The sequence below is a fragment of the Cydia amplana genome, chromosome 10, assembly GCF_948474715.1.
Source record: "Cydia amplana chromosome 10, ilCydAmpl1.1, whole genome shotgun sequence".
NCBI lineage: Eukaryota > Metazoa > Arthropoda > Insecta > Lepidoptera > Tortricidae > Cydia > Cydia amplana.
In genome coordinates this window covers 18,239,624-18,306,525 of record NC_086078.1, presented here as the reverse complement: position 1 = coordinate 18,306,525, position 66,902 = coordinate 18,239,624, and the positions used below count along the sequence as shown (strand labels likewise).

The 66,902-nt window shown below is 36.5% G+C and overlaps 2 protein-coding genes across 2 annotated transcripts; both read right to left on the bottom strand.

Annotated features, from left to right (window-relative positions):
- Positions 1–6,467: 6,467 nt before the first annotated feature.
- Positions 6,468–29,684, bottom strand: LOC134651490 (serine/arginine repetitive matrix protein 1-like). Its single transcript, XM_063506605.1, has 7 exons — positions 28,568–29,684; positions 26,217–26,320; positions 22,231–22,414; positions 21,206–21,265; positions 16,121–16,310; positions 12,517–12,697; positions 6,468–6,836 (listed from the first exon to the last, which is right to left on the bottom strand). Exons 1-7 carry the CDS (start codon positions 29,394–29,396, stop codon positions 6,795–6,797), a joined length of 1,590 nt encoding a protein of 529 aa, XP_063362675.1. The 5' UTR covers positions 29,397–29,684; the 3' UTR covers positions 6,468–6,794.
- Positions 29,685–34,128: 4,444 nt separating this feature from the next.
- LOC134651725 (histone-lysine N-methyltransferase SETMAR-like) lies at positions 34,129–35,178 on the bottom strand. Its single transcript, XM_063506827.1, has one exon. It carries the CDS (start codon positions 35,176–35,178, stop codon positions 34,129–34,131), a length of 1,050 nt encoding a protein of 349 aa, XP_063362897.1.
- Between the last annotated feature and the right edge of the window lie 31,724 nt (positions 35,179–66,902).

Below are 66,902 nucleotides of genomic sequence, written 5' to 3'. Positions count from 1 at the left end.
TTATTTGTTTTATCTATTTTATTTGTTTTATTTATTTTAGAAATTTACAAAATTAAAAGTAGTAGTATGTAACTACAAAAGTTAAATTAATTCAGAATAACATTCTAACTGAATAAAACGTTATTTAGTATAATCCTACATCTGGAATAAATATTCCGTTTTGTCTTTTTCATTTAAAATAAAAGTGTCATGATTTATACACTTTCATTTTATTCTAAAATAACGAGTGCAAGAATTATTCTTATTCAAATCGATTGGAATAAGAATGAAATTTCTGTTTTTATTCTTATTCTTATTCAAGTTATTTTTTGCCCAACTCTGCTCTAGATTACTCTCGTGTTGTTGAAGGTGACTATTGAACAAAATCTGCAAAATATCTTTCATGTATGAAGTCAATTATTTGCACTTCCTAGTACCTTGAAGATAATAAATATACCTACACAGGCGAAGCAACATGCGTATTTAAATCGAAACGCTGCGCTCCGCTGGCACGCGCTACAACGCAAGTGCACCGAATGTTTAAAGGTCGTGGTATTTTCTATTGTATTAGGATATTTAGGATTAAGCAGAATGCGGTGAGAGTCATAGTGACAACAATAAAGCCTTATTATTGTACTACACTACACTATTGTTATCAGTGCTCTGCCGTGTCATGACTAATTGATGTAATTGTAGATACATGAGTTAGTGGTAACAAGGTTAAATGGCATTTATTTGGTCATATTATACGTCATATTATATGTAGTACAATGTATATAGATAGTAGATAGTAAAATGAATTTCACCCCTCTTTTCAATGGTCGGATTGATTTGAATTTTTTGAAGCCTTCGAAACGGTGATGATAATGTTATAATGAAGCTACATAGAAAGTAAACTGCGAAATTATAATTATGATGGTTCAATGTATATTTCTTTGCGTATTAAGTATGTATTTTGTTTATTATTCCTACCAGCCTTGAGGTCTTACGTATGCTATCTCTTCTTTCAAACCATAACTATTACTTTCATAAGTAATAGTTATGGTTTTAAAAAAGTGTTTTTCAATTAAAAGACATGTCAAAATCGCTTACCTTCCTTCAAGTTCTTTCTAATGCTAAAAAAAAACGAACTATAAACATAATTCGAAAACAGAAAAAAATCATGAGTTTTTTCCCCATTTGTTCCTGCCCAACGTGATCGCCGCGATACATGAGGCGGGGATATATGGGAATGATTTAAATGAAGCGCCTATTCCCATCTGTGCCCGGCGGGGAGAAATAGGAATACACCATATCGAGCCATTCCTTATTCTACCTTTAAAAACATCTTTTTTAGGGTTCCGTACCCAAAGGGTATAAACGGGACCCTATTACTAAGACTCCTCTGTCCGTCTGTCTGTCACCAGGCTGTATCTCATGAACCGTGATAGCTAGGCAGTTGAAATTTTCACAAATAATTAATTTCTGTTGCTGCTATTACAACAAATACTAAAAACAGCATATAATAAATATCTAAGGGGGGCTCCCATACAACAAACGTGATTTATTTGCTGGTTTTTGCGTAATGGTGCGGAACCCTTCCTGCGCGAGTCAGACTCGCACTTGGCCGGTTTTTTATTTTTTACATTAATTTAGGCACAGTGAGCCATTGAAGAGTTTCGCTATCCACCATCCGTTCAGAGCAGCTGAATTGTACCTGATGATTTAGTTATGACATTAAAATAAATACGGGTATCGTCCAATACCAAGACTATGCGGCAGTAAATTAAATTTGTAAGATTTTATTGCATAAAATCAGGTATAAATTAGTCAAGAAACATAATAGTTTCTTGTCTAATTTACTTCTATCTATACGTAACGCCTATACGGCACGCAGACTACATGTTTAATCCAGGAATATTATTTAGAATATAAAATCATTATTATATTTATTTGATTAACAATGAGATTATTCTTATTCAATTTTTTCACATACGAATTATTTCCGATCAAAACTATTTGAATAATTTTGACGGGAATAAAATCAACATGATTTTATTCTTAGGAATTCTTATTTAAATAATGATTTTATTCTTGAATGCCCAACACTGCTTACTAAGTATGTATGTATCTATTTAATTTAATCAAAACTATTTCACCTACCAATGTTATAGATACCCAATGAATATGTATAATGAATTCTGCTCTAGTAGCACGGTCGCATTTTTATCGTTTATCACCATGCCTGTCACGTTCTAACAAGTATGTAAGTGCGAAAGTGACGGGCATAGTGATAGTCGATAAAAATGGAACCGTGCTGAGCCCCCTGGTATTAATGAAAGATTTGTAGTATTAAAATAAGTTTATAACTGCTATAGATATATATTTTCTGATCGCTGTATTAAGCGGTACAAGGTAAATTACGACTTAGCTCATACAACTCACCGCATCTGAAAACATTTTAAACTAAAGTCTATTTTTTATTCGGTAGACTAAAATGACATTTCATAGTATGAACATCATGTGTCATTTCATTTCATACTATGAAATGTCATTTTAGTCTACCGAATAAAAAAATAGACTTTAATTGCTTATTATAAAATAAGCTCATAATAACTAGTACATATGTCATTTGTTAACAATGGTAAAATATCTACCACAATCCGCTAGCGCATGTATCTTTATCACAAAGTGATTTTTTTTTTAAATCACTTAGGATAAATTATACCTAACCTAACTAGGTACCAGTAAAATTACTAGTTAGGTGAACATTTTTCTTTAAATCAGTCTTTAATCTGTAGGTACCAAGTGTGAACCCGAAAATAAAAATAATAATCTAAGTAGCATAAAATATAACTAAATAATAGCAGATATTACTAGGATATGATGTTGTTTACTTGCAAGTCTTGCAACCCCTTTTCTAAAAATTTCTAAACTAGAATTGCTCCGAAATTAACAAAAACAATAGGAACACACAGGTATAAAGATAAACAAAGGAATGGCCGCGCTGCGGCTGACGCTCTAAAATAATACTGTAATCGCTCACTTATGTTTTCAACTTTAGCTTAAGGACTCAAAGTACAATATTGTTTGAATTGACAATAAGCGAAGTTACCGGCAAAAAAACTTGTTTGTGCTGGAGGCTTCATAGACCGCCCATGCCAACCACGGTTATTCAATAATAAGTCGAATTTAAGTCTGCGTAAAGATTACAATCGTTTGAACTGGTTGAAAACCTTATTATGAGGTAACAGAATAGACTGGGTTTTTATTTCGGTTACCGGTAACAGGGGTTAACTCGATCTGATACGGTTACCGAATCAAAGTGTTACCTTATCAGACGGTTACCGTTATGGTAGGGGTTTTTATAACCACTTCTAAAATAACCCTATAAAAAACCCCGGTTAAGGTAACCGGTTCCGGTCCCTGATCGTATGAGACAGAGGATTTTTTAACATTTGCGGAATTGGCCCCATAGTAAAAGTTGTTCAGTATAACCTACAACTACATATTCAATTATTAACCCCTCAAATTATGTTCAGACATAACAAAACCGCTGTGTGTCATCTACATGGCATCTGACTTTTTTATGGAAAAATATAGTCATTTTCAGGTAACGGAATAACTGAATTTATTAAGATACACAGGCACTGAATTAAAAAAAAACGCATTTAAGTAATCGGTTTTCAAGATCGAAGTGATCCCATAACTGCCCCGTGAGATTTTTTTACTAAAAACCAGCTCGTGTGTGAGTCTAGTCTTCATTAATAAAACCGTAGTGATATAGTGACACGTCCACACATTTTCGCTGGTCAGTTATTTACCGCTTCTTTTATGCAGCTTCGACATAAAGGAGCAAACAGTTTATTTTATTTCTACTCGCATAATAATATTATTCTACTCTCTATGATAGGAAATTAAAGCAGCACCCGTAAAAGCCAAGAATCCTTGAGAAGTTTGGTTCCGTGCGTCTCAACGCGTTATACAGGATATAAAAAGCTTTGCTCCGAAAATTGGTCTTTTTGGGACGATCTGAATGGAGGATGAGTTGTGCTTAAAGTTCTATGCAGTGTTTATGAAAAGTACAGAGAATTTTGTACATTGACTGTTATAGGTGGTCAAACCAAATTTGTCAGTAGGTGAATAAGAATATAAAAAACCTACACTTATCCTTTTCTTTTGGGTACTAGTACTAGTGTAAGACAAATATAGCATGATTCTCTCTGTCTATGTTTGAAATGAGACAGTCCTTTAACAAACTATATTTGCTCTCGTACAATAATGTTGCTGTCGCACTCGCACTTTTAATACTAAACGAGATAAAAAATGTAAACGATTTGGCCATTAGGGGAGACTGGGGAGACTTGATGCTAGGGGGGATTTGGTCATGTAAATTATAAAACCGCAATGAATTGTCAATAAAAACTGTCCTAAAAGGAGCCAATCGCTATAAAAATCGGATTTTGACAACTTAGTAGAGTTAGAATTGCTATTTCATATTAATTTAAATACACTTGCGACAGTAATATAATATTAAGTGTGAGTAATAAAGACAGGAAGTTACAGAGGTCAATGTACAAAATTCTACTTGTTCAGTGACATCCTTTAGCTTATTAGATCATGTGTTATAAACAAACACACATATTTAGGCTTAATTAGTTTCATTTATTACACTATGAATATTCATGTCAATGCCATATTTAGTAGAGATTTTGTGCTCTATATATTCAAAATGATATTTTACTAAAAAGCACACCAACGCTTTACATGACATATTTAATATATTTTTCTATATAAAAATATGTAGTCATATTCACGAAATCTCTATTAAAGCCTGTTTCCATGCAGTTTTTTTTGCGATTTTATGATCAATCTCGAGATACCTATACTAAAATGTTCGAAAAGTATTAAATATTCATTAAATTTTAAATAATCAGGTAAATCAGTTAAAGGTAAAATGTAAACTAGATTTACCTTTAAGTAATCAGTCATTGAATGTAAAGGATGACTCACGCTAGAACGGTCCGGGTCCGGGACCAGGCTTCCGAGACTTCTTTTTATATGACAGGTGATTTATAGAAAACTGAATTGTCGGGCGCCCCGGCCCGGAGACGGACCGTTGTAGCGTGAATCATCCTTATAATCTAAATCATCTTCAAATATTTAAGATTACGAACGTTTTCAGATAAAATAAATTTCATTGTAAAAAGATTAGATTAGACAATCACTCAGACGTTGAAGATAAAAGTATCTCGAGTAATCTTCATCACGACCTACGATAACTCCAACAACATTAAGATAAAGATAAACACACATTCAAAAATATCGATACACGACCGATTCTAATTCAACCATTTGTTCTGATTTTGAGCTGGTTTTGATTCGACCTTGACTATCGACTTGGTGATTGGCGCATCTCGACTTTCACTTCATTTTTCACCAATCAACGTGGATGATCTCCAAGGTCGTATCAAAATGAGGTCAACACCGTACCAAGTTGTTCAATCTGAATCGGCTTCAAGGTGGGTATACAAATATTGGTGCACACAAAATAATCTATACAAAACTATATAGAATGTATAAATAACACTAGATATGTTTTTAATACCGATAATCCAAATTTACATCGCTGGTATAATTCAACTACTATTTACAACAAAACTAACGCTATTAAATATTCGTTGTACATAAAAACTACGTATCGTGTTCGATACCACCATAGAGAAAAAAATACATAGAGTGCTCACTCCATACATCAGTTTTAGTACCAAAAAGACTATTAGCATCTAGCATCGAGTAGAGGAACTATCAGTACTGCTATTTGACAATAGATGTAGCACCGACCGGAAAGTCTTATGCTGTTGAGATAAGACTCCGGTCGGTGCTACATCTATTGTCAAGTAGCAGTACTGATAGTTCCGCTACTCGATGCTAGATGTAGACACTGAAATTAATAGTCTGAACTGATGTATGGAGTGAGCACTCTTGTCTTACTATATTTCTCTATGATACCACGCAAGAAACTTACAAAATTACTAGAAGTTACACGAATAACAAAAATTTAAACAAAGAAATACGACCTTTAATTATAATATATCACTCATAATTTTTCGATTTTTTCCTCTGAGATATTCATAAAAATTTACAAGCCTCAATTAAGTATATTCAATTCAATCTCAGTCAAATTAGTGTATTTGTTTTATCCCTTTCTTCAAAAAGATTAATAGCTAATTGGTACGTTTATTAATAACGCCCTTTGCCTTTCCTTTCTAGTTCTCTAACTAGATTAATAGTCTTATATATACCGGGATATGAACCGTGATTACCTTTAGTATTGCGAGCCTTTCGCGCTCCCTATATTTCGACACAGATACATCCCGACACCACGGTTCATATTATCCCGGTCTATATAAGTCTAGTGATACTAACCGTGAATCATTAAAAACTGTTAGATTAATAGTAACTTTAGGTTAAGGGAAACTCAAAGCAGACCTTTTATTCCTCGTGCAACCTCCAGTAGCTTTAAAAGCTCCTGACACCACGCAACTAAACTTGAGCAAGCATACTCAAAAGTAATAAATCTGGTCGCGCGCCTCAAAATGCACGTGCTTCGACACGACCATCAACCATCAGGCCTGCTTATTCACTCTCTCACTCTCAGGTTCATTGATCTGTGGGATCACTTTAGCGTCTCTGTCAGCTTGGGTGAGCACCTCCTGGACGTGGATCGTCAGCTCGGGGCGAGCTAGCTGCGTGAAGGGGAGGAGCGCGCCGGCCACGTCCATGGTGTTGTTGATGTTGCGGTGCCAGAGCTCTAGCACGACGCTCCGCCGTTGCTACTTGTACCGAGGCGGGCCGAGCCAGCCGCAACCGAATACCTGGACAACAGAGTTTGTTGGTAAAGGGAGTGGCCAGTTACCATCAAAAATAAAAGTATCCATGGGAATGTTGAGATATTTTTTTGCTGACGAAAATCAAGTTCAAGTTCAAATATACTGTATGCATGTAGGCCTAGGAACAAGCATTTATGAATCGTAAAAGTATTATATACAATAATTATGTATATTATACATTAACAACATCTTAAAACCACACAAAGTGACCACACAAGTGAAGCGTCCAAACGTTAATTAATTTGACCGATAAATTTTCGGTCTTCGATTTAGAGATAGGGGTTGAGATCAAGGACCGGAAAACCCCTCTTTACGCTTAATCCTATCCATTCGGTAACCCAATCAATTCGGTTACCGTATCATTCGGTAACCCTATCATACTGTTACCTGATTGTAACGGTAAGCTTATTGAAACGGTAACCTTAACCTTTAACCGAGTTAATCTCAAAACCCCATCGCGTTAGGGTTTTTGTTAGGGGTTTTTAACCGGTTTTTATTCAGTTATGGTAACCTTTATTATCGGTTGCTTATTGGTTTGCTACATTCGTATTTAGTGATGTGCCGTCAGTCAAATACCTACTAAAAGAAAAGTTAATTTATTAATAGAACTAATCGTTTATTTTGTTATTTTTGTATTTTTTTTTAATTTTGCTTATTTTAATGTTTTTGTTTATTTTAATGTTTTTGTTTATTTTACTTATTTTGTCTATTTTTTTATTTTGTTTATTTTACTTATTTCATTTATTTTATTTGTTATTAATTTTGTTAATTTTATTGATATAATTGATTTTGATTATTTTGATTATTTTATTTATTTTGTTTATTTTGTTTATTTTTTTATATATTTTATTTATTGTATTTATTTTATTTATTTTGTTTGTTTTGTTTGTTTTGTTTGTTTTGTTTGTTTTGTTTGTTTTATTGTTTTATTTATTTTATATTATTTTATTATGTTATTTTATTTATTTTATTTATTTTATTTATTTTATTTATTTTATTTATTTTATTTATTTTATTTATTTTATTTATTTTATTTATTTTATTTATTTTGTTTATTTTGTTTATTTTGTTTATTTTGTTTATTTTGTTTATTTTGTTTATTTTGTTTATTTTGTTTATTTTATTTATTTTATTTATTTTATTTATTTTATTTATTTTATTTATTTTATTTATTTTATTTATTTTATTTATTTTATTTATTTTATTTATTTTATTTATTTTATTTATTTTATTTATTTTATTTATTTTATTTATTTTATTTATTTTATTTATTTTATTTATTTTATTTATTTTATTTATTTTATTTATTTTATTTATTTTATTTATTTTATTTATTTTATTTATTTTATTTATTTTATTTATTTTATTTATTTTATTTATTTTATTTATTTTATTTATTTTATTTATTTTATTTATTTTATTTATTTTATTTATTTTATTTATTTTATTTATTTTATTTATTTTATTTATTTTATTTATTTTATTTATTTTATTTATTTTATTTATTTTATTTATTTTATTTATTTTATTTATTTTATTTATTTTATTTATTTTATTTATTTTATTTATTTTAGTTATTTTAGTTATTTTATTTATTTTATTTATTTTATTTATTTTATTTATTTTATTTATTTTATTTATTTTATTTATTTTATTTATTTTAGTTATTTTATTTATTTTAGTTATTTTAGTTATTTTAGTTATTTTATTTATTTTGTTTATTTTATTTTTTTTATTTATCTTATTTATTTTATTAGGATAAAGTTCATTTATTTAACTTAAAAGGTAATAATAAAAAAATATTACAACTAACTATGAATTAAAAATTTAAAACCTAAACTAAAATTAAAATAAACCTACTTAAAAATTAAACTAATACTTATAATATTATATAAAAACTAAAATGCAATACTAATAAAATAGCTGTAAATAATATAATTTATTTTATTTGTTTTATTTATTTCATTTATATTATTTGTTTTATCTATTTTATTTGTTTTATTTATTTTAGAAATTTACAAAATTAAAAGTAGTAGTATGTAACTACAAAAGTTAAATTAATTCAGAATAACATTCTAACTGAATAAAACGTTATTTAGTATAATCCTACATCTGGAATAAATATTCCGTTTTGTCTTTTTCATTTAAAATAAAAGTGTCATGATTTATACACTTTCATTTTATTCTAAAATAACGAGTGCAAGAATTATTCTTATTCAAATCGATTGGAATAAGAATGAAATTTCTGTTTTTATTCTTATTCTTATTCAAGTTATTTTTTGCCCAACTCTGCTCTAGATTACTCTCGTGTTGTTGAAGGTGACTATTGAACAAAATCTGCAAAATATCTTTCATGTATGAAGTCAATTATTTGCACTTCCTAGTACCTTGAAGATAATAAATATACCTACACAGGCGAAGCAACATGCGTATTTAAATCGAAACGCTGCGCTCCGCTGGCACGCGCTACAACGCAAGTGCACCGAATGTTTAAAGGTCGTGGTATTTTCTATTGTATTAGGATATTTAGGATTAAGCAGAATGCGGTGAGAGTCATAGTGACAACAATAAAGCCTTATTATTGTACTACACTACACTATTGTTATCAGTGCTCTGCCGTGTCATGACTAATTGATGTAATTGTAGATACATGAGTTAGTGGTAACAAGGTTAAATGGCATTTATTTGGTCATATTATACGTCATATTATATGTAGTACAATGTATATAGATAGTAGATAGTAAAATGAATTTCACCCCTCTTTTCAATGGTCGGATTGATTTGAATTTTTTGAAGCCTTCGAAACGGTGATGATAATGTTATAATGAAGCTACATAGAAAGTAAACTGCGAAATTATAATTATGATGGTTCAATGTATATTTCTTTGCGTATTAAGTATGTATTTTGTTTATTATTCCTACCAGCCTTGAGGTCTTACGTATGCTATCTCTTCTTTCAAACCATAACTATTACTTTCATAAGTAATAGTTATGGTTTTAAAAAAGTGTTTTTCAATTAAAAGACATGTCAAAATCGCTTACCTTCCTTCAAGTTCTTTCTAATGCTAAAAAAAAACGAACTATAAACATAATTCGAAAACAGAAAAAAATCATGAGTTTTTTCCCCATTTGTTCCTGCCCAACGTGATCGCCGCGATACATGAGGCGGGGATATATGGGAATGATTTAAATGAAGCGCCTATTCCCATCTGTGCCCGGCGGGGAGAAATAGGAATACACCATATCGAGCCATTCCTTATTCTACCTTTAAAAACATCTTTTTTAGGGTTCCGTACCCAAAGGGTATAAACGGGACCCTATTACTAAGACTCCTCTGTCCGTCTGTCTGTCACCAGGCTGTATCTCATGAACCGTGATAGCTAGGCAGTTGAAATTTTCACAAATAATTAATTTCTGTTGCTGCTATTACAACAAATACTAAAAACAGCATATAATAAATATCTAAGGGGGGCTCCCATACAACAAACGTGATTTATTTGCTGGTTTTTGCGTAATGGTGCGGAACCCTTCCTGCGCGAGTCAGACTCGCACTTGGCCGGTTTTTTATTTTTTACATTAATTTAGGCACAGTGAGCCATTGAAGAGTTTCGCTATCCACCATCCGTTCAGAGCAGCTGAATTGTACCTGATGATTTAGTTATGACATTAAAATAAATACGGGTATCGTCCAATACCAAGACTATGCGGCAGTAAATTAAATTTGTAAGATTTTATTGCATAAAATCAGGTATAAATTAGTCAAGAAACATAATAGTTTCTTGTCTAATTTACTTCTATCTATACGTAACGCCTATACGGCACGCAGACTACATGTTTAATCCAGGAATATTATTTAGAATATAAAATCATTATTATATTTATTTGATTAACAATGAGATTATTCTTATTCAATTTTTTCACATACGAATTATTTCCGATCAAAACTATTTGAATAATTTTGACGGGAATAAAATCAACATGATTTTATTCTTAGGAATTCTTATTTAAATAATGATTTTATTCTTGAATGCCCAACACTGCTTACTAAGTATGTATGTATCTATTTAATTTAATCAAAACTATTTCACCTACCAATGTTATAGATACCCAATGAATATGTATAATGAATTCTGCTCTAGTAGCACGGTCGCATTTTTATCGTTTATCACCATGCCTGTCACGTTCTAACAAGTATGTAAGTGCGAAAGTGACGGGCATAGTGATAGTCGATAAAAATGGAACCGTGCTGAGCCCCCTGGTATTAATGAAAGATTTGTAGTATTAAAATAAGTTTATAACTGCTATAGATATATATTTTCTGATCGCTGTATTAAGCGGTACAAGGTAAATTACGACTTAGCTCATACAACTCACCGCATCTGAAAACATTTTAAACTAAAGTCTATTTTTTATTCGGTAGACTAAAATGACATTTCATAGTATGAACATCATGTGTCATTTCATTTCATACTATGAAATGTCATTTTAGTCTACCGAATAAAAAAATAGACTTTAATTGCTTATTATAAAATAAGCTCATAATAACTAGTACATATGTCATTTGTTAACAATGGTAAAATATCTACCACAATCCGCTAGCGCATGTATCTTTATCACAAAGTGATTTTTTTTTTAAATCACTTAGGATAAATTATACCTAACCTAACTAGGTACCAGTAAAATTACTAGTTAGGTGAACATTTTTCTTTAAATCAGTCTTTAATCTGTAGGTACCAAGTGTGAACCCGAAAATAAAAATAATAATCTAAGTAGCATAAAATATAACTAAATAATAGCAGATATTACTAGGATATGATGTTGTTTACTTGCAAGTCTTGCAACCCCTTTTCTAAAAATTTCTAAACTAGAATTGCTCCGAAATTAACAAAAACAATAGGAACACACAGGTATAAAGATAAACAAAGGAATGGCCGCGCTGCGGCTGACGCTCTAAAATAATACTGTAATCGCTCACTTATGTTTTCAACTTTAGCTTAAGGACTCAAAGTACAATATTGTTTGAATTGACAATAAGCGAAGTTACCGGCAAAAAAACTTGTTTGTGCTGGAGGCTTCATAGACCGCCCATGCCAACCACGGTTATTCAATAATAAGTCGAATTTAAGTCTGCGTAAAGATTACAATCGTTTGAACTGGTTGAAAACCTTATTATGAGGTAACAGAATAGACTGGGTTTTTATTTCGGTTACCGGTAACAGGGGTTAACTCGATCTGATACGGTTACCGAATCAAAGTGTTACCTTATCAGACGGTTACCGTTATGGTAGGGGTTTTTATAACCACTTCTAAAATAACCCTATAAAAAACCCCGGTTAAGGTAACCGGTTCCGGTCCCTGGTTGAGATCTATGTTCCGGATCGTACCTGGTCCAATAAATTTCAATGAGCAATTCATCCTGCTACGGTCCAAAATAGTATTTTTAATCAGTTGCCGCTGCAGCTCCAGCCGTCCTAGCCAAGGTGACAATCGCTTGCGCTTCGCCAACGAATCGCTTTGTGTCTCTCTATCACTCTTCCATATTAGTGTGACAGTGACAGTTGCGTTTCGTTCGCTACGTAGCGTTAGCTATTGGCATGTTGTCTACGGGGCCAGTTGTGAAAACCTGGCTACTCCCACCATACTTCCTAAATTAGATTACAATTACCTGGCAGACAACCAGCGCCATAAACAGCAGCACCAGCAACGCGAGCACCCCCCACACCACGCCAAGTTGCGTCAGCGCGAACACGTAAAGGGTCGGGTGGCACCACTTGTTGGGCTCGAAGAGCGTCGGCGCGAAGTCTGGCCACATGATGCCCAGCGTCCAGAGGTTGCCGAATCCGAACCTGGGGAGAAACAGGATTTTTCAACTGAAATAGATATCATACACTAAAGAAAAACTGACCCAGTCCACCGGTTAACGTCCAGAACACTATAACTATAGTCACGACCACGGCGGTACCCGTCCCAAATTCTCTGGTGTATGCTATTTTTGAAAGGCTAGGCGCCTTTGACTAACTCTCGCCTTAGACCAATGTCGTGGCAAGGCCGTAAGGGCGAGCAGTACGTGCTTGCACCTGCTATACGAAAAACAAATCAAAATATTTCATAAAATAATTTAATTTGGGGCATTTTTTTATCTATAGTTTATTTTTATGCTTAGTTTTTAAGCTTAGTTTTTAATTATAGTTTTCAATTTTAGTTTGTAATTTTTATTTTAAGGCTATTTATTATTTGTTTTATTACTTTTAGAATTTAATAAAGTTATGTTTTTTTAATTTAATTTGTTCTCTAGTTGAACAGGATTTTTAGTTGACCGTTTGGTGATATTTTCATTGATATCGGTTGATATACGTATACAACACGATTTAGAAAACGTATAAACTGAAATATCTTATACGAAATAAATAGTGACCGAGGTCTCTAATGCCCAGTGCTGGGATCAAACCAGCGTCTTCTGCACTCGCGGCAGATGACATAACAACTAAGCCACCCAGATTACCGTGGTATCAATTCAGGACTTGAAAAATGTAAAGCTTCATTAAGTTAGACCCACAGGGGCGAAAAATAAAAGGACTCTGCAATTTGTGCTGAAAAAATTCCGTCAATTCAGCATGAATTTGCAGTTTGAAGGGTACAAGCTCCGTCGCTTTTAATTTAAACCAACCCTACGAAAACAATCTAGAAATGAAATTTGAAAACATCAACGAAATATATTTGTTGTAAAAAATATGTTTTTACTTTATAGCCTTGAAATTGAGTTTTATTTTAACCCAAACCAACCCGTTGGTACTTACGTAAATGGATGACCCATTTATTATATGTACCTCTGAGAATATGTCTGCGGTTGGTCTCGAGCCACGACTCTTACCATACATGAGTCGCGGCCATTACACCGTAGACATATTTTTTGACCCTAATAACCTTTCGTACGTGTGTGGTGGTCACAAGAAGCATTGTATGTTCTTTTTAAATGGAATAGGAATGAAATATAATACATTTCTGAGTGTTAAAAGCAGTCTTATTTTTACCCGTGTATTTTATTTACCCCGCCTGACCCTATAGCAACAGTAGGTAATATTAAGTCAATCTCAACTCAAATTTACTACGTAACTATTTCCATAGAAGCTATATATTACTTTGAGAAGTTGCTAGACCGTGATTCGCTAATTTGCTTTGACTTTCAATGTTTGTGTTGTTAGTTAGTACCTATATCGTTCTAGATAATTCACATGCCAATAGACTAGATGAATCTATTACCAAGTTTGCTTCACACTATCCCTATCCCCAGGTATTAAGTTTGCTTCACATTATCCCTATCCCCAGGTATTCATATCCGTTACTTTCACGTTTATAATATTAGTTTGAAAGATATTAAATTTCAGTAAACGTACAACAACATTAACCTATAAAATTAAAAAAAAAACTAAATCTAAAAATAAGTAAAACTAATCTTAAAATAAATAACTAAAAACTATATATTCCCCTGCGGCATGGTGCCGTAAATGCTGGCAGCATTTCCTCGCTGTATCGCAATACTTAGTCTGTATTATTAATAATATTACTAATATTAGTGAAATAGAAATGTATGACGATTAATGCGATGACGACATGCGACTGTACTACGAGTATGAAATATATATAGAGGTAAAAACTATATATAAACTTGCTTCTATCTAGTTCAATAGCTACCTAGTTATTACATTCACGAGCGAATGGAAAATGGTATACTGATAGAAGTTTTAATGAGCTCCTGCGGTCGTATTTATTCGGTTTTGCGGTTCCGTTCATTCATGATATTCGTTTCATAGAAACATGATATTTGCGAGTTGCAGGAATACGCTGTATGTGGAGTTTCACCAATAAATAATATTTTAAAAATATGCATAAAAATAATATTTTGTGCGGTGATGTACCTACCTACGGCTTGCAGAAGCTTCACACCTAAATAACCAGTAAAGAACTAAACTCTGTTTACAAAATAAAATCTTATTATATTTTAACGTTTTGGTACTTACACTTTGAAATACCTGGAAAACTCATGTGGTCTAGATAATAAAATAATCAGATTTATTATTATTTCTTAATATAATTTATCGTATCACCTTCGAATAGTTCGAATACCAATGTCCGAAAGAGAATTTAAATTTTTGCTAGCAAATCTTCTTACAGTTTGTTTTGATTTCTATGACACTTGAAATGGACTCCAATTAGATAAGTGACGTAACAGTTTAATGAAACCGTCATCAAAATTTAAGGACATTTTGAGTAATAATCCCGAGAATTTTGACATCAAATTTTGCAGGTAATTACGGGAAATACAATTTTGTATGGATATAGTTTAAGGCCCGAAATAGGACGTAGGATAGTTTTTGGCAATCATCAACATCATTCCACGCAGACGAATCCGCGGGCAAAGGCTAATATACAATAAATGTTTACTTAAAAATAACTAAGAAATCTTTGAATGCACGTTTCAAAAACTTTATCAAGGTAATCTTTCTTAACAAAAGAGTCCAAGAAACAGGCTTATCATTATATCCTATTACTCGTATCGGGGCCCGATTCTATTCGACGGAAAAACCCTAAAAGTCGCCCGGCCAATCCTATTTGTATACACAACTCCGATGTCAAAGGCCGGGTATTGTTGCCGTAAGCCTTATATTCGGTGTTTTAACAGGCTTAGAAAATTCTCGGTCAAACCTACACACCTGTCATGAATAAAATAATAATATCCAAGTAAAATTATATGTACAGATTATGTAGACGGGAGATCGATTCTGTTTAGACAATTTGATATCATTCATCATTTTGATACGACCTTGACCGTGAGTTAAATATGTTAATATCAATAAATTATGTATGTACGTAAAAAGGGTTTCGGCTAGAATACCTTCGTAATTCCTACCTATATAATTCAATAGGATTGATAACAAACTTTAGCGACTAATTTCATCTTTGTATCAAATATGCCGAGCTACTGGCAAGCTGACTCATCAATCAGTAATCCTACAGTATAACTTACCATCTTACCATTCTATCATCTACAGCATATACTTACCATGCCACGAGAAATATTCAAGGTATACGCCAGGATTCTCCGGCACACTGACATTAGAATTAGAAGATCTGCTAGCAAGCTGTGCCCACGGTAACCAACCTTCACAACCAACCTTTACATCAAGGGTATTTCAATATCTTTTTCTGGTCACTATCTTTTTCACGTCACCATTGGACCTACTGGGGAGCTGATACATCAATATACTCACCATCCCATTAGGAATATTGTCAGAGTGTACGCCAGTATTTTCTCCGGTATACTGGCATCCGAAGTTGAAGATCTGCTTGCAAGCTGAGCCCATAGCAGCCAGCAGATGCCGGCGCCGCCCGCCGCGCCGCCGACCACCATGTACACGGGGATTCGTGGCTCGGCCGGGCAGTCGCGGATGTATTGAACTCCTGCAGAATAAAACAAAACTTGATTTTAAATTCTTAGTCTTTAAGAGCAACCACTGTACTATACTTTTCTCAATAAATTATTTGTATTTGTATTTGTATTTGTATTATACAGTATACTGTATAAAGGTTACATCCCTATTGCGACTGTAGCAGCACGAAACGCCTATGTCAGTGTCAATTTTCTTGACAAATTGAGTTGCAGTCGTTGCCGCATGGCTGACTCGATGAAACGTTCAGATCTGGCTCGTTCTATGAAGGAGATTGACAGTGACATCGCTTTATCATGCTATTTGCAAAGCCGCAGCGCCATTTTTTAATGCGCTGTTTGGAGAGAATCACTTTTTTATTTTCAAGCCATCAGGTATGTTAGCCCCGAGGCATGTATAGATAAAGGAAGGAATGGAAAGATTCGCGCGCTTCTGGTAGCCTTCCGTAGCTCAGTTATTTCTAAAGGTCGCAAGTTCAAGTCCAGCCGCAAGCGGTAATTTTTCATATTTTTCCTATACAATTTTAAATATCGCTCGCAATATCTGCTGGATAAAAAATTGGTGTTATGTTATAAATGTTGAAGTTATCAAATAATTTCATGAATTATTGAGACTAAACCTTCCGTCCGTTTTAGTATTTCACTCTTGATTGTTGCTCTACATAATAGATCGCGCCGGAATTACGGCTTCAGTCCGCGTCCGGAATACATTATTAGCCTGAAACTGTAATTTTAGTGCAATGGATCATTGGTACGCTTTGCCGAAAATACGGACGCTACCGAAATTGTACGAATTGTTAGATTTCACAATTTCGATCGAAATAAAATAAGATATGAGCACGTTTTCTGTATGATTTAATTTTTTGTCAATTTGATCTCATTGTATTTGTCACTGGCGCGTGCGCCTCACTCATGTTTATTTAATGGTCTATCCTATACCACATATTATTAAGTAAGAAAACTCATACTGTACGAAGGGGGCACTCTAAGCTTAGGTACTTATTTCCTATTACATTCTTGTTATTATTATTTCTTCTTATTTCACTCTACATAGTTCTGTAATAACATCCAGCCCTTAACTGGCTTAAATTATCAATTTCCCAATAAACAAACTTCCAGTGTATTTATAGGTTTTAGTTTGATTCACGGTTGTGTAAAGATTATTGCATTATTCTTACCACCAAAACTCTCATGGTTCACAACAACAGCCCCTCGGATTTAACACTGTATAAAGTCTATTTTTTTATTCGGTAGACTAAAATGACATTTCATAGTATGAACATCATGTGTCATTTCATACTATGAAATGTCATTTTAGTCTACCGAATAAAAAAATAGACTTTAGGTACTTACTTAGTAACAAACTAAAGACTTAACAGAACGGAGCAAATGTTTTGCTTCCAGTTGATTTGTTGAAGGCAAATGTTTGCGACACAGCCCCCGGCCCCGGCGCCGGCAATCAGGCCGGCTCGGCTCAGTGCTGGCTAACAAAATTTCCAGTGTTTTTATTTTGACTCTCGTATTTTGTATATATTTCTACTATAGTTCGTTTTTTTAGCTTTAGAAAGAAGGTTGACAATCTTGACGTGTCTTTTTATTGTGAATGATTGATTGAAAAACGCTTTTTATAAATTAGTTTATATAAATAGATAAATAAATAAATATTATAGGACATTCTTACACAGATTGACTAAGTCCCACAGTAAGCTCAAGAAGGTTTGTGTTGTGGGTAATCAGACAACGATATACGAGTATATAATATACAAATACATAAATACATGGAAAACAACCAAGACTCAGGAACAAATATCTGTGCTCATCACATAAATGCCCTTACTGGGATTCGAACCCAGGACCACGTTTTCACAGGCAGGGTCACTACCCACTAGGCCAGACCAGTCGTCGTAGTAGTCGTCAGGTAGTCAGTATATTACTTATGAAAGAAAAATAATAAATAATCGCATAGGATTTATAATTGTTTTATTTGCTGTGACTTATTTAAAAAAAGTGTGTTTTAATAAAAAAAGACACGTCAAGATAGTTAAAAAAAAAAACCGGACTATACCTACTTATATAATATACGAACGGGTCTACCACGATATCGAAATGTACTAATTGTTTATTTTTAGATGTTAATATTGTTTGAATTGTATAAATAAGCAGTGGTTTGGTATTTTTACTGTTATGCTGTTTGACTTGTATTGAAATAAATAAATAAATATCATTTTAATGTTTTTACCTTAAATCCGACCACATGTGGTCTTTCCGTGACCACAGCTGTTGCAACTCTGCTTAAACGTCGTATTTTAAGATATATTATATCTTTATCGCAAATCGTATCTCGGTAGACCCGTTCGTATAGTTAAATACATACATTCGTCGGCGCAGAATCACGATTTATATAATAAAAATATCCTCTGTCCTTCCTCGAGGCTCAAACTATCTTCATATCCATCTAAATCGGTTCAGTAGTTTAGGTTAGGTTAAAATTGTACAAAAAAATAGTAGGAGGTTCAAAATATTTTATATAGTATATCCATAGGCCAGCCATAGGCCAATTCTATCCAGAATTCCCGACATCGGGATCGCTTCAACATCATTGACGGAGTGATCCGTCAAAGCCCGCAGATGAAAATATGTCAACATTAACGTGTTGACGACACGTTGACGTGGCGTGTGACAGCTATTGTTTTTGACGGAGTGTAAAAAAATGTAGAAGGTAGGTGTAATCATAGCAGCATCAATAGTAGCGAATGATAACACTTTAAACTCTCACGTTTTGTATACATATTTAATTACACAAACGGGTCTACCGCTATATCATTTCATTGTTTTTACCTAGTAAGTAGCGGATGAATCAACGCGACAGAAGTATCCATATATTTGTTTAATTTCAACTTTATGTTTTTTCTAACGCTAATCTGTCTGATCGGTGGTCCGATCCTATTAAAATATAACAATATTTGTTTTACGAGCATAATAATAATTAATAAAAAATATTCGTTCTATTATCAAACCTTTTATAATCAAAATGGACGTTAATTTTATCTCGACGAAAATCCGGGGCGAAATTAAGTCGGATAATCTGAAAATATGTTAAACTCGGGTCTATAAAAAGTACAATAAAAGATTGGATGACCTTTATGAAGTAAGTACATTTGGTTGGGTGAAAATTCAATAAATAACTAGGTATAGGGATTTAACATTGAAAGGTTAGAAGTGAATTACGTTACTTTGAAATTAACATTTCTATTAGGAACATACCTACTTTATTTTATTATCTATCTGGTTATATCCTTATCTCTGATGCGATAGTAGTATTTTTCATCACACTTGCACTAATAGTATGTATATGGAGACGGAGCCTTCTTCAATTGGTTATAAAACAAAGTAATTAAGAAATTAATTAACACTAAAACCTGAATATAACGTACTTATTACGTACATTATTGTTAATATTGTTATAATTGTAACAGTAAAATAAAATACGTAAATGAAAATCTGCAAAAATGAGGAGCGAAAGATGACAGATAATAAAAGTAGGCGGATAAACTTGATGAGACTTTTAGAAGATTACTTGTCTTAATTAATTAAGATTCTCGGTTATTAATGTTATTATAATTATTTCATTCTAAGCATCTTTCAGCTTTCTCTGTGATTTAAAGTGTTTCTAGCCAAATTGGAAGTTTATTTTACATAAACAATGTTTTATATTTATCGTGTCGTGTACCGTTTGTCCAAAGAGTTTTGCTTTGTTAACTCTTTTAGTATAATTATAATACTGCGTTCGTGGTCAACGGGTAACCACAAACGCTATATAAAGGTCGGGATGTAGTATAAATTAAATAAACGCGATATAATCCGTTTTAATAGTTATATTTCTTTTAGTATACTTTTAGTGTAGTATACAGGTAAAACGAATATTTAAAAATTACTATGCTTAACTTAACCCGTCTAGCATCTATACATTTCTCTGTGCCTGATGATTTGTAAATCTCCTCGAAATATAAACCCGCCGCCTGCCTTAAGCCCCGAACCCGAAAGGGCAGGGTTTTGGAACTCGTATGAAAAGGATTGAGTTTTTGTGGGGCTTTTATTAACGCTGGATTACTTTTGGTCAGAAGTTTTAGGGAATTAGCTTAACGAATACACAGGGAGTTTTAAATGGGCCAGTATTATCGCTTTCAGTGTTAGCTTAACGTGTATTATTAAATAGCATGTTGTTTTATACTTAATATTCTACAGTAGGTATAATAAATCGTTTCCCAAATACTGTGTGTATTTAATGTTTAGTACATTTATAGGACCACCTATTTCAATATTATCCTTCTTTTTCTTTAAAATACATTAATTGGGTAAATTTGTGTTTTTGTTAGTGGGTATAAATAAATAAATAAATATTAGGGGACGTCTTACACAGATCAACCTAGCCCCAAACTAAGCAAAGCTTGTACTATGGGTGCTAGGCGACGATATACATACTTATATTCATAATTAACTTGTAGTATTGTAAATTTATACTATCTTGTACTCGTATTATAGCACCACCTAGTTGTTAATTCGTTTGGCTATTACTGTCTCACCACAGTCCTCACGACACAGGCTTGACCTAGTGTGAGGGCTACTGTTAATCCTGTAATGTAACGTATGTATTATATAGATAAATACATACTTATACACATAGAAAACATCCATGACTCGGGAACAAATATTTGTGTTCATCACACAAATAAATGCCCTTACCGGGATTCGAACCCGGGACCATCGGCTTCACAGGCAGGGTCACTACCCACTAGGCCAGACCGGTCGTCAAGCCAGACGGCCAGACGGTCGTATGAACTACGAATGTGTAAAGATTTTTAAAATATTTGTCTTAAAGATTATATTAAAAATATTAAAAAGCACTCACCCATGATCATCATGATGACAGGCAACGTCGAGAGACAGGCAAGGAAGACAGTCATGAGAACTGCAACAATCATACAAAAAAATACAATAATAATAAAAATATATAATTAGATATTAATACATTTTTAGTGTGTGTGGACTGTAGTACTATTTTTTATATTTTGTGCAATAAATAAAACAAGAATAAATAAAAAAATACTTAAAAAAGCATTCCATCTTACCATGGTGCACTGTTAGAAACATATATAATTTATTTAGTATGAAAGGTACTCTGAAAACTATTCTGTAGAGAATCCTTGCTTCGTTCTCCTCAGTGCTGAGGGTCGTAAGACTACAGATGTACAAGGTGCGGAATGTTTCCAAAAAGCTGGGTAAGTTCTCAGAAATTTCAGGAAAATTTCACAGGAAACAACGTTCGGCACACGAAGTCCATAGTCCCCGAGACCTCCATATTGGCGTCCTTCAGCTGGTACGCCACGGAGCCGTACGTGGTCAACCCGATGCCAAGTCCGAGGCTCCGTTCGTTGGACTTGGCCTAGTTTTACTTACTCGTCCTGTTCATAATTTTAGCCGCTCGACACGCGAAGTCCATAGTCCCCTAGGTCTCTATATTGGCGTCCTTCAGCTGGTACGCCACGGAGCCGTACGTGGTCAACCCGATGCCAAGTCCGAGGCTCCGTTCGTTGGACTTGGCCTAGTTTTACTTACTCGTCCTGTTCATAATCTTGGCCGCTCGACACACGAAGTCCATAGTCCTCGACGCCTCCATATTGGCGTCCTTCAGCTGGTACGCCACGGAACCGTACGTGGTCAACCCGATGCCAAGTCCGAGGCTCCGTTCGTTGGACTTGGCCTAGTTTTACTTACTCGTCCTGTTCATAATCTTGGCCGCTCGACACACGAAGTCCATAGTCCTCGACGCCTCCATATTGGCGTCCTTCAGCTGGTACGCCACGGAGCCGTACGTGGTCAACCCGATGCCAAGTCCGAGGCTCCGTTCGTTGGACTTGGCCTAGTTTTACTTACTCGTCCTGTTCATAATCTTAGCCGCTCGACACACGAAGTCCATAGTCCCCGAGGCCTCCATATTGGCGTCCTTCAGCTGGTACGCCACGGAGCCGTACGTGGTCAACCCGATGCCAAGTCCGAGGCTGCGTTCGTTGTACTTGGCCTGTTCTCCGCAGAGGCGTCGCTGCTCGTCGCCGGACACCTGGGGGACAATGGTGAATATTCAAGTTCAAATTATATGAGAAATAAGTACAATATCTTTGAGAAAAACTTTTTAATACAATAATCGTTGACAGTATTTCTTGAGACCTAACTCAGTAGGCTTGCGTTGTTTTGCAACTTTAGTCTACATCCTACATTGTCTTTGGTTAATCGGATCATAATATTGTTTGCGCTAAATTTCAGTCTAGTCAGACATCGACATTGCTGCCAATATACGGCACAAATAATACAATGCGGCCTTAGAGTGTTCACTTGTTGACCGATATTTTGAGCATCCCTACTAAAATGGCGATTAGCAGACGAATCGCCTAATGGTAAGCGATTACCGTCACCCATGGATACCCGCAACATCAGAGAGGTTATGATAAGCGGCATATATTTGAACATAATGAAATAGCCGTTCTAACATTCTGTTACTTACAAGTAAGAGCCGTTCTTTCAAGCATTCTAACATTATATTTCTTAGCAAATGGCAACCGTATTTATCAATTATTTTAGAGTACACCATCAATTCTGCTCAACACGAATTACAGACCTAACGGCTATTGGAAACACATTCAATTGTTTTCCGTATTCTCGGGCCAAATTCTAAATTCAAACTCGTTTTCCGATAGCTGTTACTATTCTATTTTAATGCGTTATGGAGTAACATTAGAACGACATCTTCGAATAATCGATCAGATTTTAATAATAAAGTTATACTGTAGCAATATTATATGTATTTCATAATATGTGATGTGTTTTTAGGGTTCCGTAGCCAAATGGCAAAAAACGGAACCCTTATAGATTCGTCATGTCTGTCTGTCTGTCTGTCTGTCTGTCTGTCTGTCCGTCTGTCTGTCCGTCCGTATGTCACAGCCACTTTTCTCCGAAACTATAAGAACTATACTGTTGAAACTTGGTAAGTAGATGTATTCTGTGAACCGCATTAAGATTTTCACACAAAAATGGAAAAAAAACAATAAATTTTTGGGGGTCCCCATACTTCGAACTGAAACTCAAAAATTTTTTTTTTTCATCAAACCCATACGTCTTCGATAGGTCTTCAAAAATCATATTGAGATTTCTAATATCATTTTTTTCTAAACTGAATAGTTTGCGCGAGAGACACTTCCAAAGTGGTAAAATGTGTGTCCCCCCCCTGTAACTTCTAAAATAAGAGAATGATAAAACTAAAAAAAATATATGATGTACATTACCATGTAAACTTCCACCGAAAATTGGTTTGAACGAGATCTAGTAAGTAGTTTTTTTTTAATACGTCATAAATCGCCTAAATACGGAACCCTTCATGGGCGAGTCCGACTCGCACTTGGCCGCTTTATTTTACTATGTAGCCAACGATTCTTAATTTGCGACCAGTTCACCAATATTTCCGAGTGTATAGGTACTATAGGTATGTATTCCTCTGACCCGATTCGAGTGGAATCATTAAACCCCCACAGGCGTTATTACCTGATTCGAATGCATTAACGGGTTACCGGCGGCCGATTATTGCATAGATTATTGCAGTGGACGGAATGTGGGGCGGGGAAATGTCAGGAGGAAAATGGGACAGGTTTTAATAGCGGTTCTCAACAAGGGGAAACAGATAGGTCATTGACAGATTTAGGTTAACTAGAAAAACCAGGTATAGAACCAGAAACGTCTGCGAACGATGCTATTAAGCTTGAAATAAATTTAAAAGTGGAAAAATACTGTCTTGAATGAGCCTTGAACTCACGACCTCTGGATCGTTACTCCAGCGCTCTGCCATCTGAGTCTTAGACCTCTTCCGTAGCCAGCAAATCTCAGATGGCAGAGCGCTGGAGTCAATCCAGAGGCCGTGAGTTCAAGTCTCACCCAAGACAGTATTTTTTCCGCTTTTAAATTTATTCTAAGCTTAATAGGTATAGAAGTTTGAATAGAGCTCAAAAATTACCCCAGCACGTGGAACTGTATGTAAAGTACTGCGCGCAGTGACGACGTCAAATATAATTTCATTTTAGCCAATCAAAACTTTTGTTTCGTAGGTATTTATTAGGTTCTTAAAAGTTCACCGTAGAGTTCTATCTCGTAGAAAATCAGATACATGCACATTGTAAAGCTTTTAGTTTACGAACAGAAAATAGTTAAAGTTAAATAAAGCCGCTATTCCTCCCACGTGTTCCATTATTATAAAGTTCACGCCATAAGGGCAGGGTACCTCGCATCCTGACCTTCCAACTTCTGACTAGAGCCGGAACTTATTGGCACGGATATAAGTACATAGGTAGCTATTATCATACTACCCCTAGTGTAAATTTAATTCGATAGCGTGACGTACAGGTTTGCGTTAAGTGTCATTTTGTATTGAGAAATTAAAAATAACAAAAGTGGAGATTGCATGATTTTGTGCACGTACTTAGTATGCACTTATGTGTTTGAGTATGTGTGTGTACTGTGTGTGTGTGTGTGCGCGCGTGTATATGTCTGTGATTGTAAATGTATGCATATGGTTAGCTTAAAAAATATTGTATTGTACACATCATCATCATCATCATCAGGCTATATTAGTCCACTGCTGGACATAGCCCTCCCCTAAATAAAAAGCGCCAAAGCGCCCTGTCTTCAGCTTGCCGCATCCAGCATCGATGACACATATTCAACTATTTATAGACGCTATGTATCTTATATCTTTAAACCAAACCAAAAGTATGTAGGGACTTTAAGCAGCGGACATGGACAGACAGACAGACAAGCCAAGCCAAGTCCCAAAATGAGAAATCCAAAGTCTCGAGTGACCAACCCTAGTCCCAACATAATAAATTAATCACGAACCTTATTTGTCGTCGGACTTCATAACCTATTGTGCGGTCACCAAAGCCATTCGTCATCCCTGTACCTACGATTTTGCAATGTCACCTTCTCCGGGGTTTCCGTAGGTACCTACAATAGCTACTAAGCCTTGCTTTTGTTGTCTGGAGATTGTTCATCACACAGTTTGTCAACTGTTTTATTTAGGAATTTATTTTCTGTGTCGACATGTTATTGTGTCACTTGTGTCATTCAATTTGGTAAAATAAACATAAAACGAACCAAATGAAAAAGGGTGTGTACTTATTTCTTTTTGTTATTTTGCTTGTTAGCCAGATAATATTAATTACTAGGTATCAACTCTTCAAACTTGCTTAGTGACTTGAAAGCCCAATATTAAAACAGATTATATCTACCACAAAAATGCATGTTTGTGTTTGTGTAGTTTAAAAACCTTAAAACTAAAGTTTTGAGACTGATACAAGGGAAAATAGCCATGGCAACCAGTGACAAGAAAAATTTGATTCATCACCCAAATACCTATTTTACCACAGTATGACCAGATACGGAACTCCGAAACAAAAAGCCGCAACGACGTAGTTTCAGAGTTTGGCTGGTTTTGGTGGGAAGTTTATCAACGGTCCTTGTCACGTCAGGTGGGTGTGAAAGTGACAGCTGGATCTGTGAAATAACATTTCCCGCATATTCTCATAGTCTAGGTGAGTCGACCACACCACGACAGTTGGCCAAATGCTGCTAAGGTTTAGAAACACTTTTAGCATCTATCTTTATGATGCTCTCCTCCAAACAAGCTAAGTCTATGATAAAAGAGGTAAACGAGTATATAAATCGTCTGATGGTAAGTAATTACCGTTGTCCATTGCCAACTGCAACGGGTTGCAAGTGCGCTACCGGCTCGGCTTGTGCTTTAAAATAGAAGTACGCTCACTTGGAGATTGGGTGTCGTATTTTAAATTTATTCTAAGTTTATAAGCGAACTGTCTTACCTGACTGACCGAGCTGGAGGCCCTCCTAGACCCTGACTCGGAGACGCCGCCCTGCCGGCCCGCCAGCGAAGCCCTGTAGGGTGACACGCTGCGGCCTCGCGATCCTGCACACATTCATCATAATCATTTATTTGTTGCAACCATGGTATTACAAGATATTCATTTATTTTAGTCAGTATTAAAATCTTTATCGATTTGTGTAACTATCCTACTTTTTCGATTATTTTGCTGTTTCCGCTACCCAAAGGTTGTCTGGAAGAGATCGCTCTTTAGTGATAAGACCGCCTGTTGTCTTCCTCTACATTTAATCAATTGTTCTTTTCTTTTGTATATTTTTACTGAGGTGTGCCAATTCAATAAAGAGTATTCTATCTATCTATTGACGATCTTCTAATGAAAGCCTTTGTTTTATCCTATTGTGTAAAATACTGTGTCTTTTTCTTTAAGAAATAAATATATCTAATCTAATCTATCTATAACCCGATTATTAATTTTTAAACCAATCTATAGACGAGTCACTAGAATCTCAAGTATGGTTTATTAAATGCAACATGCAACCAATTACAAAGTTAAACTTGTTTTTCATTCACTGTTACGACTTTTATCCGTGTTAAGGCAGAACACAAATCACAAAAAGCTTAATATGGATACTTCTGAATGTACAAATTCTTTAGACCCTTGAGCTCTTTGTCAAAAGTACCTTAATTTACTATTCAAAATACAATTTTCTGCATTTCAACCAGCCAGGTCGGGACCCATGTCACCATTCAATAGGTAAATACATCAATAATTAGAGTAAATTGCTGACAATAGGCAGAAATGCGAGGACCAATATTCCCCGGAAGGGATCCTGACAACGTTCAATACAACCCTTAACCAGGGTCCGAGGCATTTTCAGCTGTAGGTCATTTTAGAGACCTTTCACATGAAAGTGCGTTTAGTGCGCATTTTATAGGGATGTTTCTTAAAGAAAGGATGCTTAGCACATGGAATTTTTTACATTGACCCGCATTTTCCTATCTCTATCGCACCATTGACGTATATCTCAGGACGGGCCTTACGGGTACTAAAAATTGTACTAGCTCAGCGGTGCCAGTATCACTCACGAATTCGAGCCAATCGTGCAGTCTATCCAGTCTAGTCGTGGAGGCTGAATAGTTTTTATATGTATTTTGTACCTTAGACATTATTAGTTTATTTGAATTTTGTATTTTTGCCATTTATTTAATTTTTAGTGTATTTGAATTGTACTATATGTATTTTAGGAATAAGGACATTGTATACCGTAAACCGGTTGATTGTGACACTCACTAATAAAATAATTTTGTAACATCTGTAAACTGACATGCACAATCTGACAATAAATTATTACTTACTTACTAACGCAACTAGTTGCAACCAATCACGTGCGTTATGCGAAATTATCAACCAATCGCGTTGTAGCGGTGTCACACCGCTGTACTGGCCCTATTCATGCCCCATTCTTATTGCCCGTAAGGCCAGTCCTTATAGGTATACGTTAATGTATCGCACGCGATGCCGGTGGTCAATGACGTTGGTCGACCGGGACAGCAATATTATAATTAGGCGCGTGCGATAGAGATATGAGCAGATGGGTTAGCAATATACGCAATTCCTCTTGCGCAGCGTATTTTTTTAATGAAGTACTTAATTGACTGAGTTAGCCCGAAGTAGTGCGTCCCGAGCGTCTCCGTTTCAGCTTGGGCAAAAACGCGCTTAAAATGTGAACGTGTCCTTAGAATAGAAGTTACTAGCTTTACACCGCTTTAGGGCACGTAAAACACGTGTAAATCGATAGTTAATAAAGGAATTTCACAATAACTTAAAGTTATAATAGTGTATTTATAATTTCCAGAAGCCAATGCGGGGCGGTATCAAACTAGTTCAAACTTGTTATTAGTTTGATTGTTTCCGCAAAACTTGACTGCCCAGCCCTCTAACAGATGTAACAGCCATTGTAAAAGACATACCGTATACCGTATTATCGAGTAATAGATTCCAAATTCAAACGGGCTTTTCAATGTCTGTTACAGCTTTATTTCCTATTGGGGCAGAATTATAAGTAACAGTTACACTATGTTTACAGTTTTGATAGACCAGTTTAGATAGATAAACCAGTGGCTTTTTATTGAGAAGGAATACATCACGAGGATATTCTGAAGAAATTGGTAAAAATTCTAAGGAAACTTGTGATATAGGGCTTTATCTCTCCGAGAAATTAAGTATCGTTATTTTATCAATTTGTAGAGAAAGGCCTGTATTATACGTCTTTCTAATGATATATTGATGATGTTTTTAACTTAAAAAGGTTTTTAAGATAATGCACTTACCAGCAGCTTGGCTATCCTCACTCGCCCGCCTTTCCCTTGACACCAACGGCTCTTGGAACGTCAACGTCAGGCTGCCTCTTGGACTGACCCTGGCTGCATCCAGCTCTCCAGCCACCAAACTCCCCCTTGCACTCCTCTCTGAAGGCGCAATACTTCCCCTTGGACTCCTCTGAGGATCTGGCACTAAGGAACCTCTATGTGTCCTATTTGGCCGTTCCTCTTTCTCTTTAACTTCACCTATACTCCCGCGGGGACTCGTTCTTGGACTTGGACCCAGTTCTTTCTGACTCCGCGCTGGATCTATTTGTATGCTCGCAACGGAATGCCGTGGACTTCTTCCAACATCAGGCACTAGTGAATTCCTTGGCTGGTTCCAAGTTGCTTCTGGTACGAGACTCCGTCGAGGACTCCTCGCGCTCATGTCTGGAGTTAAACTGTTTCGTGGACTTCTGTTGAAGTCTTGAGGGTTTAAACTTAGTCTGGATCCATAAGGTATGTCGACGCCGAGGTTATTTCTGGTAGGGGCTAGACTGTTCCTTGTTTGAAGTGCTGATTCTGGTACTATTGAGCCTCTTGGAGATCTGGCAGCGTCAGGGACTAAGGAATGTCTGGGGCTTCTATGGTAGGTTTCCGCAGCCTCTGGAGCTAAGCTGGCTCGAGGGCTTCTCGGTGGAGGTGGGGTGTCCAGCTCATCGTCAGTCTCCGTGGTCGCTAGTGACGCCCTTCTTGAGGGCTGAGCTGATGACCTAGGGGATCTAGCTTGTGGAGACGTCGCTGCGCTTCGGGACGCGCGGCGGCGCCGGGAAGAAGAGGAAGTTCTGTGCAGCATTCTGTCTTCTTACATAGTCTGGGTAGATAATCTTGGTTCTCCTTGTTTAATTATGAATCTGAAACAAACAAAACACTTATTGGCCTCATTTTTCAATCTAAAAAAGTCGGTAAACTAAGGCACCAATTTAAACTTTCCCGTGCTTCCGTTGTATATCAAAACATTACTCGAGTGAGCTGAAACTTGCGGTAATCAAGCCTAATTTATCTCGGCGTCCGCCGGGAAAACATAAAATATTGCGGAGACATTTTCATTCAGTATCGGTAAATTAATTTTAAGTAAGCTCGGTACGGTACAGTTGAATCGTTTCAGTGCAAAATTATTTGCATTATGTTTGTACAAAAGTCGCATATTGATTGTGTAATATAATATATGTTAAGTTTATAAGAAAAAATTGAGCCCCCAATTTTACAGCCGTATAAAATGGTGCTGTACCGCGTCTTAATAGTTACTGAATTGTCAAACATATACATATGTATTGTATGTATATTTGACAACCAGAGTAACCGCGTAATGCATGGAGCCGAACAGCGCTGCGTCTAGGGTTTGCAGGACGGATCCGAAATGTATGGGAAAAACCGCGGATCCGGATCCAGATCCGGATAATTTCATACATTCCGGATCCGGATTTCCCTAGCTGCGTCATTTTAAGCACGGTTTTGCAGCTTCATTAGTGTTGCGGCGTCGTTGTTGCCGCCGTTGTATCGAACGTCACTAATTTTATCAAGGAAATTGACAAATACATCGGCGGCAACGACGCCGCAACAAGAATGCAAGTAGACATCAAAATGTCACTATTTAACGTTGTAATAATAAACTGCTGCGGTCGCAATCTGAATGTAACCTTTAGGATTAAGCCAGTCATTTAGCTTGTTTATACAACTAATTACAAATAGTGTTCCGTTTTAATAGAAACAACACAGAAGTGGCGTCTTCCCAATGGAATAGTTATTCTCGGAATAGCTCCGAGCTATACACCCCTCCCTGTCGGTCCGATTCGAACAATGCTTATAAGAATCGAAGAGATCGGTATCGTACCGCTGTGACTTCTTATAAGCATTGTTCGAATCGGGCCGTGAATTTGTGTGAGTATCTAAGTTGAACAAAGATTGGTTACTTTATGGAATGATATTTTTATTGCATTGCATCCAAAACATAATTATATAGGTAATATTATATATATCCTAGTGTTCAGAATCTTACTAACATGCCGCCAAAAATCCGCTCTCATACTTAAACTCGAAACTTGGCATGAACGTTTTTGTAACATAGATATTCATAAAAATTAATAATAGATAGAAAACTACTACCAGACATAGATATAAATGACTTGAATTATGTTCAGGTCAAATTTCATGTTATAATGGCGGCGCCGGTGTGAATTTTAACATGTGTAACTCAATGTCAATAAACATATAATGGTCAATTCAAATATACCCTGACGTACGGAAATACATAAATATATCTAAAGTACGTAATTTTGGAAACGCTCGTTGGCGCAAATCGGCTTTTTGTAGCGGTACAAAACTAATCTCCCCGTTGACAGTCGACTAAACGAAACAGTCGTAACAATCGGCCCTAAGCGCTACTGTATACAACAATAGCGCTACAACAGTAGGGCAATTATGTAGTACACTTTGTTATGTTGCCTCATTGCGTGGGTGCCTCAATCGTTTGCGGGAATTGCGAGGCTTGTAAACAAAGACTGAGAGTTGACTATCAAAGCTGAATTTTTTTTACCATGGCAGTGGTCTCTTTTTTTCATAGTTTTAAACACACAACCACAGTTTTAGTAAAAAACACTCTAGAGTATGCTAAAATGATTAAACTATAAAAAAAACAACGGGTTGCACTCAGGGAGTGCCGGTAGAAGTGAAAACTTAATGACTAGTGCAAAATGCACTATGTATAAATGAGGTTAACGCCATCTAGCGTTAGCGTTAATTACTTGAAACCCCTAAGCACATCACTGTTAGTACTCGAGTTATATTAATACCAGTTAGAGCGGAACTCACTAGATGGCATTTAAATCAATAAAGAAAAACTCAATGACATTACATGTAACAGTTTTTCGATCAGGTCACGTGTCCTTCTTACGGTCACGTGATCGTCTTACGCTGTCTCGAGTTTAACATTTTTTCCCCACCTAAAAAAGTGCACAGCGTCGCTAAAGAAGTTTTCACTTCAAAAACAACGGGTTGCACTCCGGGAGTGCCGGCAGAAGCGAAAACTCAATGACATTGTAACAGTTTTTCGATCAGGTCACGTGTCCGTCTTACGAATTCAATCTGTCGAATCTGTCGGTCACGTGACCTGTCGGGAGTTTAACATTTTTTCCCCACCTCAAAAAGTGCACAGCGCCGCTAAAGAAGTTTTCACTTCAAAAATGCAACCCACCAACAGAGCGGCAGCTGACGTCAACGAGGGTTCATTATACATTGCCCTTAACCACTTACGAGATTTCCCCCGGGATGGTGGAAATCTGTTCCTGGCTCGCGGTCCATTGTGTTTAGGTATTGCGAGTTCATCCATTTGCTACTTGCGTTTATGTAGTGACAATTGTAGTAACTCGCAATACACACTAATAAATGTGTAAACATGGCCCAATTATAGTATATGTGTATCGTATATTTGTATAGGTAATTAATATGTTATTCGTAATTTCCTCCTCTGCCCCGAGAAGATTGAAATCCCAACAAAAACATAAATGTGAAATGAGAGCCAAGTTCAATATTAAGAATATGTGTCGTTGTTGACTCGCCGACAAAAAAATTGAGATCTATATGGGTGCCAAGTTCTGTGCTCTGTAGAAAATCCTGAAATTATAAAGGATTTGTCTTGGCTAGCTTTTAAGTATAGGCATATAGATAATATATATTTATCTATGTTACTTTAAAAAAAATTTGGTTTGTTTTTAAAAACTAGCCAAGACAAATCCTTTATAATTTCAGGATTATCTACAGAGCACAGAACTTGGCACCCATTTATCTATGTTACTTTTTCAAAAATTTGGTTTGTTTTTAAAAACTAGCCAAGACAAATCCTTTATAATTTCAGGATTTTCTACAGACCACAGAACTTGGCACCCATATAGATCTCAATTTTTTTGTCGGCGAGTCAACAACGACACATATTCTTAATATTGAACTTGGCTCTCATTTCACATTTATGTTTTTGTTGGGATATCATTACTTTTTGTACACAAATGACTATAGTATTCATCATGAAAGCTGTTTGCCTAAGCTGAAAAGGAGACCCTCGCTAACGCGCGGTTAATTGTCAAAAAGTTTCAGTTTTCGGATTTTTTATTTTGTGTACGCCTAATAGTCTACCTTCATGCCAAATATCAAGTTTGTAAGTGATCTAGAAGTGGGTTAGGTTTTTGGCCTATAAGTAAGTGTTAATTATTTTTTTTCCATCGAAATATCAATAATTTCCAGTTTTCAGATTTTTCCCTCTATATGCAATTATGCACCTATTAGTCTACCTTCATGCCAAATATCAAGTTTCTAAGTCATCTAGAAGTGGGTTAGGTTTTTGGTCTATAAGTATTAATTAATTTTTTTCCATCGAAATATCAATAATTTCCAGTTTTCAGATTTTTCCCTCTATATGCACCTAATAGTCTACCTTGATTCCAAATATCAAGTTACTAAGTCATCTAGAAGTGGGTTAGGTTTTTGGTTTATAAGTATTTTTTTTTTCCACCGAAATATCAATAATATCCAGTTTTCAGATTTTTCCCTCTATATGAACCTAATAGTCTACCTTGATGCCTAATATCAAGTTTCTAAGTCATCTAGAAGTGGGTTAGGTTTTTGGTATATAAGTATTAATTATTTTTTTTCCATCGAAATATTAATAGTTTTCAGATTTATCCCTCTATATGCACCTAAAAGTCTACCTTGATGCCAAATATCAAGTTTGTAAGTCATCTAGAAGTGGGTTAGGTTTTTGGTCTATAAGTATTAACTAATTTTTTCCATCGAAATATTAATAATTTTCAGTTTTCAGATTTTTCCCGCTATATGCACCTAAAAGTCTACCTTGATGCCAAATATCAAGTTTCTAAGTCATCTAGAAGTGGGTTAGGTTTTTGGTCTATAAGTATTCATTATTTTTTTCCATCAAAATATCAATAATTTCCAGTTTTAAGATTTTTCCCTCTATATGCACCTAATAGTCTACCTTGATGTCAAATTTCAAGTTTCTAGGCCATCTGGAAGTGGGTTAGGTTTTTGATCTATATGTCAGTCAGTCACAAAAATGCCGGTTTTTAAACATTAATTTATCAATAACTGGTTGAGCTATGTTTATGAAATTTTGTATTTTGTACAAGCTAAGGGACTTGAATACATGTGCCAAATTTCATGTGTGTAGGTTAAGGTTTTCAAGTTGTGAAGGGGTCAAAAGTAGCTCGAAATGGTTCGTGTAATATTACACACGGTTGCTGCGTCGCCAGTTCCTTTTTCTTTGAACTTGGCTGGACACGCTACCGCGTGTCTAGATCCCCCCTCAATTGGAGGAGGGTATCCCAATATGGGACCGGCAATAAACTCGGCGGGACACATCTTTTCATAAAATTACATTGCATCTTTCTTATAAATAACATGCATTACAAGTAATGATCTTAAGGCCGCTCGTACGCGAGTAATCGTTGATAATTACGAGGGGTGATCCAAAAGTAATGATAATCAGTATGAAAGACACATAAAATGTTTAATAAAATAATTTATTTTTCTACGTAATCTTCTTCCAAGTCTACACACTTAGACCATCGTTTCTCCAGACCACGAATTCCTTTAAAAAAAAAATCTTTTTCTTGACCCCCCAAAAATGCCTCCACAGCGGCCTTTACCTCGCCATCATTCAAAAATTTGTTGCCTCTAAGATCTTCCTTCAGCCGTGGAAAGAGATAAAAGTCGCTGGGGGCTAGGTCTGGCGAATATGGGGGGTGTTCCAGCAATTCGAACCCTGAATCACGGATGGCAGCCATCGCAACGCCGGCCTTGTGGGGCGGTGCGTTGTCCTGGTGAAACAGGATCCCAGCTCGAAGTTTACCCCGCCGCTTTTCTTTGATTGCCTCTCTCAATCTGCGTATTTGGTCAGCGTAGTAGGAGCCCGTAATAGTGGTTCCCTTTTCCAGGTATTCGATCATTATGACTCCCTCAGCATCCCAAAACACTGAAGCCATGACCTTACCAGCGGAGCTTGCTACCTTGAATTTCTTCGGTGTAGGGAAAGACGCTCGCTTCCAGGTCATGGATTGCTGTTTGGTCTCAGGATCGAAATGGTGGATCCAAGACTCGTCCATGGTTACAAACCGACGCAAAAATGTTTCGGGATCAGTTTGATATTTGTCAAGATTAGACTTCGAAATCTCACATCGTATTTTCTTTTGTTCAGCCGTTAACATTCTAGGCACCCAACGAGCGGAGACTTTCTTCATGTGTAGTTCATCAGTTAAGATTCTTTGAATGCTGCCATACGAGATGCCTGTGAGCTCAACTAGATGCCTGATAGTCATCCTTCTATCTGTTAAAACGAGATCATGAATTTTTTTGACGTTTTCTCCAGTAATGGCGACAGATGGACGGCCTTCGCGATGTTCATCTTGAGTGGATGTTCTTCCCAAGTTAAACTCCTTTGACCACCGTGCCACTGTGGAATACGGCGGAGCGGACTTGCCCAGTGTTCCCACTAATTCAGCGTATATATCTTTAGTACACATTTTTTTCAAACAGAAGTATTTAATAACCGCTCTCACCTCAGTTTTCTCCATTTTTGCGTTATTTTTCCGACTGCTCGTGAAAAAACAGCTGCAACTCTCTGACAGATACATATTTTTTAATTTTTAATTTTTTAATTTACTAAGGAGTCTTTATGGCCAGTAACGGCATACGTATTTATTTTAATCCGATTCAATAAGTATTCAGTTATCATTACTTTTGGATCACCCCTCGTATGTGCCTTACTCTGTTGCAAAACTACGAAAACGAAATAATCATTGCAATCCAGCCCTCACCGCTATTGTGTTCGACATTCAGGCAATTAGCGGTTATTATGTGCGGTCGCATTGCCACTCAAAGGCTTCCGGGGGCTGTAAACAAGTCTTTGAGTCGAGATCAAAGCTTTGCTACAATAAAATGAATTATGTTTTTTTCATGTTTTGGCGAATCGTAAGAGAGGAATGATGTGAATATTTAGGTCAAGTTTTTTGTTGAACGTGAGCGGAATAAGGGAAAAGCGCGGGTAATATGTTTAAAGGGATCTATATCTGAATCCCTAAAGTCTTTTCTCCTATCTTTGCATTCCCTAATATTGTTTGTCATAATGATCAGTTCTCCTAACACTAAAAACCCTAATTTTGGTTTCCCTAATTATTGATTGCTTATCCTAATGTTATTCAGCATATTTTCTTTTTTGCGAGGGTCGCAGTTCTAACCCTAACCTAACCCACCTTTGTGGCAGCAAGTTCTAAAACCTAACCATTTTTCAGAACCTTACATTATGGAAAATAATCGTTATGACAATTGATCGTTAGGGCATGTGCCCATTAGGACAAACGTTGTTAGGGATTCAGAATGACACCCTGTTTAAAGATACGAGTAATAATACTAATAATAAGCTTTTGGCAAAAATTTAATTTTTGGTACAAGCTTTTATCGCTGACTGTACTTTTCTTACGACAGACATCTAATACTCATCGAGACAATTCTAAAAACCCCTAACACAATTAGGTTGCGTTATTTCATCACAGAGTTCCTATGGCCACCTCCTGTCTCCGTCATCAGATCAGTTCGACAGTACCATATTATTGTATTGTCATCAGAACTACATACAGCTGCCAATTTTCATGACGCTACGATCCTTGGAAGATGGTTAAATTAGTTACCTTAAATTCCATTACATGTTAGTTACATACAGGTCGAGAGTTCCTATGGCCACCTCCTGTCTCTATCATCAGATCAGTTCGACAGTACTATATTATTGTATTGTCATCAGAACTACATACAGCTGTCAATTTTCATGACGCTACGATCCTTGGAAGATGGTTAAATTAGTTACCTTAGATTCCATTACATAGTTAGTTACATACAGGTCGACCTAATAAAAGCTTGTTAAAAATGACATGTGTGCTACGTTGGTCATTACACACGAGGCGATATAAATAAGAAAGCGATGTGTGTAATGACCAATGCATACGACGTTTTTCAACAAAAAAGCGGCCAAGTGCGAGTCGGACTCGCCCATGAAGGGTTCCGTATTTAGGCGATTTATGACGTATTAAAAAAAAACTACTTACTAGATCTCGTTCAAACCAATTTTCGGTGGAAGTTTACACGGTAATGTACATCATATATTTTTTTTAGTTTTATCATTCTGTTATTTTAGAAGTTACAGGGGGGGGGACACACATTTTACCACTTTGGAAGTGTCTCTCGCGCAAACTATTCAGTTTAGAAAAAAATGATATTAGAAACCTCAATATCATTTTTGAAGACCTATCCATAGATACCCCACACGTATAGGTTTGATGAAAAAAAAAATTTTGAGTTTCAGTTCTAAGTATAGGGAACCCTAAAAATTTATTGTTTTTTTTCTATTTTTGTGTGAAAATCTTAATGCGGTTCACAGAATACATCTACTTACCAAGTTTCAACAGTATAGTTCCTATAGTTTCGGAGAAAAGTGACTGTGACATACACGGACAGACGGACAGACAGACAGACAGACATGACGAATCTATAAGGGTTCTGTTTTTTGCCATTTGGCTACGGAACCCTAAAAAGAGAACTTTACATATTATAATCAAATTTTAATTGTTAAAACAGTAAAAGTACAAAATCGGTCATACGTCGTATGAAACACGTGTGCATTGGTCATTACAAACATCGGCTTTCTTATTGCGCGCTCGCTTTCAGCTCGCGCACAATATCGCCTCGTGTATATTAATTTACTTATATCACAATGTCACACACAAAGTGCGATAATATGTATATTGAAAAACCACACGTGCGTAATATTTCGGATTATGAGTCTAAAAGCGGTTTAATAAGTTCTACGAGTACGTTACGAGCAAGTGTGTTGAAATAGTTATTTACGATACAAGTGCGGAAAAGAGGAAACCCGAAACGAGTGGCTATAAATTAAAACACGACCGAAGGGAGTGTTTTAAATCGACACGAGTTGCGAATTACCTATTCGCACGCATATCGTAGAACGTTTTACAGTACATATGCCCCTTTAAATTTTTGACAGCAAAGAAAAGTGCTTATTTACGCACTAGTGCGGGAAAGTAGCACCATATGTGTACACTTGCACTCGTATCGTAAATAACTATTTTGGGTGCCGCTTTTACAAACTGAAACCGCTGTACTATAATTGAATGTGTTTGCCGCATTTGGAAGAGCATTGTTGAATATAAGCAGATAATTCATCATATGAAAGCCCTCTATTGTTTATGTTGCGAACTAGATAAGGCTAACTAAACCCACACGCAATTATGTTGAAATGGATTTGGAAGCTTAATATTGTTAACTTTAAACAATAGTGTAGGTATAATGAGCGAGTTTATTATACTGAAATATAAGTAACTGTAATTATTAGAATCAACATATAAACAAAACAAATTAAGGTACCTAATGGATTAAGATATCAATAGAATTTACAATTAACCAAGTTTGTGATCTGATTAGGCATTACCTAAGTAATTAACGTGATATTGTTTAGAGATGCGACTTTTCTTGAAGGTGAATCAAAAGTTCTTAATTGTCTTTTAATACAAATCAAATATAATTTATTTTCAGGCACTTAAGACCCATATATACATACCTTACTTACTAGCATACAATAATAATAATCTTAAAAACAAAGAATCATTTTGTAGACTACAGTTATCTGATCTATATGTCATCTGTTTTAGCATAAGATTTAATCGGGACCTCCGAAACACCACACCCTTTGGGCAGAAGTTCATGTATCCAGAAATACATGCCCACAAGCTGTTAACTATTGCCCAAAGGAGACAAAACTTGTGTGTTCGCGAACTGTACAGTTTTCTCTCGTGTGGACAATAGTTAACAGCTTGTGGGCATGTAGGTAATGATTTCATCATACTTATCCAAATAAAAGGAATAACTTTTCATGTGGATGAGGTTTAAATAAGAAAATTAACCTTTATAACCCTTAACTTTTGTGTATGTCTACAGGAAAGACGCGAACATAGTTTTGTGTTTGACCCAGTGTTGCCAGATGAAATCTGCAATATTCAGTAGAAAAAAAATCGTTTTAGCAGTAGATAGGGGAAAAAAGCAGTAGATTTAAAAAGTGATGTCTGCAATAGGTAAAATTGAAAAAAAAAATGCTCTGACCTGACGGCCTACCGCGAACCACGTTCGACGTGTTGCCTCTCTGTCGCACTTGTAAATTCGTACGTAAGTGTGACAGGGAGGTAACACGTCGAACGTGATTTGCGGTAGACCCTCAGACACCAACCTCCCATAGAAAATTTGTTTTATTTTTCCTTTTTCTGCTGACAAACTGGGCGTGATTGAGTAATTGAGTATAGCTGGCAAATCAAATTGTCAGTAACAGTAAAATGAAGAGTATCATTATGTCTCTTACTTCTGTTATTATAATTAATAAATGAGCACAAGTTTTTTTTCTACTCATCATTCGCTTGCCCTTATCCCATTCATTTGGGGTCGGCGCAGCATGTTTTTTTCTTCCATACCTCTCTCTCGCCCGTCATCGTCATTTCATCATTTACTTGCGTTCGTTTCATATCATCTCTCACACAGTCCAGCCACCTTTTCCTCGGTTTTCCTCTCCCGTTAATTCCCTCCACATTCATTCGTAATACCTTTCTCGTCACATGACTCAGTCCATCCATCTTTTCCTCGGTTTTCCTCTCCCGTTAATTCTCTCCACATTCATTCGTAATACCTTTCTCGTCACATGACTTTCATCCCTCCGCATCACATACCCATACCACGCTAGGCGATTCGCTCTTACTTTTTCTACTATGGGTGCAACTTTCAGGCTTCCTCTTATATACCATTCCTTATATCCTATCCATTCTTGTCACACCACACATCCATCTTAACATTCTCATTTCCGCTACATGCAATCTCTTCTCATCCGTCACCTTTAGAACCCAACACTCCATCCATACATGACGACAGGTCTTATGATGGTTTTATAAATTTTACCCCTCGTTTTCGAAAAATCAGTAGCTCACCAGCAAAAAGCAGTAGATCAGTAGATATTTTTAAAATCAGATAGATTTACTGCTTAATCAGTAGATCTGGCAACACTGGTTTGACCCCAGTACGAATGAACCGAAGTGCACATAATAGTAGTAAATAATTTTGTATATATTAATATTAAGATAAAAACTGTCACTGACACATTGAACTGATCCAAGCTGGTCGCAATAAATGAATTTATTATTATTATTATCATGACGTCGACGACAACGTCTGCCCAGAAAAGGGTTAAAGAGTTGGTCTACTTATTCATCCCCACTCTGTTGAACTTATTGTCAACAACAGGGTACAAACAGACGAATAGGAACAGACGGCGGAAATTGCGAAACTCCTGCAAACTCTTATACGTACCAAAACTAGAGGCTGTTTGCACAAAGCCGTCTCATAAATACTTATTTAAGTTCACAATTTTGAACTTTCTCTCATTGTAATAGAGTTCCAAATGTACATAGCCCGGCCGCAAAAACGTATGTACCATTGCTAATAATGAATTAAATATCGACTCAAGTTATCGATAGCGATACGATACACAATACGATACTGAGTCATGAATCTCTTTCTTTAAATAAGAAAAGTTTATTCAACTTAAAGTTTTCTTTGACTAAATAGTTCTACCTTCTGAGATATTAACCGCAAGCCCTTTGATTCTTTATTCTTAAAACTTTCTGTTGAATATAATAAAAGCACTTTCAGAACATTTTATCAAAATTACAGTAACATAATTCTTTTATGATAATTATCAATAATACTTTTTGCCAATGGATTCTCGAACCCAATGTCTAGAATAATAATATGTTGTAATATTTAATATATCTTTGGTATGTATTAAAGTATATTACTTAATTACGTTATGTTACCGTAATAAACAGTTAAATTGAAAACATGTTTTTCCTAGTTAAAACAAGTTTTCCAAAACGTCATAACAAATTGTCGCAAAGTGCAGTGGAGAAAGTTGGTTTTCACTAACTATTCAAAATTAATTCTAGTTACTAGCTTTTTGGTGAAGGAAAATCTGCATATATCAGCGAAGAAATTCGTTAAGGTGTATGTGAAACCTCCAACCCTCATTGGGTCAGCGCAGCGTGGGGGCTATAACCCAAGCCAAGTGACACTGAAATAAATTTAAGTTAGAAACAGAAGTTTGACAGAATTTCGTTTTCAAATGAGAGCTTAACCTCGATTGTATGTTGTTGGTGCCGGCTAGTTTTGTGTGACTCTCAAACGTAAATTGTAGAATTGTATAGGTAGTTAGGTATATAGATATCCTAAATATGAATAATTTATTTCGACGTAAACAATTATATATGGAGGAGACAGTAAGAATTAGATAAAATATATATGTATATATATATATATTTCTTGAGGGATCTTCACTCTTCAGTATAATTTTCAGTAGGTACAGGATTACTGCTCCGTCTTCGCATTCAAACGCTTGGATACGTCGTCTACCTCGTCTCGTATATAGCTGGTCAACCAAATCTTGTCAGTAAAAAAAGGCGCGAAATTCAAATTTTCTATGGGACGATATCCCTTCACGTCTACATTTTTCAAATTTGCCGCCTTTTTCTACTGTCAAGATCTGGTTGACCAAGTATAAATAAACAAAAACTGCAGCGAAACAAAATTCAAAATGAAAAATTCATTAGCAATTTGCCCTGACATCTAAAATAAGTTATAAATAACAAAATTGAAAAGGTAAAAATTGGAGCACAATTTATCGTAAAAAAATTCTAACGACCCAACTTTTCTAGGCCAAAGATTACCTAACTTTTAGAATTTTTCAAAATACTCTAACGGTTATCCCATCTTTATAATAAAACGGCAGAGTTTAGTGTTAAATCCTTGTCTGTTACGCCGTTTTGTAGATAATATGGAAATTAATGAAAACGCTTATTACAGAGATGAGAAAGTTCTGGAGTAAATGTAGCAAGCATGTTGTTGCGAAGTTTACGTCTTATGAATTTAAAGCGAGGGCATGTTTACAGAGAGATTTGATGTGACCTTTGTGCTTGTTATTATGCTAAATAATAATATATATTTATGCTTATGTATATGTTAAACACAGAGAGTAAATTGTAAGTTGGTGGTCGTTAGAAATATTGTTCAGTCTGCATTAATAGTAAAGGACATACTGCCGTATTCGAACTTCAAGATATTCACAAGAGACGACACGTAGGTACTATCTATTCTAGATACGTTATAGTTTAGAATTCAACTAGTTCTCTTTTGTAGCGCAATTCGGGCAACCAATGTCACTTTTACGTTAGATAGAGTTAGATATCTAATAGATGTGAATTAGATCTCTAAACCATATCTTGTGGAAATCGTTCAAGAGTATCTCCAGAATCGCGCAAATGTCAAATTTGACAGGTTAGATCTTAAACATATCGTTATCGTATCTTGGTGATGACTAAAAGATATCTTATAGATGTCTATTTCAAAATCCGAATCGGGCCCATAGTGGCAAAATTATCTACGACCACCAATCGTTTAAATAAATAGTATATACCTATTATGTGAATGCGCGGTGAACTGTAGAGACCAACTTACTTTGGCAGCGATTTTGATAGCCCAGACTAAGTGTTATTTAAACGTCATATTTTCATAGATTTAAAATAACACTTGAACAGCGTGGGCTTTCGAAATCGCTGCCAACTTAGTTCTGTCTAACTCTATACTCGTATTACGTCTAATCGTCGCATTGACTTCTAGCGCTGATCTTCCGAAGAGAGAGACAACACGGCCAGCGGCGATAGCATGGTAGGATTTTTATCGCCTGTCACTATGCCTGTCACTTTCGCACTTACATACTTGTTAGTTCTCAGTTTGACCCGTAGGTATGTATGTATGTAACATTTGTTCGCGATGATCTCGCGTTTGGCTGAACCGATTTTGATGCGGTTTTCAGAAAAGTGTTTGTTACAGTCCCAGTCCAAGTCGAAATCGCCAAACGTGTACTATGCGTCGTTGAAGAGTTCTGTTCTGATCATCATCAGCAGTTCCACTGCATCAAATGCGACAGTTTTTAATGAAAATGCTTAATTTTTTTATGAAAATACAAAAATCTCTATACGCATGCCTTTAAGATTTGAGGAGTTCCCTCGATTCCTCATGGATCCCATCATCAGAACTCGAGCTTGACAAAAATGTGGCTTAAAAACTTTACTGGTTTCACAAATATAACGAAGACGACAAATCATCAAACGTGTACTATGCGTCGTTGAAGAGTTCCGTTCTGATCATCATCAGCAGTTCCACTTCATCAAATGTCACTTGTTTGAATGTATATGCTTAATTTGTTGATAAAAACACAAAAATTACTATATGTATGTCTTTAAGATTTGAGGAGTTCCCTCGATTCCTCATGGATCCCATCATCAGAACTGGGTTTTGACAAAAACGGGACCAATCTGTATGCATATACATACAATAAAAAAAAATATTTCAAAACCGGTCCAGTAATGACGGAGATATGGAGTAACAAACATAAAAAAGAAAAAAAATCTGATAACCTCTTCCTTTTATTTTAGATATACTTTCTGCCTACTCAGGCCTTCGAGGTTCGGGGGCTTGAGCTTTCAATAGGCCCGAGTTTTTAAAGCTTGAATTCTCTATGAAGCCCGAGTCAAAGACTTACTCCCTGTCAGATCCCAGTGGCTCCAATATGAGTCGGAATTGTATGGATTTGAGAGGTCCTGCGAAACGAGGGGTTAAGAGCTCATAAAAAGCTTGAGTCGTTAAGGTTCTGAACCTTTTCTGAGCTCAAGCCTTTAACGCTTGAGTCTTCAAAGCTTGAACCTTTAAGGTTAACAAGTCTTTAAGGTTTAAAAGTCTTCAAGACTAGTCTATAACAACACTAAGTACCACTCTACTCGTATTTCTCTAGAAATGTGTAAAAGGAACTAATGATCAAGTAATAACCCATTTTTTTCTTCAACATTAATACAATTTACTCCTTCCATAAGTATACAATATAATCCCAACTTGTTTCTACACAAAAATCTAGTAAACTAGTTTTAAAACACAATAATAACTGCTATAGAGGAATTTAATCTAGTTAGATATCACACCTGCGAAATGAGGAGACAAAATTGCTCCCAAGTACAGTGTCAGAATAAATTAAATAGCCGTTATATTATTGAGCAACTTCCAATTTCAAATTACGAACACGGATTTCGAACAGGCTGCTACAAATTTTCCAATTTGACTAATAACACTTGGATATTAATCGGCAATTCGGAAAGTAATATTAAAACGCTCGTAAGATGTCCCCTGGGGCTTGAAATCGGGTTTCGGTCAGGTTTCGGCTTCGAGTTGGAGAAATTCGGGGAGACAACGAATTTATTTCGACAAGTTAAATTATGTGCTTGCGGATATTGCTTTGAGAAGATACTAAGTGGTTTAGAAAGAAAAGAATATTTTATTAATGAAATACCTAAAGGTTGACAAAGATAATTTATTTCATATCTTATTATTAATTCCCTGAAATTGTTTGCAAGTGTTGTACAATTCTGCTAAGCCGTATAGTACGTATACCTACACGTAGAAGGGCTTGGAATGACATTACAGAACGGTACCAAAAACTATATCCCTATCTGAATATTCTCGATACCCGTCTCCCAGCCCTCTTTGTCAACGTCCTCCCATCTATTCCCAATTAGTCCCAACTCCTAACCAATAACCAGCATCGTCCGACAAAGTCACTGTAAAGCTTTGAGACGATTTTAAAGCGGTTCTTAAATTAAATCCTTATTGTTCAGTTGAGTTGGGATCGATTTAAGACGGCAAAATAAGGTTTTTATTTTGATAAGGAGGTTGATTCTGATTTAAAAAAATTGTTATGGTTTAGAACTGGTTTTAATATGACCCTTACGGTCGTCTTGATAATTGGCACTATACAACGTGAGCTATCATCATCACCTTCCTCGCGTTTTGTCCCGGCATTTTGCCACGGCTCATGGGAGCCTGGGGTCCGCTTGGCAATACAACGTGAGCTATATTCAAGGTAAATTGTAAATTCTGAATCGCTCAATTTTTTAGTTTACAAGTAGGTACTTACTACTTTTTAGTTGATGAATGTTCTGTGTGGTGGTTTTTGAAAAACAATTATGTTTTCTAAATATCTATCGCTGGCGGTTGAGACATTTGGGCCTTGGTTAATATAATCATTTATTGATATAGGTATTTAAAGAACAATAATTGTGAGGTCGATACAATAAAACAACACAGCACACGCCAAAAGCAGCCAAATTGACATAATCAAGACGAGTGCGACACACTCGTAATTGACGTGTCACAGAATGGGGCACATCAAATCTTTGACCCAGGGCTCAGAACCGGTATTGTACCGGTATAATATCGTTCCAAAACCGTCATATTATTTCGTTCTTAAAAAAACCGGTTAATTGATGGAACGCGAACTAAAAAAATTAGGTTCTCTCTCCTAACCGGTAAGAAGAGAGAACGGAATTTTATGGTTCGCAGGGAACGATATAATACCGGTTACTCTTGGCTTTCGGAGAAACTCGTTGTCATACGTGAAAGAGATAGCAATACTAGCTCGTTCTATCTCGCTTCGATGTTTTCAATTGAACCGGTTAATTTCGTTCCACAAAAACGGAAGGCGAACGAATTTGGCATGAATCAGTGTCACAATAGAACAGTTCTTTAACTGGTAACCGTAAACGGAAACGAAACCCTTTTCGTTCCCGGTTGAATTAACGAAACCGGTTTGAAAAATGAAACGGTTTCCGAGCCCTGCTTTGACCTTATCATTTTTAGCAGTGCACGCATAAAGTATCTCTTAAATTTATTTATTTTTATAAAAAGAGACAGATAAAAGTATTATTCAAATTGCCTATATAAAAGAATTCACGTCACTGCTCTTACAATTTTCGTATGTTAAAAAAACGTATCTGATCTTGGACCCCTTTACGGTTCACCCGTCCGTTCACTCTCCTGATTTATTATTCATTCATTCGTTCATTCGACCCTTGTCACATCATTACAAAATTCTCAAAAGGTAAGTAAAATCATTGAACAGCAATTGAATTACTCTTATTCGGATTCCATTTCACTTTGAGATGGGAAAGTTAAAATTCAATTAAAAGTAGAGGCCGATACAAGGGGCCGATTCAGTTTTTAAAATGTGATGTTTTTTTAACTTGTTTGGATGCAATTCATGCAATGCGACTTTGACCGATCAAATTTAGCTGCTCACTCTAATTGGTGCTGACACTACGCTATATATATAGCTATATCTCTCTGTCGCACAAATATGGAGTGAAAGAGAGAGATTACCGTTTCGTTCGCTACGGCGTAAACAATTGGCATCTTTATCAATACACCTACAGGTAAGAATAAACACCGTCGTAATAAGCATAACTTTACAAACCAATACACACCTTCTTTTGTTAATTTTAGGTTTAAAATTGGTTTGGAAAATGATGATTTATTGTTAATTTCATCAAAATAAAACTTATCTTCTGAAATATTACTTCGGTTGGAAGTCAATTAAATGCAATTGTTTTCTTTTTAAAATTGGGCAAAGTTGGGCCTTGAGATGTTTCTTTTAAATTGATTTATAAATTTACTCATAAATTGCGTAAATACTACCATCTTGTTAAATATTTTAAATGTTTGTTTATATCAACACATATACAACCCAAGGAAAGGTGTAAGGAAGACCGGCCACAAGATCTTTCATCGCTTGTAGCACGCGTTTGCACTTGTATGAGAAAAACCAGCCAAGTGAGAGTCGGATTCGCGTTCCAAGGGTTCCGTACATTAAGTCCGACTCACGCTTGACTGCACATTTCTCGTAGGTTTTCCTGTCACACAAAGGTAAAGGACTAGTCCCAGTAGTCTCGGAGACAAAGGGAGGGTGGGGGCGGTCGGACAGACAGACAGACAGACGCACGAGTTATCCTATAAGGGTTCCGATTTTTCGTTTTGAAGTACGGAACCCTACAAAATATATTAATTATTTCAAGACAGTTTAGCACTTCTACATTCCAAATAGGTATAGTTTTCTATACAAATTTAATTTCCTTCTACTCCTTTATTATACAAATTAAATATCAATCATATTTTCGTAATTATAATCGTATTTTCCTACCAACTAAGCGGCTTAGTTCACAAGAGCGATCAGAGCTATAATATAATAACATAATTGTTCGTTTTGCCTTTGCTACAAATTCTCAGCGATGGGGTCGGGGAAGGCCCATGATTGCGTTCTGAGAGTAAAAGATTATTCATAAATTTAATGAGTTCTTGTTACTCTTGTAATACCTATTGTAAAATGAAAAAAACAACCGACTATATACTAGTACTTCAACTACTCGACTCGTACGGTCCACAAATTATATTATTTGACGACCGGTCTGGCCTAGTGGGTAGTGACCCTGCCTGCTAAGCCGATGGTCCTGGGTTCGAATCCCGGTAAGGGCATTTATTTGTGTGATGAACACTAATATTTGTTCCTGAGTCATGGGTGTTTTCTATGTATATAAGTATGTATTTATCTATATAAGTATGTACAGTGAAACCTGGATAAGTGAGACTTCAAGGGACGAGCAGATTTGTCTCACTTAAAGAGGTATTTCACTTACCCAGGTTCTCAGTTAGCCAGGTACAAATAAATGTCTGTCTCATTTACAGAGGGTCCCATTAATAGAGGTGAGAATAGAGGATATATTTCAGTTATAGAGGTGGTTAATAAGGTATTTTGTAATTATCTTTAAAAATAAATAAGATAAAATAATCCTTGTCCCTAAATATGTTTTAAGTCTGTTTACGAGGGGCGTTCAAAATATTCTCGGTATTGATATCTTACAACCTCTTCTAAAATTTCTTTCGTTACTGGCCGCTAAGGTTTATTCATTGACATTAAAAAAAAGTATAATTCGAACCGAGATGTTCTTTTGTTTTTCTGCAATTGCTGAACAAACATGAACATCATGTGGGAATTGACAATGTTAACTAAATTAGAACATTGATGCGTGATAAAATTCTTGACAAAACAGGGTAAAAACATTGATATAGTATAAAGAACTGGATACCCAATCAGCCGCCAAAAATGGCCCCACAAAAGTGATGTCAAAACAGATCATGCATTACTTTTTCGTTTAGTCTTGTTTGAAACGCTCAAATGTGAAGTTGTCAACAATTACGAAATGTGCCGTTAAAATATGTAAAAATAACAATGATAAAACAAGGAAAAAGGATGGAATGTATTTCTTTCGGTTAGTTCTTTGGATAGCATTACATAATTTATGTAATCTGGTGGTAATTTTATGGTTTTGAATAAATTAATTTGTTAGTACCAAAGAAGGGATGTCAAGGAACAAAATTCTATTGAGTCGATGTGAGGTCAATATTTTTTTATATTTTTATATGGAATTCATAAGAAATAATATTATGTTTAAATTGAAGATTTCCAAGAAAACCTATGCGACGTGCAAAGTGGACTGCTATTTAATTATAGCAAGAGATAGGGGTGATGCAGTTTTAAACAAGGCAAAACGGCACTTGTGTGTTTGGCCCATTTCCCTGTTTCCGACATATACACCACCAATAAGGGCTTATATCGACTAACTGTAAATGCTAAACCTGTCGAAACACAATGACAACCACAGGATTTTTTTTTATAAAGTATAGGTAGACTTTATAAAAAAAATCCAATCAGTATCTAAATGTCCCCGTGCACCCGTGCTATGAGTAAATGTAGATCTTAAATACACAGTTATTTAATAAGTAGAATTTATTTCAAGGAAATTAGTATTTAAAGACGTATACTTACGAATTAAAAATTTAATTTGTTTGAATTTGAACCACGAATTAATTTTATTTGAGCTCCCGATTAAATTAAATTTGTTTTATTTATTACTTCAATTTTAATATTTTCCTGTACAGTAATACATATTAAAGTGTACCAAAGTGACTCCATTCGTTCATTATTCTCGTTTGACGTTGTTTGACGTAAATACGTTACGTTTAGTGCCATCGGACTAAATTTTTTAACAGTGTTGGTACTTAGGTTTGCAAATTTGACACTTAATGCTTACGACATTAAGCTCTTTTCTGTACGAAACATTTATCTTGACTCAAAATTTACGTAAGCGTTTTTATCATCAATGCAAATGGTGCGAAACGTCATTGGGATCCACATTTCTTGACGTTTTTGTTCTGCTTTGTGTGTCTATTTCTTTTATATTAAGTCAGTGGGTAAAAATCAAAAAACCATAAAAGAGGAAATGGATTGTGTTTACCGTGAGTCTGCTCCTTCTTTATCTACCATTCAAAAGTGGTCAAGCGAGTTTAAACGTGGAAGGGAGAGTGTTGAAGACGACCCTAGACCTGGCCGGCCTGTAGTAGCTACTTCACAAGAAAATATTGATAAAGTGGATAAACTTATATTGGAAGATGGTCGAGTGAAGGTAAAATCTATAGCACAAGTAACCAATCTCTCTATTGGTACCGTACATGATATTATCCATGACCATCTTAATATGTCAAAAGTAAGTGCAAGATGGGTTCCGCGAATGCTGACTCGGCTTCAAAAAGACATGCGTGTAGCTTGTTGTTCCGATTTTATTGACCTGTGCGGTGAAAATCCTGATGAGGTGCTGCAAAGAATAGTTACTGGAGATGAAACCTGGGTTCATCATTATGACCCAGAGAGTAAACAAGAGTCCATGCAGTGGCACATTAAGGGTTCAGCTCATCCCAAGAAGTTCAAGGTCATCCCTTCAGCTGGCAAGGTCATGGCCACGATATTTTGGGATTGTGAAGGAGTATTACTGATCGATTATAAAGAAAAAGGTGTAAATATCACAGGACAGTACTACGCTAACATTCTACGTCAATTAAAGGATGCAATCAAAGAAAAGAGGCGAGGAAAGTTAACCAAAGGTGTTATGCTTCTGCATGACAACGCCCCCGTCCATACTGCTCATATTGCCAAGGCAGCTATTGTTGAATGTGGGTTTGAAACTGTTACTCACCCACCGTATAGTCCGGACTTAGCCCCCAGCGACTTCTTTTTGTTCCCCAATCTTAAAAAGGATCTGCGTGGAAATAAATTTTCCGATGATGAAGCATTGAAGGCGGCAGTGGAGGAGCATTTTTACACCAAAGATAAAAAATATTTTTATGCAGGATTAAAAAAAATAATTGATCGATCTTTTAAGTGTATGAACATAGGGGGGGAGTATATTGAAAAATAAAAATATCAAACTTTTCGTACTTGTTTGTTTTCATTCTCATACCGAGAATATTTGGAACACCCCTCGTAAATATTTCTTTGAATTTATTTTGAATGATTCTCCAAAGGATAGATTTTTTTCAATTAAATTTGATACGGACTTCATTGCGTCTTAGAAATGTATTAAATGAAAATCTGTTTATTCGTGTTACTTATCAAAATTTCAGCTTTCGTTTCGATAGTTTTAAATACATAAAGTAACTAAATGAAACTTGAAGTCGTTTAGACACAATTAAGCAAATGCGGAATTTGTGAATAGAAAAATGAAAAGAAAAGAAAAATCATGGATTAAGTAGGTACCCATAATATATCTTGTAGCATAGGATAGGTATACAAAAGCGCAGACATCTTTTCGATCCCGTTCAAAATGATAAATAATTAAGAATAATTCGTTCCAAGTAATTTATGTAAAGTAAATGCAAAGATGTGCATTTGAAAAAAAAAGTGGCACAGTCCACAACACGACAAGACGTCGTCGAAAATGAACCTAAAAGTAACACCTTTATTTTGTCAATCGGAAAAAAATACCGAAAAACTGAAGCCAATCTCTGGGGTGCACATTTATCTGCTGAGTCGGGTAGGCGTGTCGTCTCCGGACGAACATGGCCACTCAATTCCTCGAGGACACACAACCTATGTGCGCTAGGTACCTACAGAGAGTAGCGGCCCGATTCGAACTTTAACATACGTCAAATATTACGTCTAGATACGGGGGTCCCTTTGTTTCCCATAAAGTTTTAAGTCATGATGTATTGTTTGTCATATTATCATTAGTCATAAAACTGACACCGTTAACTTTTCAGGATTTACGTAAGGTTATCCTATAGATAGGTTAGGTTAAGTTAGGTTTGTTTTATGGCAATCCTGAAGTGACACATTTCTGAACCAAATGAATTATGACTAACGAAAATGCGGGCAAACAATAAGTATATTATGACTTAAAACTATTTGGGGTACAATAGAGAGCCTAGATACGATAATTATGGATTAAATATTTCAGTGTCAAAAGTGACGTTTCTTCAAACCGTAACGTAATATTTGACGTATCTTAAAGTTCAAATGTCGCCAGGATGAAGTCCAATAGATGGGCAAAACAAGTAACGACATGGCCAGGACCACTAGGAAAGCGTAACAGCGGCAAACCATACACGATACACGCGATGGTCAGACGAGATAGTAAAGGTTGCAGGGACAAACTGGATACAAAAAGCACAGGATAGATCCGACTGGCTTACTCTGAAGGAGGCCTTTACCTGAGAAGGGGTTCTTGCTAAATTCACCTAGTAAAAAAAACAACAATATGTACATAAGTGACCAAACATTACTAAAAACTGACTATTAGAAAATTAAATTAATTGTATTGTAGATTTTTTATGTTTGACATTGTAATATGCAAGAAATAAAAGGTTTTTTATTTATTTTATAAAGTTAAAATGGGGCCGTAAGTATGCTTTAGGTTCAGTGAAGTTCGAGGGGGGTGTACAGTCAGCAGCAATAGTTGCTAACAACTTCTGCTGCTGACTGTACTAGGTACTAAAAATGTCACTTGACAGCTAACAGATCATATCCATAACAAATTTAAAAATTTATAATCTGAATAGGCTGATAACAAATACATAGGTAGGTACATTTATCTTGTTAACATTACATTCTAAGATGTCAATTGCGATTGGAGATGTCGTAGGTTAGGTGCCTTATAATTTTAAATCGTGATTGTTTTTTTTAATGATTCATTCCTAAGAAATGGAGGCTAGATGAAAACAAAGCAACAAGAAGCAGTTCTTAATCGAATCGCAAAAATATCAATCGGTTGCTTCAATGGGCGTCAATCAATATTTCAGTCAATCTTCAATTACGTAATTGCGATTACCAATAACGTCGACTGTTGTAAACGATCAATCGTGATTGATCATGTCGAGCCAGCTTAACGAAAATTTGTCATTTCTGTAGACTATTGACACTTCATTAATCAAAATTTCAGTTACAACACAGTACACTTAATAAGGATAAAAATAAAAACCCCATTTTTATACCTCTTTGGGCTTTGGTGTAGTCGTATTTTTAAAAAAAGCTCATCAATCATTGCTATCACCGCCCTGAATCTTTAATGAAATGTTAAATAAGGATAACATTTATAATAGGATAAACCCAAAAAGGGGAATTCATTTTATTACGAAATTATAGTCTATCAAGCCATTTCGGTCAGTAGAAAAACACGGCAAGTTTAAAAAATGTAGGCGCGAAGGGTTATCGTCCTATGGAAAATTTGAATTTCACGCATTTTTCTACTGACGAAGTTGTTTGATTGGCTGTACTTTATCAGAGGGACTACCGCGAACACCGAACGCATTATCTGTCTCTAATTACGCATTAATTGGAGTAATAGAGAAAGATGCCCGCAAATTGCGAACTTCAGTGTTCGCGGTAAATCCACAGACGTGAATATTTAAAGCTATTAAATTCAATTTAATTCAATAGCTGTTTGAAATATAAATACGCTAAAATTAAACGAGTACGAGTTTTTCATTTCCGAGCTAAAATCGTAACTAGGAAATCTCAATCACTTTGATAAGATTGCTTAAAGTAATTACAGCTATATAGCTGTCACAATAAATCGCGTGTAAAGTCGGGTCACAACACGCACGCTTTTCACGTAATCTAGAAAATAAGTCACATATATGGCATGGGCCTTACAAGGTAACTAAGCTGTTAGTTGTAATTTCAATCTTATGAAACTTGAATAAAGATCACATTATAATGCCACCAAATAGTGACATAATATCGCATTTAAATATGCGCATTATGTGCAACGAATTGTTTTTAATATAGCAAGATTTTAAAACAAATAAATAATTGGAATTTACTAAACATTTTCAACTTTCCTTATCATGCCAAACATTGCGAAAGGACGGACTAATACTAATATCGGCAATATAATGTAGGCAATGTTGTAATTTTTTTTGGTATGTATTTAAATAGGAAAATAGTACCTTACACTTTAAATGTAGAATAGAATAGAATAGAATAGAGAATAGAGTTATAAAAAGAAAAATTAAAAGACACACCAATATTATAACAAAACAGAACAAAACGTGGGTCGTGGTTAACGACTTAACTAAACTACAAAAAAAACTTAATAACTACCATAATGTTAAACAATAAAAAGTTAAAGATTAAAGTGAGTGGCGGTTGAGGAGGAAAAACTAGGCAGTGAGTACTTAGGTACGCGTCTGGAGTACTTAAATGTAGCTTGTTTCAAGTTTGAGGCATTCTTCGGTTAATTGATGTTTGAGCATAAACTTTTTTAAAGTTGATTTAAAACTGTGAATGCTTTGCAGGTTCCTAATAGGAGGAGGGATGTTGTTCCAACACTTAGTGGCTGCGTAACGAAAACTGCCGCGGAAGGCTGTTGATGTGTGTTAGTTAGAAGTTGAGTCGCAGATCGCCGACTCCCGCGTGACTCGGATATGGACAGCTTCTCGTACAAATAAGTAGGAGCTTGACAGTTTATTACTCCAAAGAGTAAAGAAGCAAGGTGCAGCTTACGGCGGTGGTGCATTTTTAGAATGTTGTACTGATTAAGGAAAGGTGATACGTGGCCCCGCAATGGAATGCAGAAACAAAAGCGAGCACATGCGTTTTGGACACGTTGTATAAGTCTTTTGGTTTTACAAAGAAGTCTTGGTCCGAATACCGCATCCATGTAATTTAATTTAAATGTGTCGCTTAAATATTAAATAAATTTGCTGAACCCAGTAAATACGCACTTGAGACGCAAATTATGATAAATATCTCATCAAAATTTGATAAGTATGAACAGTTTCTTTCTTAGTATGAAAAAGAGATTTAAGATGAAATGTTCGGCTCAGATCAGTTCGGTCGACGTCCTTTTTGGTATTATTTTCATAGACACAAAGCTTTTACTATAGGCTGTTGCCCCGTCGATAGATGTGGGGAGACAATGAGGTACGTTAGTAAGAAAAGATTTATACTTATTTAAAAACTTCTTTTTTGAAGTCAGTTTTAACGCCTAAAGTTATTCAAACACGTGTAAGTAATTAAAATAAGTCTCCAAACTCGGTCTTTTAGTTTCGGAAATTGAATCGGCGCGGCGGCGCTCACAGGATGTTTAACTTCGGAGTTTTGGAGTCGGGTGTACCAAGTGTACAGTCAGCATCAAAAGTAGTGGATCAGACTACGGGTCAAACTTATCTACCATTCTCTAATAAGCACCTTCCTTAATAAAAAGAGTTATGTAGAACAAATAAATTGTAATATGGGCCAGACGGATTCCCGTTGTTTCCCATAAAGTTTTAAGTTATAATGTATAATAATTAGTAGTTTTAAGTTGTAATGTTTGTCATATTATCGTTAGCCATAAAACTGAATCCGTTTACTTTCAGGATTTTCGACAGGTTATTCTATAAATGGGTTCAAAGAGAATTAAATGACTATACGTAGGTTAGGTTTGTTTTATGGCAATCCTGAAAAGTGACGCGTTTCTGAACCAAATAAATTATGACTAACGAAAATGCGGGCAAACAATACATTATGACTTAAAACTACATATCTGGGAAACAATAGAGACCCGGGCCAGACACTATCACGACCGTTTCATAACATTATTTCAAATCGCCCTCTAGGTAAATCTTTATGCCATAATATCTTCCCTATTGGAACTGCGTATCGTGTTCTAAATTGGGGTTCCATATCTAGGGTCCGTATCGGGTCCCGTATCTACGGAACCGCAATCAAGGTTCGGCAGGCGCGGTGAATGTCTAATATCGTTTCCTATCGAGGTACCCGGTTGATTAATTTGGTGGTGTCGATATCTATATCGCATATAATGTTACGAAACTTTAACTTATTGATGATGTTGGTTTAGGAGTGACACGAACCTAACCGCCACCATACAATCGATCTCAAGTATCTCAACCTCTCATAAAACGACATTCTGTATTGGCGTGAAATTTTACATGAACTATAAGTGTCATTCTATGAAACTTGCTATATAAAAAAATCCACTAGTAAATTCAACATTCAGAGACAATTTTAATATGGCGATTTGTTTACATCTTCGATCAACACGGACTTCCGACAGGTCGGAAGCAGGTCGGAAGGGATAGGCCCAAGCGATATCTTGACATTCAAATCACTCTGCCATTTTTCGCGGAGGGGAACGTGCACACAGTCGCACTTCTCACACACTTACATACAAAATCCAATCTGTAATGACGACACAAATACATAGAAAATGACACCCTACACAGACAAATCTTGCACACCTCGATCTGTTTTTGTGTACAGACGAATCAAAAGTGTCACAACACGCACACTAACACATTTTCGTCAAAGAATTTTATTGTTTTCTGAGAGATGAGAAGTCGGATTTGTCGCTCGACCGATCCGCAATTTGTGCTGGGCGAGCAAAATCGATAAATCCAGCAATTACATGAAACTAAAATAAAATATTGTGTTTAAAAGTAATTAAACGTATGACATGTAAAAAAATATTACATGTGAAATGTATCACCTTCTTTTTGTAAATTTGTGGTCCCCGACCTCTTTTTACAACAAAAAACCGAGCAATTAGGCATTTTTAGGGTTCCGTAGCCAAATGGCAAAAAACGGAACCCTTATAGATTCGTCATGTCTGTCTGTCTGTCTGTCCGTCTGTCCGTCTGTCTGTCCGTCCGTATGTCACAGCCACTTTTCTCCGAAACTATAAGAACTATACTGTTGAAACTTGGTAAGTAGATGTATTCTGTAAACCGCATTAAGATTTTCACACAAAAATAGAAAAAAAACAATAAATTTTTGGGGTTCCCCATACTTCGAACTGAAACTCAAAAAATTTTTTTTCATCAAACCCATACGTGTGGGGTATCTATGGATAGGTCTTCAAAAATGATATTGAGGTTTCTAATATCATTATTTTCTAAACTGAATAGTTTGCGCGAAAGACACTTCCAAAGTGGTAAAATGTGTGTCCCCCCCTGTAACTTCTAAAATAAGAGAATGATAAAACTAAAAAAAATATATGATGTACATTACCATGTAAACTTCCACCGAAAATTGGTTTGAACGAGATCTAGTAAGTAGTTTTTTTTATACGTCATAAATCGCCTAAATACGGAACCCTTCATTGGCGAGTCCGACTCGCACTTGGCCGCTTTTTCTGCTGCTGTGTTCACTCGCGCGTCTGGACTCGGTGTAGCGGCGATATATATTGAGAGGTCAAACTTACATAAATCCAGAAGCGCCTTGGCGGACCGCGTGGTGGTCTATGTATGGTGATTTGGAAATCCTCTGCTTTTATCGACAGCTGCATATATCCATGAGGGGCACTGGGTCACTGAGTAGTTTCTGGTTGATTTTCACTTAAATTGCAGCGACAGAACTCGAGATATGAATTATTTTAACCGGAGCGCGGAGCGATCGCAGCCATTTCGATTCAACGGCAGGAGAAGTTTTTTTATCTTCGCTAGGTGGCGCGGTCATAGGTCGCGCCGGAAGGAAGGGCTTTGAGATAAATGTAGTTGCCAGCTCAAAAATATCTCGCTAACATACATGAAAATATATTCTATCCTAATTGTGTTGCTTTGTATGTAAGAAAAAATACCTATCTAAATATGCATAGAAATTAATTAATACTAATCTGTTCCTCGACGGAACATGCCGCTCACCTTAAAAGCACGTAGTGACTTTTAAAAGTAACGTTACGAAAGTTTAGAAAGATAAGAAACCTATACCTAACTTAAATGCTAACATTAAGAGTCGTAACGATAGTAGGAATTATTCTAAAGGTAAAGGACAGACCTTAACTACGGGTCGTTTGAACAACGTGTTCCCACTTTTTAAAGTTACGACGCGAATAACTTGATCAGTGCCCGGATGGACAGCATGAACGCGTGCGAGTTTCCACTGTAACGGCGGCAAGTGGTCATCGCAAACTACAACAACAGTGCCTTCACGGATGGCGGGACCGCGATCTTGAAGCCACTTTGTACTCTGTTGCAGTTGATGGAGATATTCGCGACTCCATCGACGCCAGAAATGCTGGACAGCTTGCTGTACCCAGCGCCAACGCGTAAGACGACTAGGGTTTTCGTCAATCAAGGAAACGTCCGGTAGGGCCGTTAAGGGCTCTCCGATTAAGAAATGAGCCGGCGTAAGGGGCAACGGATCAGAAGAGTCCGAACTTAACACGCACAGCGGCCGACTGTTCAGTACCGCTTCAATTTGACAGGTCAGCGTGTGCATAGAATCATATGTTTGCGTCTGTGTACCAATTACGCGGTATAAATGGGTTTTGAAACTCTTAACAGCCGCTTCGAATAGTCCACCGAAATGGCTAGCATACGGTGGCTGAAAATGCCAAGTTAATCCTTGTTCTAAGGTTTGTTGGTTGAGAGCGCTCATGACCGAATCGTTACGTAAGAACGCGTATAATTCTTTAAGGTAATTATTACAACCAACAAAGTTACGTCCGCAATCGGTATATATGTCTGTACAATATCCTCGGCGGGACGTGAAACGACGCAACGCGGCTAAAAAACCTTCCGTAGAAAGTTCGGAAACTAACTCAAGATGTACAGCTTTAACACTCATACATACGAAAACCGCAACATAACATTTTATTATTTTTGCATTACGAACTTTATTAGCGCGAACGTAGAATGGCCCACAAAAATCGCACGAGGTTTTACTAAATACGCGCGCGGGGCGCAAGCGAACCGAGGGAAGCATGCCCATGCGAGGTTGCACGCGAGTAGGTCGTGCGCGGAAACATGGAATACACCGATGCACGCGCAGACGCACAATATCGCGACCCGAAATGATCCAATATCGCTGTAAGAGCGAGTTTTGCACGCACTGCGGACCGGCATGCAATTCGTGTATATGAACATCGTCAATGATAAGATTTGTAAGAGGATGTCGTTTAGGTAAAATTAATTGATGTTTTGACTCATAAGGTAAAAACGATTTATGAATGCGTCCGCCGACGCGTAATAATCCCTCACTATCTATAATAGGCGCGAGACGCCGCAAACGTAAGGAAGGGGATTTATTTGACGAAATATTTTTAATGTCGTCGTCGAACACTTGTTGTTGCGTAATCAATATGAGTCGCTTTAATGCAAAGTAGTACTCTGGTACGGTGATGTACTCCGGGAGCGTTTGCTTATGTTTTCTACATTTATTATAGAAACGAAATATCAATGCCGTGACGCGAACTAATTTACCTAGCGACGAAAATCGCGTAATAAGAGTATCATCGTCCGGGGAAGTAGGTAGTGTGGACACACATGCACAATTAACATTTGTCGATTCATTTTTATTACGTTTTTCCTCCGTTGTGTTTATTACCGGTTTTTGTATAGGCCAGGAGTCGTGACTTTGTTGGAGCCATGTAGGACCATGGAGCCACAAGTCATTTTGTACGAGCGCGGCGGGCAGCAGACCGCGCGACGCCGGGTCAGCGCTGTTGTCAGCTGACGGGACGTGACGCCAGCAGCTCGCCGGGACACGGGACAAAATCTCACTGGTGCGGTTAGAGACAAACGTTTTCCATTCGTGCGGGGGTGACTTAAGCCACGCGAGCGCGACGGAACTATCTGACCACGCGTACACTTGATCGGGGCGAATGCGATCACCGTAAATACGCATTACTCGTTCTATCAATTTTGACAGGATCACGCATCCCATTAATTCCATTTTCGGGATAGTAAGGCAAATCCGAAGAGGTGCTACGCGGGTTCGAGCTATGACTAAATAAGTTTGAACCTTACCGGTATTGTCCGTAAGACGTATATAAACACATGCGGCATATGCAATTTGGCTTGCGTCTGCAAATCCGTGAATTTCGATTGAATCGAAGTCGTCAATATTAAAAATATGACGAGGAAATGAAATTTGAGATAAGAGCGGGAGCTCGCTAACAAAACTCGTCCATGAGTTAACTATATCGATAGGGGCTTCGGCGTCCCAGGGAACCTTTGCTAACCATAGCAATTGAATTAGATGTTTGGCAAACAATGTTACCGGAGATAATAACCCGAGTGGGTCGTAAATTTTTGCAATTTCCGAGAGAATTGCCCGCTTCGTACAGGCCTTAGAAGTACTTTGTACTTTGAAACTAAATGAGTCTGATCCCGGATTCCATTGAAGTCCAAGGACTTTGACCCCTTTGTCATTTTCCATTTCGGCAAAATGAACATTATCGCGCCGCTCACCATGAGAATCTGGGGATCGCGTACCAGCGAGAATAGCGGGCGAGTTACTTTGCCATTTACGTAATTCGAACCCGGCCGTGGCACAAATACCTATCAGCTCCTGCTGCAGAGCGAGGGCCTCGGCTATGGTATCTGCACCGGTCACCACATCGTCGACAAAGACGTCATTTAGTAAGACTGGTGAGGCGAGTGGGAAACGCTCAGCTTCATCATGAGCTAGCTGTTTGATTGTGCGTAATGCGAGATAGGGGGAACTACTTACACCGAATGTAACGGTACGAAGCCTATAGTCGCGCAGAGGCTCCTCGGGCGATTGACGCCAAAGGATGCGCTGAAAGTCCCTATCACTTTCACGCACAAGAATATTGCGATACATCTGTTTGATGTCGGAACAAAATGCAATGTTATGCACTCTGAACTTTAGAAGAACGTCAACGATGTCTAAGTGTAACTTAGGACCCGTCAACAAGGTGTCGTTCAAGGAGTGTCCACTTGTCGTGCGACACCCAGCATCATATACTACGCGTGTGCGTGTAGTTTCGGAAATTTTTGACACAGAATGGTGGGGTAGGTAATAACTCGCGCCAGTGGGGGGGTTATCGTCCGCGAGCTCCATGTGGTTGAGATCCACGTACTCCTGGAGGCACGCGTGATAATCCGCCTTCAACTGGGGGTTACGTTCTAGACGGTATTCCAATTTATGGAATCGTGCTAGAGCAATTTGCCGAGACTCGCCGAGCGGCGGTGCGTCGGGCTTGAATGGCAGAGCGACTACGTATCGCCCTGTGTCGTCGCGCTTATGCGTCTTTTGAAAAAAGGATTCGCATAGCTTTTCTTCGGGAGTGTAACTCCGCAACTCTGGTATTGACTCCAGCTCCCAAAACTTCTGAAGATTGTCGTTGTCGAACGACGTAAAACAAGTATGGCGTGGAGTCGAAACATTGGAAGTAAAGTTCACTTTACCTCCTAGCAAATAACCAAACACACTATTAATTGCGGTGGGCGTTCCAGGTTTACCCCTGACAATGCCATCGCGAACAATATCCATGAAGATATCCTCGCCGAGTATCATATCAACCGGCTGAGGTTTATGAAATTCAGGGTCGGCCAAAGCGAGGCCCTGCAAATGAGGCCAATCAGCGAGAGGTGCTAGTGGTACACTAGGCATTTGGCGGGTTAACTTCGCCAGAATAGAAGCCTCTAACGGAATAATCGGACTTTGTTTGCCCTTAGGCGAAATTGAGCACACGAAGGTACCCCTAGGTTCCAGCGGCAAGTCGCCGACACCGACCAAAGGCTCGCTATCGTGATGTCGCGGTAAATTAAGTCGTTGCATACACGATTCTGTAATTAGAGCTGCTTGTGAACCCCCATCTATCATACAGCGAATAGTAGCAATTTTATTGCCTTCGTAATAAAGGTCAACCAACGCTGTTGACAATAGAACCGTGCTAGGCCGTTTACCTACATTACCTAAACTCTGTTCGTTTACGCCGTGAACTGCAGACGGGCTGCTAGGGCCGGGCTGCTCCGTAAGAGCGAGCGAGACGGCAACTGATTCCGCAGCTTCATTGATAGCCGGTCGCGGAATGTTTGATTCTAAATGAATTAACGTATGGTGTCTTTTATTGCACTTACGACACTTAAAACTTGATTTACAATTCCTTAAGTCGTGCCCGGGGCATAAACAATTGTAACATACATTATTTGTTTGAACAAATGCAAATCTATCTTTGATTGATAAGTCTAGAAACTCCAAACATTTATTAAGTGAGTGCATTCCTTTACACTTCAAGCAAGATCGAACCTTATTTGTATCGATGTAAGGTCGACTTTGGGCTGACGCCGTACTTGTTGCAAAAACACGCTTGGGTGTTATTTGGTTTGAATTTATATTTGGGTTATTTTTACTACTTAAGGAATTGTTTCGAGTGGACTGTGTATTGGAAACTGAAATCATCTGTTCCGCGGAAAGTTCGCGTTCGAGGAAAGTAATTAGGCCTTGAACTTTAGGTATTTCGCCCGGGTTGGTTAAGGAACGTTCATATTCTTTTCGGGTATTAACGGGAATCTTACGTAACAATAAATTTAACAGAACGAAGTCCCATTCCTTAACCGGAAAGTCCATTACTTCCAGAGCCTTTATGTTTTCATGATAAACATTTAGTAAATTTCTCATAGCAACAGCTGATCGCGCGGAACAAATATCTATATCGAACAACTTATCCAGATGTTGTGATGCGATAATGCGTTTATTGTCATAACGAGACTTTAGAATATCGAGCGCAATTGCATAATTACTTTCCGTTATGGGAATTGATTTAATTAAATTATGTGGCTCGTTTTTAACGGAAAGGAGCAAATACCTAAACTTCTCCGCATCCGTGTAGGCATTGTTATTGTGTACCAGCGATTGAAATAAATCGAAAAAGGCAGGCCAACCAGTCGGTTCACCGTGATATTCGGGAAGCGATAATTTGGGTAAATTTCGACGATCGTTGCTAAGCGTATCGTTGGGGGTAAGTACGCGGCTCGCGCGACGCCTTTCTACGTCTACCTCCTTTAGATTATTTAGATGTGTAACTATCGCGTAATACAAGTCGTTAAAATCGTTACGAATCTTAATATTGGCTTCTTTGTTGAAGCTTTGCAATTTAATTAACGCTTTTTCGATTTTAGTTTGAATCTTAGTAAACTTTCGCTGATGCACTGTTAAATCTGTAGTTCGTGAACGGAATTGATCTGTATTTGTCGCTGCGAACTGTAATGTTCTCTTTAATTCGTCGAGAATTAGATCTCGTTCGAATATGTCTTGTGTAATACACGATGTGTCGGCTTCAGCATTGCCATCTGTAGGGTTTGGGACCATTTTGCGAGACAAAGATGGCGGAAATGACAATACTAAATTGAACTACAAACGTGTCTAAATGAAAAACTGGGTACGAAATACCGCAAATTACAAAAGCAACACAACCAGAGAAAGAAAGATCCGGATCGAACGGATCAAAAAACTATGTAGCGGCGATATATATTGAGAGGTCAAACTTACATAAATCCAGAAGCGCCTTGGCGGACCGCGTGGTGGTCTATGTATGGTGATTTGGAAATCCTCTGCTTTTATCGACAGCTGCATATATCCATGAGGGGCACTGGGTCACTGAGTAGTTTCTGGTTGATTTTCACTTAAATTGCAGCGACAGAACTCGAGATATGAATTATTTTAACCGGAGCGCGGAGCGATCGCAGCCATTTCGATTCAACGGCAGGAGAAGTTTTTTTATCTTCGCTAGGTGGCGCGGTCATAGGTCGCGCCGGAAGGAAGGGCTTTGAGATAAATGTAGTTGCCAGCTCAAAAATATCTCGCTAACATACATGAAAATATATTCTATCCTAATTGTGTTGCTTTGTATGTAAGAAAAAATACCTATCTAAATATGCATAGAAATTAATTAATACTAATCTGTTCCTCGACGGAACACTCGGTCTAGTTAAAAATCCGAGCGCAACTAGTTTTATTACCCGCGCTAGATCAGTTGATCTTGTACCTAGGCAGAGGGGAAATAGTGCGAATGCCGCATCCCTTCCGTGTTGATCGAAGGTTTACATAGTTAGCAAATTCCATAGAATGACACTTTACTTTACAGATACAGGTACCTACAGATATTTATTGATAAAATAAGTACATTTTACACGTCAGTCAATTCTTAAAATACGTACGTTTTAGTAACGTACATGCAATAATGAGTTTAAATTACACGTGGTAATAAATTATGAGATGTCCCTTTTCAATTTGCGACTAAGTCATTGGGACTTACTAGCAAATTGAGTTTTCAGACTAAAACACTTCGTAATGTTCTCTTAAAATCCCCTTATTCCGGTCCCACGTAATATTCGAAATATGAAAACGCTTAAAAATCAAATCACCGCGCCCACCGATGCCTGAAATGTTTTGAACGGCAACGTTTTCAATTATAACGGTTGACATCATCTGAATGAGCTGATACTTGTTATAACTAGGTACAACATGTTATTAAAAATAAAAACTTGTTTTTTTTTTTGCTTTACCAGTGACAAAATCCATAGAACTCAATTTCCGACCATTCCATTGGATATAATATAACTGACGCGCCGCCGCAAGTCTATCTGCCTACCAATTATACAAACATAATCAAGGAGGAGACCGAGCTTTGCTCGGGAAACATATAAAAACTCAAAAATGCGCGTTTTCCCAGAGATAAAACCTAGCTAGATCGATTTTTCGCCCCCAAAAAACCCCATAGAGCAAATTTCATCGAAATCGTTAGAGCCTTTCCCTAGATCCTCGAAATATACATATATAAATATAAATAAATAAATAAATAAATAAATATACTCGTACAAAAATTGCTCGTTTAAAGGTAGGTATTAGATAAGATAAGCTGGGCTACTTCGGGGAACTGTAATTCTAATTAGGTTAGGGTTGCCATACGTCCCGGTTCGCCGGGACATGTCCCGGTTTGAAGCACGGTGTCCCGGCGTCCCGGCCGATAAGGAAATTGTCCCGGTTTAAAAATCATAGTTATTTAATAGGGGGCTGGACTTGGTAAATAATAATATACCTACATTTCTCCATTTCATATGGCCAAAATTAAAAAAAAAATGTTTTATGGTACCTACTTTTACCTAATGTCCAATATCAGTTTCTCAGACACACAATCATTAGTTAGATGATTATGTAAATTATGTTATTTTATAGCTTTTAAAGTCAGTAATGTCTCTACATTCTATCTATCTTTAATTTTTAACAAATATAAACATTTGTTTCAGAAGCTTGGCATTTGCCTCGCATGAATGCTCACCGCGCTGGTTATAAGTACGCTTCGGGCTTATTAAGTAATGTGAAGATTTCTGAGCTCGACCTTCAGCCTCACTTTTTACCTAAATTTTTGGTTTGTCTTCCAAATCTCCTCTTCTTCAGCTTAGTCTATGACCTACTCGCTGCGCCAAGCTCGGGCTGCGGTCTCGCTTTTCAATACAATGGACATTGGTTGGCGTCTATGCTCTAGCTGAGCTTATCCTGAAGCACGGCTTCGACCTCGCATGAAAGCTCACCTCACTAGGGAGCTTCGGATTTTTAGGCTTGGCCCGGCCTTTTTAACATGCTTTCACAATTTTGTCACAAAAAATTTCGCGCTCGCTGCGCTCGCGTTTTTTGCTGGTTGACCCTGTGAATCAACATGATAGCTTGACTGGTCAATGAATAGTCATTTAAACATATGGAAAATTTATCTCCGACACTACTGTGTAGTGATGGGTAGGACATCAATTTAAAATGAGTTTGTATGAGTACCTCATTTTCTAAAATGAGGTGTTACAATGTCTTACTTCAAATGAGGTGAGGTACTAGCATATTTTCAGCATCGACTATTCCATTAATTCCAACAGCGACAATTTTTTTATGGAAGGTTTATGTATAATTTGTTAACCCGTGCGAAGCCGGGGCGGGTCGCTAGTTATTATATAGAAGTGACTAACTTACCACCTCAGATTAATGTGATGCGCGAGAGTAAATGAGTAAAATGAATAGAGGAGTGAAGTAAGACATTTTTGCGGTACGAAGTACTGCGACAAATTAACAAAATGAGTGGTACAAATGAGGTGCCTCACGAGTGAGCGACTCAACACTACTACTGTGGTAAAATAAAAAAAAACACAAAATTGTTCTTTACCTATCGATGACAGGAAAACCTATTAGAAATGTGCAGTCAAGCGTGAGTCGGACTTAATTACTTAGTTTTTGATGCTACCCCTACGGGTTTTTTATAGACATTTCACTCACGTTTTACATGAAAAAATAAATTGTTAAAAATTGTGTAATGTACGGAACCCTTAGAACGCGAGTCCGACTCGCACTTGGCCGGTTTTCTTTAAATGTCCCGGTCTGAGTCCCCAAACATATGGCAACCCTAAATTAGGTACTTAAATTTTTTCTTCGAAGATTTTAATCGAACAAATGCTTACGTAACATAAGCATTTGCTTAAACAAGACACATAGGTATTCATACATATAAAGGTTGACTGGAAGAGAACTTATCCCCAAGTTTACCTTTGCACATTGTGTAATTAATATTTATTATTTTAATTATTTATTATAATTAGAGATGCCACGAATATTCGGCAACTATTCGGTATTCGGCCTATTCGGCCACTTTGCCGAATATTCGGTATTCGGCCACTTTTCCGAATATTCGGTATTCGGCCGAATGTTGCCTACTATTCGGCCGAATACCGAATATCTGTTGCAACTACTTAAAAAGAAAAATTGCACAATAAAAATAACCAAAAACTATGTAAAAATATTTAGAATGTGTTCTTGGAAAGTTGTTAAATGCGAAGACCCTTTTTTGAGCATTTGTTGATTAAAAACATTTTATTTTTATTATGAGTCTGTTTTGTTTGACTCTATTCATTAATGCTTTTCAACAAAAATATATCTTAGCTAAAGTCATCTAACGTTGAGCTTTGTTAGCGATCAGTTTTCATAATAATTGTGACTCAAAATGTTCGATTGTCATGCCGAATATTCGGCCGAGAGAGGGGCCGAATATTCGGTATTCGGCCAAAACCACTATTCGGGGCATCTCTAATTATAAGTATCTCTTCTCTTAAGTATCTCTTAAGGATCTCTAATGGTGGATTCACAGTCATGCTAAATTATTATTGTAAGTGATATCACATTCCAACGACATATTGTTTTTATAGCAGGGAATAATAATTTTGTTAAACCTATATATAGATTGAACGTAATAGCAGATCTATTAAAGTGATAAATGAATACAAAATTCAATTTATCATCCGAATACCAAAAGCAATTAATCAATCCAATATATATGTTAATAGAAGATGAAATTGATTAATTTCGCAATACGTTTCATTCAAATAATAACATGAAGATATATATTACAAAAAAGAACCTAAGTACACTTTCGATGACAAACGTAAAACAACCTTATGCCCTGAAGCTACGTTTGAAAATCCAGCAACGACGTCTTTTCGACTGTCAACTGTCATTAGCCCAAATCTACACTCCTCATTAGGTATACAGGGTGCTTCCTGTAACAGGAGCAATAAATTAAACTAAAGGCTGTCTCCTCAAACTGACCAACATTTGTTCAGCAACATTTAAAAATTATGAATCCTTTAGACTTCCTCTTTTTCATACAAAATAAATATTGCCTTCAATGTACGTTGACATCAGTGTGTTTGACGTTGCTTGTCACGCTTTAAACATAACAAAATTTGCAATACATTGCGTCTTAGAATAAACATTAAAGTGTAAGTAATAGAAATCTAAACATGAGTTATTTTCAAAAGTTGCTGAACAAATGTTGGTCAGTTTGAGGAGTATAGCCTGTAGGCTCAACAGGAGCAATAAATTAGACTGTAGTCTAATTTATTGCTCCTGTTACAGGAAACACCCTGTATACGTGAACTGTACATACCTACGTAGACATACCTAATGTAATGATTAATGTCTACTGTTGTTTATTACTTGTATAATCGTCGTATCATTGGCTAGATAAATATACCCACGTGCCGGAATTAAATGTAAATTACCTTGGTTATGCAATTATCGAATATCCAGTTTCATGTAGATTAGTTTAGTATAATTTATAATGTAATTTCATATTATGATAATAAATATCTAAAATCTAAATCTAAATCAAGGACCATAATATTGATTATAATATTTCCG

Excerpts from the sequence above, each read along its gene's own strand:
- LOC134651490 (XM_063506605.1), bottom strand. The coding sequence starts at position 29,396 with ATGCTGCACAGAACTTCCTCTTCTTCCCGGCGCCGCCGCGCGTCCCGA. Across the intron at positions 26,321-28,567 it reads TGAGGATAGCCAAGCTGCTG|GATCGCGAGGCCGCAGCGTG; the intron begins GTAAGTGCATTA and ends GAATGTGTGCAG. Across the intron at positions 22,415-26,216 it reads CCTCCAGCTCGGTCAGTCAG|GTGTCCGGCGACGAGCAGCG; the intron begins GTAAGACAGTTC and ends ATTGTCCCCCAG.
- LOC134651725 (XM_063506827.1), bottom strand. The coding sequence starts at position 35,178 with ATGGAGAAAACTGAGGTGAGAGCGGTTATTAAATACTTCTGTTTGAAA.